At 44.7% G+C, this 70,511-nt stretch overlaps 4 protein-coding genes and 1 long non-coding RNA gene across 7 annotated transcripts; 2 read left to right on the top strand and 3 right to left on the bottom strand.

Moving 5' to 3' along the window:
- Positions 1-562: 562 nt before the first annotated feature.
- On the bottom strand, positions 563-17,961 carry mRpL4 (mitochondrial ribosomal protein L4). Its single transcript, XM_075700005.1, has 10 exons — positions 17,890-17,961; positions 17,591-17,687; positions 16,340-16,511; positions 13,562-13,613; positions 12,040-12,157; positions 9,971-10,077; positions 7,590-7,640; positions 7,104-7,162; positions 3,371-3,444; positions 563-801 (listed from the first exon to the last, which is right to left on the bottom strand). Exons 1-10 carry the CDS (start codon positions 17,938-17,940, stop codon positions 653-655), a joined length of 930 nt encoding a protein of 309 aa, XP_075556120.1. The 5' UTR covers positions 17,941-17,961; the 3' UTR covers positions 563-652.
- Positions 17,962-18,273: 312 nt separating this feature from the next.
- On the top strand, positions 18,274-27,434 carry LOC142588373 (uncharacterized). Of its 2 annotated transcripts, none has more exons than XR_012829707.1 (3): positions 18,274-18,361; positions 24,199-24,297; positions 26,961-27,434. XR_012829707.1 is itself a non-coding variant. In XM_075700008.1 (3 exons), the coding sequence occupies exons 1-3, from the start codon at positions 18,953-18,955 to the stop codon at positions 27,039-27,041; spliced, it is 369 nt and encodes a 122-aa protein (XP_075556123.1). In that variant the 5' UTR covers positions 18,906-18,952; the 3' UTR covers positions 27,042-27,434. The 2 variants fall into 2 exon arrangements, 1 of the variants encoding a protein (XP_075556123.1); XM_075700008.1 differs by lacking the exon at positions 18,274-18,361 and adding an exon at positions 18,906-19,141.
- A 2,267-nt stretch (positions 27,435-29,701) lies between these two features.
- LOC142588371 (ipis-1-like) lies at positions 29,702-42,011 on the bottom strand. 2 transcript variants are annotated; one of them, XM_075700006.1, is made up of 4 exons: positions 41,640-42,011; positions 34,884-35,049; positions 33,150-33,257; positions 29,702-29,964 (listed from the first exon to the last, which is right to left on the bottom strand). In XM_075700006.1, the coding sequence occupies exons 1-4, from the start codon at positions 41,822-41,824 to the stop codon at positions 29,779-29,781; spliced, it is 645 nt and encodes a 214-aa protein (XP_075556121.1). In that variant the 5' UTR covers positions 41,825-42,011; the 3' UTR covers positions 29,702-29,778. The 2 variants fall into 2 exon arrangements, with proteins under 2 accessions (XP_075556121.1, XP_075556122.1); XM_075700007.1 differs by lacking the exon at positions 33,150-33,257 and having other exon boundaries at positions 41,640-42,010.
- A 5,480-nt stretch (positions 42,012-47,491) lies between these two features.
- LOC142587253 (uncharacterized) lies at positions 47,492-52,340 on the top strand. Its single transcript, XR_012829415.1, has 3 exons — positions 47,492-47,892; positions 48,988-49,089; positions 52,234-52,340. It is a non-coding gene; the product is annotated as an uncharacterized LOC142587253 (long non-coding RNA).
- Positions 52,341-61,607: 9,267 nt separating this feature from the next.
- Positions 61,608-70,084, bottom strand: LOC142587251 (uncharacterized). Its single transcript, XM_075698119.1, has 5 exons — positions 69,788-70,084; positions 68,409-68,519; positions 65,732-65,811; positions 64,384-64,433; positions 61,608-61,718 (listed from the first exon to the last, which is right to left on the bottom strand). Exons 1-4 carry the CDS (start codon positions 70,007-70,009, stop codon positions 64,424-64,426), a joined length of 423 nt encoding a protein of 140 aa, XP_075554234.1. The 5' UTR covers positions 70,010-70,084; the 3' UTR covers positions 61,608-61,718; positions 64,384-64,423.
- Positions 70,085-70,511: the final 427 nt, after the last annotated feature.

Raw genomic sequence — 70,511 nt, 5'->3', positions numbered from 1 at the left:
CATTGCAATCTGTGATGTCACATGGACTAACTAACACTGGTGTTTTGGTGTGAAATTCAAATACATGGAACTTTGAACTTGACTATTTCTGCTAATAATCAACCTATTGCAGTTGAGCCTCGTTATACTGAAGCCACATTCAACACAGAAATAGTACCTTCACTGTATCCAATATTCATTATACATAATCACATAATTGTTACATGCTGATGTATTGGCAAGAAACACTTCAGGTTAAATTGGTTTAAATTAGTGTTTGTTATATTGAGGTTTGACATGAAATTAACAAAAATGTTTTGATATAATACTTTATCAGCCTAACCAATTTAGTGTTTTTTTAATGTGCACCTAAATCTACATAGATGATTTTGCATTCACTGGCCACCATGGCTTGAAATCAAACTTGCGACGCCATGCTCAGCAACAGGTTGTAGAAAGGCACTAAAATGGGTCTATAGAACATGCAGTGCCTATGCAGTGTGCCTATGCAGTTACAGTCGCTGTTCTAGGTCACAAGCAAACCTCAGTTGACTAAAATATCACACAGGACAGTACATAGTCAGAAATTTGAAACCTGCACATTTATTTTTCATATGAATGTCTAAATTTATCGGTGTAGTACCTACAATGAAGATTCAGAAAATGGGACAATTTACAAGTAGGGCCTTCTGTGGTCTCGCTGCGCTACCTCTTTGCCATCAGTTCTGTTCATCTGAAAGAGAAGCTTGTTCTCGATTTCCTCGACAGCAGAGAGCGTCAGAACAAGCGTGTCATGCTTCAACATGCTGTGTACGTTGAGTCCTGCAGGAATAACAAGAATTCACCCAATGGTACAAGAACGTAAAATAATTGCAACAAGAGCAATGCAGCATCTGTTTTACGGACAGTTAAACTTCAGAGAAAGCATTGACTGAGCTGCCACTGTCAATCAAAGATGCAACCAGCTAGCTGGTGTATAAAAGCTAAGCAATGGTGACCAATCCTTAGTAGGCTGAGCGTGGCAATGGAGGCCAAAACAGAAAAGTCTGTGAACTGATGAAATTTTCTCTTTCTTGCGCTGCCAGTCACAGATGACGAAAGTCTCAAAGTGCTTACACTTTGCCACGGGTATTTTTAGTGGAGATACCACATTTGCTAGCATAACAAATGCACCATATTTTTCTGAATGCTAGGTCAGGGGTGAATTCATAATGCAGGTGTATCTATCATTTGAATGCATGCTATAGTGCCTCCTGTATGGATGAGATGTTTCATAGTTTCTGGCAACATTCAGTTACCTTTGCCAAAGCATCACTTGCTGATCCACCTACTTTAGTAATTTCTTTCTTTATGTGCTTGGAGATGCAGCTAAACCTAATGTGCAAAGCTGAGAGACAGCTAGCTCAGCAGCTAAAATCAACTAGTAGTGGCATGCTGCATGTAGAACATGCAGAATGTGCAACAAGTCATTTGTTCTGTAATCCGCTGCTTCAAAAGAGCCTGAGCATAGCTTTATAATGTTGATACGCAAAACTGAGCCAATTAGCAAAGCTTCCATGAGTGATCAAGCATAACATTAAAATGCAAGCGGATTTACGTGCATCACAGAAATAGTCTTTGTTGCATGAACTCGCAAGAGGCAGCAAGAAGTGTAGGCTACTGACAGCATGTGTAGAGACGAACTAGCTCAGCTGTAGGTTACCACGTGACTGCAAAACCTTGAAGAAACTATTATATCTCCACGCAAAAAAAAAAAAAAGAAAAATACATCAGTGAAAGCACGTCTCAGACATGCAACATATTTCAATGCCACACCATCACTGTGCAATCCAACTGTCGTCAAAGTTGTCCTACTTATTAAAAACAACACGCCACTAAAACTACTTATGTACTACAGTACACTGAGGCCATGAATGATTCTTGCACCGAGGTCCCCCATGTCCATGATCAATATGTTCTCTAATGCAGTATCCTTCAAAGAAGTTTACGTGCTACTGAGGACATTTAGAATAAAGCATAGGTGTCTGTAAATTTAATTTTTGGGTTAATTTGATCCTGAGCAAAGATCCTAGCCAGTGTCAATACGTTTCTGTGAGCCAAAACAATATTTTGGTCCTGAAATTGGCCTTGCCGGATAATTTGAACTTGACTGGTCGGCATGGATGCATGTGACCCCAATACCCCAATGGCTGCAGTGCTTGTTGTGGTAGTGCTAGGGGAAAGTGAATGCATTAAATACACATTATAGCAAATTGAAAACACCAATTTTCTGCCTGTCTCTGGCAGATTCTGAAATGAAAGTGGTACCTCACAACAGGTGATACTGATGATGATGAATGTGATGTTTTGTGGCACAAAGTTCAAGTATGGCCAAAGAGACCAGGTGATTACTGCTTTTACTCAATTATAATGTGTGCCCTTTTTCCCAAAAAAATTTGCCGAAAAATTGCCTGCACATTACAATTTAATACGAAACCAAAACTACATTCAGCAACAGCCTATTGTCATTGTGACTGTCATTACAATATAGTGGTAGAAAAAGTATCTGTGCAGGATGGCAACGGTGGGTGCACCAGTTTCAGGCTTTAGTTACAAAAGTTCAATTGAAAGATAAGCTATCTTAAATGCTAAGCTAGCAGCAACAGAGTTGCACTATGTTTTTGGAGCTTCGGAGTCTTTTCTCTTTTTTTCTGAACTGACAAAGCGGTCAGTCTAGGAGGGCGACACGCTGTGGTCTACAGACAGTGACAAAAAGCTTTTTGAGACTAACGACAACTAAACGCAAATAAATTATAATTCTGTGAAGGTAAACTCTGCAGGTTTAGCAGGTAAGCTTGGCTTGTTTCTGACTGCTAGAATTGGAGGCAGGCTAGATTTCTTGTGTTATAGTACAATCAGGCGCATGTTAGATTTAAATGTACATTGTTTTCTATCAGATCATAAATATTTTATGCGCTTCAAATGAAGCAGAGGCTTGCTTGGATATCTTTTTTTGTCTTTTGATTCAACCTGCCAGACAGCTTGATTAAACAACTGGTCCCAGGTCGAATTAATGGAAGTCTGCTGTGTGTAATTGGTCAAAGTGTCATTGCTCTTGCTGTGCCTGATAGGATATACCGATGCTACTTAGAAAAAAACGAACATTAAAAAAACACCATAGGAAAGTTTAGTGAATATGGTAATCACATTGGCTCGTGATACATTTCTTAACAATCACATTTCTTGTCAGATCCTGAGCAAACTGTGCGTTGTGGCATCACTGCAGAAAATTGTTTGTGATGGAGCTTTCTAAATACAAGACACTATTCCTTAGGGCCAGCGACTCATGAAGTAGAACACATCTGGCAGGCATTATACGCCATGCAAATGCAGAGAATGAATAGACACTCACCATAAACAGGCATTATGTTGAAGTGCTTCACTTCATCGCAAATCAGAGCTATGTTTTCAGAGACGTAATCCGTGCTGGAAAAGAAAGACAAAACATAAACTAATAACTATCACATATTTGCAATGTTAAAACTTTGCTGATAAAGCTCTGTGTTTTTAGATGTAAGCAGCTATCCGAAGTTGTATGAGCCTCTAGTAAATTCCACAATAATAGGAAGCACTACATGTTGTAAGCAAAACTGCTTCGGTAACAGTAAAATTTAAATGTCATGTTCGAAGCAAAGTGGAGCACTCTGAAAAATGTTAAAATGAAGCTCTGCTTTTAAGATTGCCTTGGCTGAATCTGTGGTGCACCTTGGAACAGTTATGGGGCACTCCTGCCGAGTATGGCCATGTTAACCTTGAGTAAACACGAACCAGAGATATTTGAGTGGCTACAAAAGCTTGCTTTTAACAAGCAACTCTAACATCAAAGTGGTTATTTTAACTGGATACAGACATGCTATTAATTGCAAGCTTCCTTTGATATTCTACCAGAATACATAATTCACATACAGTCGCCAACCGTTTATTCAGACTTCACGGGGACTGCGGAAATGTCCGAATAAACAGGTGTCTGAAAAAGCAGATTAAGAAAAAAAAATGAAATCCTTTATTTCACGCACTTATTCGGGCTCGGCAGTAGGCTTGAAGAAATCGTGAGTACGCCGTTGCATGCTGTTCCGTTTACGTGCAATCAGATAAGCCTGAATCTCGGAGAGGGTCGTACGGTCACTATAGGCGGCTGAAAGCACAGTCACTGCTTGTGCACGCTCCGCATGCGACGGCAGCGTAGCACATGGTGCGCCATCTTCCGACTCAGAGTCATCGTCCGGCGGTGCAGCAGAAACCTGACGAATGATCTTGCCGTCGTCAAGTTCTGCGCATGTCAGTACAGCAGTGTCAGCACCTGTGAAACTGTCAAATGAGACGGTGTCCGGAATCGCAATGCAACCACTGCGCAGGTCTCGGCAGAACATTTTCCGCGTCAGTAGGGAGCACATTGGAAGGCGACAAATCTTAGGCCTCCCGGCACCCACTTTCCGGCGTTCCCCAGCGCAGTCTGCGCGGGCACTGTCGGCGCCATTAGACACTTGACGCGATGTTTCTGTACGCCGCGTTGGATCACCGAAACCTCGACACAGCATACAAAGCAAACACCACCGTGCCGACACCAGTCGCACAAACGAAAAACCTGGCCTGCTCGCAGTGGCGTCGTGCGCGAAAGAAACAAATCAGCCGCTGGATTGTCTTGACATGGCTTACTAAGCTGAAACCAGAACTGATGTACGGCTACTCTATCGAAACAGGCAGAAACGATGATGATGAGCGGGGATTTCCAGTAGCGCCACTTCGTCGGGCAGCAAAGAGGCTCCGTTCAAAACAAAAATGGCGTTCAGCAAGTCGAACTATGCGCCGGTCAGAGTCGGTGCATGATGCCCTCGGTCGAGTTGGCTCAAGGAGTGTCCAAAAAATCAGACGAGAGGTTGCAAGGTGTCCGAACTTTCGGCAGTTGTTATACATTATGGTCTATGGGGAGAATGGCGGTGCCGCGAAGCTGACCGAATAATCGGGCATGTCTGAATTTTCGGAGTCCGGAAAATTGGTCGGCGACTGTAATAGGCTGCTTCCGCTGATGATATGTAAAGTTTATGAGAGGACTATCTTTTTTTCCAGATTGGACAATTTGTGTCAATTATAATTAAGACAGAAATAATTATAATAGGAGAATACAGCACTCCACCTTCAATAGATGCTTTAGAAAAGTGCTAAACTGGCTTTTTCGCAATGCAGAATTGCCCAAAATATGGCTGCCAGCAGATTGGCAGAACGGTGATTACCCCTTTGAGGGTCGATTTTTTTCGCCATATGCGACCACCCAGGGTCGATTTTCTTTATTGCAGATTTAAATTCTTCAGAGGGACCTATTTCGAAAAACATTTACCGTAATTTTTCTAGGGTGACCGTAAAGTGAGAAAAAATGTTTTGCATTGGCATATATGTACTGTTTATTCATGAAAAACATCAAAGAATAGCAAATAAAGCTATAAGAATTTTAAAAAATGGGCGCATTGTTACATACAATGTCCACACGAGAAAAATACACAAGAAGAATGCGCACACGAAAATTTTTCGCAAGTCTCAAATGTTCCTCTTGCACTAATATTTCTTCAGCGTGTGCTAGTCCTTGAAGCATGGCTCCATACAGAGCGGTTTGTTGCACTCAGCGCACATGTACCTTGTGTCCGTGCGATATTTTTGCGGCCGAGTGGTGTTGGCGCAGACGTGGCACCTCCTCTGGGTACTGCTTCCCTGAGCAGCCGTGGGAGGAAACTTCTGAATAAAGTGCCAAAAAAGGAAACGCATGCACGGCCGCATCCTTCGTATGCGGACCTTGGGGAGTAACAAACGAGCGAGTAACAGACGGTCACCCTTTGAGTGATAAGAACGAGATAGCCATCAGTTTCGCGAGCGAAAGAAGCCAAAAACGCATGCGGGACAAAACCAAAACTAACCGCCGCGCGCCCGCGAAGGCACCAATGTGCGCGAGCGGTAGCAGACGCTCCGGAGCAAAAAAAGAACTATACAACGAAAACCGAAAGAGAGAGACGAGAGAAAAATATTCCATGTAATCCCACATAGTGGCAGCACACGCCAGGCAAGAAAAAGTTAGGAAATTAGCGCGCATTTTAAACGTACAGACGGTGCCGTAAATATACGGCATCGACCATTTTCGGACCTGTTCGCGGCGCCGTATATTTACGGCATCGACCCTCAAAGGGTTACTCAGAAGCCAGTGGGTTGTCCTTGCTTCCGTGGGTTAAACATGATAGGAAGAGGTACAGGAACACAAGAACTATGCACTAGCTGCAAATTAATGAGTGTTCCAAACTTTCAAGTGTAGTGCCCGAGTGTTCTTGTCTGGCCACCATTGCGAACTCCCTTGCTGTGTCCTAGATCACTGGGGAAACATCCGCAGATCGATTGTGCTATCTACATAGAAGTTGACTAAACTAAAATTTTATGGTAGGTTTTGTTTTTACATGACAGATGGTGTGACAAAGCTTATTGACTGTCGGTGTTGCTCGCGCCGCTCATTTTCCGACATGGCAGAGCGGTGCTTGGCCCATGCATTTTTTTTAACAAAGCAGTAATTCAAGAACTTCGTATGAACTTTGATTCAGAGGACCTTGATGTTGATTACGAGGTGCGTTCAACGGGCAGTGGCAGCGATGAAGAGTCCGTGTTGCCCCAGGAACACTAATTATCCAAATTAAAAGCATTAATTAGCATAAGTAATAATTCTTGCTGAAATTTTCTTATTTAAAGATCTGAAAACTGTTCAGCAATACATTGCTAATAAATAGCATTTAAATTAAAAACCTGATAGTGTTACTTATGTATTGTGTTATTACAGAAATTGAACTGTTTCGCTTCGGGAGAACACACAGCATCCTGAATTTTAAGCAATGACTCAGCTATGTACCATCTTCTGTGCAATGTGCATGGTGGGAAAGTCAGCTTGGCACTTTTTTTTTTGAAAGTTGATCAAGTACCAGAACTATTACATGAGTATTTGAGGCAGCAAAGATAGGGCTGCCAGCTGGGAATTCGTGGCTAAAAGGCATTTTACGAAATTGGAAAGAGGGAAGCAAGACTTCAAAGCTGAAGTCCCTGCACCATAAACAACTCACTTGTCCACGAATAGCACCGAAGGACCCCAGAACCTTTCGTCCACAAGCTTCAGCAGATACTGAAACAGAGAAAACGCAGTGCGTGTGGCTTCTGTTGTTGCATGCATCTCAAGAAGAAAGATGCTTTCATAGTATGTAATATCCAAATCTCTTGGTTGAAAATACAAACAATCACAGACTGAGCCTGCGTAAGTTCTCAACCAAAAGTTATCAGATATATCTGTTTTAGTCCTTCGCCTGCTTAGCTCTTTTGACAACTTTCAGTGCCTGTGTATGTCCTTTTTCGTGCGTACGTGAAAATGTCTATTTCAAGTGTGCATCAATATCACAGCTCACCAACTAGCCCATCAGTGTATATTAAGCACATAGTTCAGTTCTTTTTCTTGTCAATCTTAAACATGCTTAGTAAAGCCTGTTTTTCCAACAATCATGAAATTGGACTTTCAAGAGGTGTTACACGGTAAACCTCGATGTAGTAAGACTTACCTTGGAGTCATTGGTGGGAACATCCAGGCTGTCAACTACCTTCAGGTCATCCTGAACAGAGAGAAAAACTGGGAGTCAGCGACTTCTTCCTCACTGCAATAAAAATAACCGGAGCTAGAAGCAAAACGACAACAAAAGCAAGGTTGTCAAGTTGTTCAATGGGAGATAATGAAACTGTCCATAAGTCCACTGCCAAAGCTTGTTCCAGGTGAGCATGTATTTGAGTAAACCTTCGTTATTCTTAGTTTCTTTTCCAACAGTCTAAGTTTCTAATATCAGCCTGCAATTGGGGCAGGCCCATATACTAGGGCTAAAAAAGGCTGATGTTATACTCATGGACACCATTCTGTGGCAATGAAAGGAAAGCTACTGGGGCAAAGTGTATGCATGAATGCTTTTGGTTTCTTGGAACAAACACAGAACGAGCGATGGTTTTGCATTTGCCCAAAGCGGAAGAGACTAGAGGAAAAATAAGCCAGATTTAACACTCGGCAGTGTATTGTCTTATTTCCCTGTTGTAAGTATGACGATTATGTTCTCTCTTTCCCAGCTTAAATTAACGTGGTTGAGAATGTGGGAATTTTATCAGGAGTGCACTTACTTGCATGTGCTTAGCCTGCATACATAGCTTTTCCTTTATTTTCCGAGAACGTCTGTGAGTACAGACACGAGTTGCTTTTCAATGCAGACTACTCTATTGCTGCCATGCAATTGACCCAGCAGCTTTCTAGTGCTCGGATTCTCGCAGAAATATATTTGGAAGGTTGGCCCTCTAAATAGAAAGTTGTGACTTGCAAGATGTCATTTAGCAGGTAAAACAAACCCCAGCGAGCCCCTTCCTTCTCTCAAGGAAAAGGTGAAAGTGTGAAGCGACACAATCTGGCGAGTACGACAAACATTGAACCACAGAAGGGTGCATAGTTTTGGTACAACATGGTCGCTTTCCAAAGCATACCACATTGTTTAGCACCAGCCATTTTGTTGTTTGCTTGGCTTGTCTGGACGTCTAGCAGCCAAGTGGTGGTGAAACCAGTCCATGCAGTTTCATTCCCTGCTAGCAAGTGGCATTCACAATGACAGCAGTTTCTTTTGTTTTTTCTGAGTAAATCACACATGCAGAGATGTCAAGTGTCTTATGGGATGATGTGAACAGAAGTTTCCTTCTTGATGTCTAATTCAAACAAATACAAGGCATTGGCAAGTGCTAAGTCAAACTAATTAGAATAAAAACACGGCACACTGTGCACTAACCTCCACCAAGAACTAGTGAAAGTGGGTTTAGCAAGCTTGTGGCATAAAACTATGCTTTCATGTAGAAAATATATGCGATATGCATTAAGTCCTACTGCTGTACTTCTTTCATTTACTTGCACTTTTCTTCAGCATAGAAGCTCTTTTGACACAGACTTTTGGCAATATCGAAGGACCCGAGACCTGTTAGGTATCCACATAACCCTACAACAGCCAACAACATTTTTGACTAGCCGAGTTTGATACCTTAATTTATCACGAGAAACTTACGGCACAGCCCACAGTAGCATCTCTGATAAGGTGGAGTGAGTTTCCAGCTTCTGATAGTTCATGAAACTACTGAATTGGTGCACTAATTTTTCACTCAAATACTATTTAATATCTTTTTGGTATGAATGTACTCTCCAAAGCCAGAAGGTGAACAAGTTGTCTTGATTTTCCTTCATGCAGAATGGTGCTCAGACTTAACCATGCTTAGTGTCATAGTAAGGTTAAATTTACAGTCTATTTGCATAACACAAGAATATATCTTTACAGAAACTACAGTATATTGACAAACTGAACAGCCCCACGTCCCAAAAATGTAAGGAAATTTAGGAAAACTTTTGAAGAAAAACTGGCTTCAGAGGTTTGCAGCACTAGCTCTCGGTGTCAGTACGGTGTCAGTACAATTTTTTACGTCAGGCATATTTTACAAGTCACTGGACAGGTTCTTTCCAAGTATGCTAGCCATGAAATAGTTGATATTCTCGTATCTGATGTTTCTGTAGAGTTCTCACACGAAGTCTACATTCTGTAAGCTTCACAAAACTCGCTGAAGAAGCAAAAATTCTTAGCCTGTTCTGCAGCTCAATGCTTTTCACGATTCTGAAAGTGTAAGAAATCTGGTGAAGGTAAACTTTATTAGGACAGAAGTGATTGGTGCCTGAAGGAATTAAACAGCATTCTGAAAGACATTGCATTTCTGACAGGGTCTACACTCTTCCCTCTATAACAAAATTTTGATGTCTTCTTGCTCAGACGCACACATATAAATTGACTCAATGCGGTCAGTTTTTGATGTGGTCAAGCACAAATAATACCGGAAAAATATGAGGCAGTGTTAAACAGTCTACACTTAGCCAACCTACCTGCGCAAACTTGACAGAAAGTGCAGTGGTGAGACCTTGGACACGCCGGAAAAATGGCAGCATGTAGTAGAACGTCCTAGGTCCACGAGGTCCATGAGCTACGCCACCTGCAAACCAAATTCCGAGTGTCCATTTTTCACAGCGGGCCATGCACTCGCTGAATTGCAGTGCGAAATGAGCATGACCAGCATATATAATTAAGAGTTAGATGGTGAGCAGTACGAATTTGAAGACAAGACTGGGTAGATGATGTTCCTTACAACACCATGAGAGGAAAACAAATTACTGTAGACTTCCGTTATTTCTACTCGGGTTAATTCAAACCCTACCTAAAATTGGCCCTTGCTGGATGATTTGAGCTTGGCCAGTGAGCACCCACGCGTTCGACTCCTACAGAGACCCCTTTAGCGATCTGTCTAGGTGCAGCTTAGGGCAGATCGAAAGTGTTAAACAAAGGTGACCACCCACCGAAAACACATATTTTCCACCTGCCCTAGGAAGATCTTCAAGTGATAACCGTAACCCAGAATGTCTCATTATGGTATTTACACAATTTTACTTTCTTTTTTCGAGAAAATTGGACTGAAAATTGCCTGCATGGTGCAATTGGCAATGAAACAAAAACTGCCTTCAAGGCATTTGTTTGCTTTACCGGCATAATGTGAATGTGTTATAGCAAGATGACTTCAATATAATCGTGCAGCAAAGCTGACTTGGGAAACGCTGCCATCGTGCAACACATGAGACCCTTGTCTGTTTTTCCTTCTAAAAATTAGGATGTGCATTAGATTTCTACTTTGCCTAGGAGCTTTATTGTCATTTTTAAGTTATCTTTCTTTACTTTAGACACATGAAGAGTGATGCAAGTTCAATTCAGGGGCATGTTAGGACCGGGAAAACAACCACTGCCAAATGAATCAGCGGTGTGTTTTGGAGTTTCTTTTTGTATCATGTTCAATTCGACCTACCGGATAATTTGATTAATTTCATTGGCCCTGCTAGGGCCAAAGTCGACTGTACTTGGACAAGACAAAATATCGCAGAGCACAAATGACCAGTAGGCTGTGGGACTGGGTGCCTAAGGGAAATGAAATGTTAGTAGGTTTTCACCTTGGGCAGATAGCTAATAGCAGCTGCAATGTGGACTCTGTAAGCAGCAGGTGTTTTAGCAGTCCTGATTTCAGTGTGTCATTACCCATCATTGGGTCACATGTCACATCCCTTGGTTGCATAGTGACCATGAAGGAAGACAGACATGAGCGCCTATTTCGGAATCTGGCAGCCCATTTTCATTTGTGCATAGAGGTCATGCTGATGTCACGCATGTAACCTTCGCTTTGCCTCTCCTCCACACCTTCTTGTACTATCACTCCTTTGCAATGAAATACCTTTTTCTCACACTTGTAAAAAAAGGGGACGATAGAAAATGTCGCTGTTTCGCATGAAAGGCGAAGCATCGATTGGGATAGCAAATTATTAGACAGCTATACGAAGTAAAGACAGTAGTTTTATTGGCCGTATAAATTTAATAAGCATGGTGTCATGCATGCACAGGCAAACATGACCACATCTCACTTGATGACTGCAGACACTCGCTGTCAAAGCGCTGGCGTGAGAAAGAGCGGCACCACCAGAGAGTGCATTGTCCTTTGTGCTGCTTCTTACTTCTTACCCATCATACTGCGTTGAGCGTGAACTAAGCAGCGAGAACACTGCACACACAAAGCCATCAGCCCTTGGCGCGCCTGAACTCTGTACCCACTGTAGATTGCTTTCAAGATAGGGCCCGTGCTCAGTTCAGAAATTAAGGCTAAGAAGAAAAAAGCTGCTGGTATCACTTATCAGAGTGGCTGTTTGGGCTAGTTGGTGATCCATTATAATGAGTGCACAGTGCAACGGTTAAACAAGATCGTAGACAAGACAAGGACAGGCACTTGTCTTGTCTAGGTTCTTGCTTAGCCTTCGTTGTACACTGAGGATCTGGTATAACTATTGGTAACCTTTTAAAGTGCTTGAAGAAGCTCATGAAGGAGTGGACTTGTTGGACAGGGCATGTGGTCAACACTTGCCTCCTTTCCACAAGGGTGACCGGATACTGCCATGCCGTGCCCGGCCAGTGCCCTTTTGTGGCCATGGCTTTCGGCCACCGCCTCTGCGTTCAGCACGCGACTCGGTCGTTGTCCAGTCCTGCAAGGCACACCGCCAACAGCCATGCTAAACAAACGCTGGCAAACAGTGCCACAGACTTGTAACTGCTTAAACTTAATTTTCAATTGCTTGCAATTTCTAACTGCACATACATTTGACATGGCAACAAGTGACTCCATGCCTTGTGCTGTTCACAGTATGAACCCATAATCAACGAACCTAATTAAAGGAGTAATGACATCTGACATCATATATAACACTTTCATTTTCTTTACGCTAAATTTAAGTCCTAGACTTCTAAACCTCCCAGAAATACTTTCAAGCCTCAGACCGCCCTAAATAATTTAATATAATTGCTTTTATACAGCCAGTTCTGGTTTAGTTTATACTGTGTCGGGACATCATGACGCAGAAAGTGGTCACAACACACTAGAAACGAAACCAAAACTAGCTGTAGAAGAACTGTTACATTAAGTTATTGAGGGTGGTCTAAGGCTTGTAAGTATTCTTTTCTGAAGTTCAGAGGGTCCTGCACCTTCATTTAATGCAAAAAATGAAGAGTCGGAAATATCATGTCAGTATGCCTTTAAACACTTTATGCATAAAGCAGGGGCTAAATGTGCAAATGTTGCATCGTTCAAGCTGCCTGACAAATGCAACTTCATGGAAACAGCGCATGGCACAATGAAATAATGGTGCAATAGATGACAACATGTGATATTTGCAAACACATCTGCTAATTTGTTAAATTTTTTGTTCTGTCTTTCTTCTGCAATGTACTACACATTTAAGTGTTTCTACCTGGCCACAATTTTGTAATGATGCTGCTTCCCAATGCTAATGCCTTTCAGCGCTTTTCACGTTCGTGAGCAGCCATGTTCGGGAGTGGCCATGTTCAGGAGCATCTCTTGACCACTCACGAATGTGAAAAGCATGAAAGGCATTAGCATAGGGAAAAGGCATCGCTACAAAATCGCAGCCCTTGTCTCTTCGTGTGTCATCTTTTCTGCTGTGTAGCTTCACGTCAAGATTGTTAGCACCATGTATTTTTGAACTAGCTTAAATTTACAGCCTCTAAATTTAGCACAGCAGTGAAAGTTGTGCTTGAAACGGTTTGAGGAGATGGCGCCTCCTGCATTGACCTGATGCTGAAACAGCCGGGCACTTCAGGTACCTTGTGGTAATGCAACCTTAGAAGGAAGCCTAAGCACTGCAATCTGATTAGCCCACTTTACTATAAAATTCAGTAGTTATGCGATGATATTGTGAACAAAATAATTATTTCATTACAAAAGCACTAACATGCCCACGATAGAAGCCAAACTACACTGTGCACTTTGTTGCTGCATTATTTTTTCTTTTCGGTTAATAAGACCTGAATAATGCTTTCTGAAGTACACAGGACAGAGCGTGTATAGCAAGAACAGCTGAAAAGACACGTACGACTTTCTGGTAGTAGTGCTGCCAATGTATGTTCCAGTGCAGTGTGTCAATCCTGCAAGAGCCCATAAACATATTGTACCCAGAAAAAATTAAAAATAAATAAATATTTCTACATCACTGGCTCTCACTGTAGTTAGGATGACAGAGCACGCATATTTAATCAGCGCAGAGGTCTTTTGCACCCCTGGGAGCAAAATTAGGACAGCATCAAGTTTTAGAACCATTACTGTACAAGTGTAGGTTGATCAAATACCCTTTATACAACTTGTCTCAGTTTATTGACATGACTGATGCAGTGAAATACTTGCTTCTTTTCCAGCATCATTGCCTACCACATAAACTACAGGGACCATGCCATGCTGAAACAGTGATGGTCACACTGTAACCTTATCCACTATCCAAGCATTCCTTTAAAGGGAAGCTGAAAGGTTTTCCAGAAAAAATGAGTGAACATCTGTACCTAATGGTTTTCAACCCTCCGAATTCGAATATCGTATTGAAATTGAGCGAAAGAAAGCGCAAATATATTTTATTTCGATGAAAAGTGCAGCAGCGGACACGCCCAGCTCGCGCGTCTCGTTTCCGCCTGTGATCGGTCGGTGCGCCTCGTGACGTCAACTCTGCCGCTGCCGACCGCTGCCGCTACACATGAAGCGCGGTGCCAGGTAGTTTGGTGCTGTTTTTCTGAGACGGTAATGGAAAATTTAGAGAGACTGCGTTTTCCTGAGGAGTTCGGCGTTACTCCCTACATGTACGAGCCAATTGCGAAGAGCCGGCCTCTCGAAGAAGCAAACGATGCTGGTGCGAGCAGTGCTTTCGACACGAACGAAAGCAAAGTCTTGGGATCTCCTCGTGTTGGAAATGCTCTTTGGTGAGTATGTTTTTTGCAAAGCGATCTAGTGATCTCGCCGATCTTTCGCCGATCTAGTGAGCTCGTTTCCGGTCAAACAACTGTAGTGTTGTGTTCCTGCATGCCTCCTCGTGGAACGTAAGCGGGGATGCGATCGTCGGCATTTGTGCGCTGTCCAAAGCTGTCGGCAATCTACAAAGACGATTTAAACGCGTGAAAAGCTTCCCGGTTCATGCAGTGCGTGTAGCGACCTTCATCTGTTGACTACCACTTACGTTAATTACCACTCACGTTGACTACCATGCACGTTGACTACCACTCTACATACACGCAGACGCACCAACAAAGGAATGCAGGGTCGATCGAAGCAGATTACGACGGCACGCACGCAGAAACAAGCGCGGTCAGGCACGGTAGCGGACGCTGCGAAGGAACGAAGCAGAGTTGACGTCACAACACCGCGGTTTCCGGTCTGCGCTCCGCTCGCTCACTCAAAGGGGGGCGGAGCTACAGCGCAATTTCAACCGACGATTACGTCGCTCCTAATTGGAAAAAAAAAACCCCCAAATTTTACCTACATGGTTTATAAGGTTCCCGCGTCCGTATATGAGCGTCTTATTGAATTCGACAGACTCTTCAGCTTCCCTTTAAGGGGGCTTGACTGTCAGTGGCATGAAGTGCATGTTGCACCATAATGCCTACAAGCATTTCAAAGTTGCAACTGTTCTCAGCGATGATGCAGGCTGTGAATTTCTTATAAAGTCGAACCTTGATATGTTACGCATTGAAACATCAGATAATCCTATATAATAAAATTTAATTTTTTTGTCATGAATATTAGTGCATAATGAAGATTGGATATTATCAAGCGTACAGTGTTCGGCTTTTCGACGGTGGTTGTTTCTCACCAGTTTCTAACTGTTACGGATTTTTCACTTGGCACACATCCGGAGGTCCCTGAAAGTTGTGGATTCTCTAGTGAAAGAGTCACATTAAGCCTAATGTGAATGCTGCTGTACTATACCAACAGAATGAAAAGCATCAATTTAGGAAGAACTAAGGCATATTCTTTCACTGCCAGTGTCCAGTTCATGTGACATCAACATGATTTCAGCTCACTGTCTCCAGTTTATGTGACATCAACATGATTACGGCTTGCCCACTTAATTCAGAGTCTGCATCATGTTTAGTGACCAGACTGATAGTGACATGACATGGCACTCTCGAGTAATTGCACAATAGGCGTCTTGTACTTCAACATTTCCCTGTTGTATTTTATTCGGTTTGTATACAGTACATTCTAGAATGCTCGAGCATATGCAGTGATTATTCTGGAATTTACCATGATTCATGTATAAATAGCAGATGCACTCGGCCCAAGGTGTAGATTTTAACAACCCATGACTGTGCTTGTTGTACATTGAGCAATGCTTGTCTTCGGCGCACAGGTTCACCCAGTGAATTGTTCAAATGCTTAGTCAGGCTTTTGGCAGTGAGATTCTTCAACATCACTACAATGTGACAACAAAAGGTTTTTGAGCTGGATATGACTTCGTTATAGCAAGGTATTGTTACTGTAGACAAGCTCAACAACTGGCTTCTGTTGCTCCATAACAGAAAGGAGAGTAATGAAAGAAAACAGCGCTAAGACAACAAGCCTTCAAAAGCAACAAAACAAGCACATGACTGATTGCATGGGTTTCATGTGCCAAAGCAACAGCTTAGTTATGAAGGGCATTGTAGCGGAGGGCTATGGATGAATTTTGATCACCTGTGGCTTTTTTACATGCACTCAAATTTAAGTAAATGAGTATTTTTTGCTCTCATCATGGAAGCAGCCACAGCTGTCGGAAACAGTGACTATGTGTTCATCTGCACAATGCCATGGCCACTGATGCATTACAATGAACAGCAAAACAAGCACCCACCTGGGAAATACTCCAAAGACTTTTGGGTGAAGTGGAATCAGGCCCAGCTTCTCTGATTCTATGGTGTCCAAGTTTTCAACCCATGCCTCCCTGTTCGGTGTGAACTTGGACGGGTAGGCAAGCTCTCGCTTTATCACAAGCGGCAATGGCGGCCTTGATGGGGTAGTGTGTCCTAGCAAACAGAGTATCATTAAGAAGCCAGCTAGCGATAATGTTATGTGTGTATGTTTACACATACTGTGTCTGTATGTATATTTCTACGAGCAATAGTCATGATAAAAAGCAACTGCCTAAGCGTCACTGTTTGATATACAAGCTCCTGGCCTATATAAAGTGTCCCACATGAAAATAAGGCAGCGGTTATTGAATTATTTTCCAACCATTGACACACTATATTCACTGGTTTCACTTACACCCACAGGTTCCAGATAAATATTTTCACCAGCGGCAATATCAAGGTGACGTTTTCTGCTTGCCTAATCAAGCACACTGAGACAATATTATAAGTATGCGAGCATATTCTACACAATGTAGCCAAAACTGTGGGAACCTCAGAGGGCGGATTCGCCATTCTCAGTCAGTCTGCTATGTGCAAGGCCACAACGGCGATGCTGTGTTTTTCGAAATCCACAAGCCTGTATGACCGCCTATGACTGATTCGGCGATCAATGCTTGTGTGTGTAGCAGTGCAAAGTGTGAACTGCTCTTTTCCTTCTCTTTCAATCCCCTTCCCCAGTGCAGAGTAGCCTACTGGGTCCAGCCTGGTTAACCTCCTTGGCTTTCCCTTATGACTCTCTCTCTTTCAGTCAGAAGCACCGAGCACCAAAATGGTGTTGTTTCTAGTTATTCGACGACAAAGGAAATGGCCATTGCAGCGAAAACCAACACGAACTTAAATTCAATCCCGTTATAAGCCATTCTCATGAGTGAGCCAAGCCTAATAAATACATAGCATTAATGATCTTCCAGTTGTGCTAACTGCCATGCAACTTCATATTGAGGCAAATGTGATGGTCAAAGCAAGCGACCAAAGAGATCAATGCTAGCAGCGAGAATAACGGGGATACAGCACATCCGAGCATCGGCGTTCGCGCTACATCTGAATCGTCAGGCTCTCTCCATACGAGTTTCAAAGCTTTGCAACGAGACGCTTAAGTAGACAGAAATGACAGGGTGAGCTACATGATGTATAACCACCTGCAGCCTACGCGCAACTACTCTTCTGAGCTAAAAGCCCCTTGAACCACTTACCTGCGCCGTCAGCTGCTGGAAGTGGCACTTCCCCTGCCACGGACGCTGGAGTTTGGCTGCATAATCTCTGACTCAAGACCCTAGGTGTACCAGAATTCTGAAATACAACATGAAACTATATTCTCGCTAAGCACGGACAACCTATCCGTGTTTTACCAGCAGTTGACTTCTTTGGCGGTTAGAACCCACCCTTCGAATTATATGACAGGGGCGAATAATCTGACATAAACACAGCCATTGCATTCTTTGTGGATGTAACCAACAGACAATATAAAGCGAATGATAGAAAATAAACTTACTTTAACCAGTCGAAAACTCACGAGGACGCATCGCATGGCGGCAGCCATCATGCGCGAATTGGCTACGGATTGCCTTTGTATTGGATTGTGCAACGACTACATTTTAGGTTTTTTTTTTCAGTTTCGGTTTTAAATTGACGTTGGACTGCAGTTCGAGATTAGATTATGGGGTTTTTACGTGCCAAACAACCATCTGATTATAAGGCACGCCGTAGTGGTGACTCCGAATTAATTCAGACCACCTGGGGTCTTTTCGTCCCCATCGAAATGCGGCCGCCGTGGCCGGGATTTGATCCCGCGACCTCGTGCTCAACAGCCCAACACCATAACCACTAAGCAACCACGGCGGGTTCTGCAGTCCTCTTAATGTGTATTAAAAAAAAGCCGCCATTATTTGCTGGAAGTCCACCTGAACGCCCAAGGTACAAGTGTCATACAAGCTACTTTTGCAAAAAGCGTCCAAACCGTCCCCGTAAGTTTTATTTCATGGATATTGAGCGTATGTCTGAGGAAAAACAATGATGCTCTTGCAGCAGGACGTGCACGTGTTCAGGCTAGTTGGCGCTTGTAAAGACAGCCACGTTGGATAGACACACATCACAGCGTGTGTGGCGTGTGTTTGTGTCCTAATCCGTACTGCATGGTTGTGTCGTTGCACTGCATTGCGTCCCTAAAGAATGAGATCCTTCCTTGGGCATATTCGGATGCTTCGGGAGGAATGCATGGATCTACGCCGTTCTGGTTGGTAGGGATCGAAAAACTAACGCACGATGCGACAAGACGCTAATCTAATATGCGCGCGGCTTGTTGAATGCATTTGTTTGCGCACATCTGGGATGATATTTAGAGCCCGGACGTACGTTCCTGAACGATCGCACAGACATCCTTTATGGCTGGTTGCTTAAACTTTATTACTGCTCATTTGCTTTTGTCTGTGGAGCCATTTGTTAGCGCTTCAAAACGGCGAGCTCGCCAGCTGCGCCTTCGTGGCAGTGATGCATCTGTAATGGACGCTACGCACGGTGTCTCCACCGCCGTGTCACTGGCCGCGCTGGCTTTGGCGATGTGCTTGTCGTGGCCGCACGCCGGGCCCGCTGGCGGTGCCGCTACACGCGTGCCGCGTAACGTGACTAAGCTGAAAGAACAAGAGTTCAAGAATTACACAGGTTTCGTGAGCCTCGGCATCGTCCTGGGGTCCACTCAGAACACTTACTTCGACGTGCTGCAGAAAGTCGAATCGATCACGACTTACGTAAGCAAAATTTTATTCCAAGCGAAAATGACATTGCCACGTTGTTGCCAGCTTGTCACATTGCCAGTTGTAGTTAGAGCCGCGATCAGTGACCATCACCACAGTTATCCTATATCAGCCAGTTGTACGCAGGACAAGTGCTTTTCGCACAAATGTCCCCTGTGTTGCGACAACTGAACCGAGACCCCATGCCCTCTACCTAGTTTCGTCGCGCCGTCTTATCGTCTTACATTACCAGATGATGTTGCAAAGACTTGCGAAACTCTTTCCCTATCATGGGGAGAATCGGTTTTTTTGTAGGGTACTCCAGGTTTGTTGTTTTGTTCTGAAGGTACTGCACTCAATATGTTATGGAATACATAAGCAAAAAGGAGAATGAATGCACTTTTCACGCATAAAGGTTTTATAACAAGATGTATGTAATAAAAAAGACATAAATTCCCATAATCAAGATTGCGAAGTGAGGGGGTTAACCGAGGGGCCCGATTTTCATTAATCATATCATGAGAAGCCAACAAACAAAGACACCAAGGAAAACATAGGACAGATTACTTGTACTTAATAATGAAATTAACGAAACGTAAATTAATGACAATAAAAGTGGATGAAAAAAACAGTTGTTTTTTCATCCACTTTCATTGTCATTAATTTATCGGCCGAAGCGTGCCAAGGGTTGTTCGCATAAAACATTGGCTGTCCATGATAGCGGACAGCTGATCTTATACACCCCTGGCACGCGCAGGCCTCGGCGAGCCCCAACCCACAGACCAGTCCGGGTTCTAGCTTTGGTGTCCCCGTTGCCGCTTTGGTGTGCCGGAGGCGCCGCCAATAGTGCGAAATAATCACACATTGTTTCAATTAGTAAAAAAAAAGATTCAATAAATAAAATTACATCCAGCCGCCAACTTGCGACGCTATATGTTCAGCACTACCACGCCCCACGACTTCTACTGGCACGCCTAGGGACAAACGCGTACAACGCGCGCGCTAAGAAACTCCTCCGTAGTATGTAGGCAGAGTCTTATATTCAACGAGCACAAGTCCCCACATTTCCTCTGTCTCACCCGCTCTTACTCGCGCATGCGCGCACACGTCCAGCGTCTCAGCAAGTACCACGCCCCACCCCGCTGTACCTACTAGCAATTGTAAGTACGTCTCCCAGAGGCGGCCATTTTTACTTTGATGATCGCGAAAACTTCGGAGCTTCGGAGAAAGTTCAAAAATCACCACCTGGTGGGAAAGAAAATAAACTGCTTAGAAAACAAAAAATATACTTCTCCTCCTTCACGTCCAGTGGCGCAGAGTGCCCGCGAGCTGCACGGAAGGTCTCGACAGTGGCGTTTCAAACCATGGAGGAAGGAAATCGTGGGAGAGAACGTCGCGCAACGCGATGGAAGCCAAACCTGTCACTAGACGTTCATTTGAGGGATCGTCAGCCGTTTGTGCCCAGGCGCGAGTAAGAGCAGCTGCGAGAGGGAAAATGTGGGGGCTTTTTCTCCTTGAATATGTGACTCTGCATAGCGCTACAGAGGAAGTTTCTTAGCATAGATTGGATTTTTTACAAGCACTGCTCCAGGAGGGCACACGTAACCGGCAAACGGAGGCCTCGGGAGAGCAGGCGGAGCAGGATCTCTAGGGCACCCACGGGGTAGCGGGGGAATCAAAGGTGAAAGCCGAGAAATGCGTCCATTATTAAAACACAGAGCTCTGTTGGGATACAATAGGTGCGAGGTGCTCCGGAGTATATGGAAAGGTGTAATGGTTCCAGGACTTACGTTTGGAAATACGGTTGTTTGCTTGAAATCAGGGGTACAATCAGGACTCGATGGAAACCGAAGCTCAATGGGCCGCCACGCATGGGACGCTCATAGGAAGGCTCATAGGCTCACATGAATCTGTGCAAGCTGATATGGGCTGGGCAAGTCTTGAAGTGAGGGAAGTTCATAGTAAATTGATTCTGAAGAACGACTGAGGAATATGGAAGAAAGTAAATGGGCTGGGAGAGTGCTCAGGTATTCGTACAGGAAAAACATTGATTCACAGTGGAGGAAAAGAACTAGGAGGAGGAGGAGGATGAAAAGGAAGAAGGGATGGCACGGAGGTCAACCAGACGCACGTCCGGTTCGCTACCCTACACAGGGGAAAGGGTTTAATAGAAGAAAGGAAAGGAGTGGGAGGGAGGGAAGTAGGTACTATCGGTGTGAGTACATGCCATAACTTCACGCTTATAATCGGTCACTGAGGCTAGTCGCTTTCATGAAGCGTAGCAGTGCCCGCGTCACTTTGTAAGCGTGCGACGCATGGGGCCATGGTCCGAGAATATTAGTCTCTGAAAATGGTTTGTTATCTAATCGGTATAACACCCTCTGAAGAACGTCGCGTTCGTTGTCATAGAGATCACAAAAACACAACACGTGCTCAATCGTCTGTTCACAGTTGCACGAGTCACAGATCGGTGTGTCGGACATTCCAATAAGGATTGAGTAGGCCTTTCGTAAAAGCCACGCCTAACCACAGGCGGCACAGTAAAGTTGCATCACAGCGGGAGAAGTTCGATGGAATCTGCAGCTTCAGTGTAGGATCCAATCGCTGGAAACGGCAGTTGGAGAAAATCGGGGCGTTCCACGAAGCTTCTTGGTTTGAACAAGTAAATGAAGGATCGTCGCAGCATCTGTCTTTGGTAAAGGTATAGGAAGTGTAAGGGTTCCTTTATGGGCTGACTGGGTGACATCATCAGCAAGGTAATTCCGACGATGTCAGTGCCCCGGAAGCCATTGGAAGATGATGTCATGTCCGTTTATGATGGCTTGATAGAGAACCTCTCTGGTCTCAAACACCAGTTGGTCATGGGTCTTGCGTCGTAAGGCTGACTGCATACTCTGAAGGGCTGCCTTGGAGTCACAAAAAACGACCCACTTTCGAGGTTTGGCTTGTGCGATAATTAACAGCGGCATGTAGAGCGGCAAGTTCAGTTGCCATAGAGAACTAGGAAGCTTATCAGCAAGTATACGACCTGTATGTTGACTAACATGGCAACAAAGAACGTCAAGCGGAAAGTCAAAGAGGCTGAGATAATCTTATAAGTGACGGCAATGGAAAAGAAACCTGCTATGAGTAACTACTTAAGAGGAAAAAACGAAATCGGGAAAGAAACACTTTATGGTAACTCAAAGAGAAGCTCATTACTTTTCGAAGCGAGATCAGGATGCCTTATGAAGCGAGATACCTATGAAGCGAGATATAAGAAGGAAGAAGAAGCATGTGCTTGGTGCGGTAAAGCTAGGGAAACGATGGAGCACGTTTTATTAGAATGTGAAGATATCTGCCCAGCGGTTGATTTAGGCACCTCTGGCCTCCTTGAAGCCCTTGGGTTCAGCGAGGGCATGGGAAAAGTAAACATGTCCGCAATAGAGATTAGTATAAGAGGCGATTGGAAGATTGCTGGAAGGAAAGTAGGGAAACGACAAACAACGGAGGCATACAAAATCGAAGTTCCCAATAGGGGTTCACAAATTTGCTTATGGGAATTCGTTGTTTTTTCCCTTTTCTTTTTTAACATAGGTAGGACATTAATCAATATAATAACAAGAACTTGGTGGCGCTAGCCCCGTTCTAAAGGGGACGATCATAGCATCCATCCATCCATCCATCCATCCATCCATCCGTCCATCCATCCATCCATCCATCCATCCATCCATCCATCCATCCATCCATCCATCCATCCATCCATCCATCCATCCATCCATCCATCCATCCATCCATCCGTCTTGAAAGCGGCGTTTCAAACATGGCCGAGGAATGATTCCCTAGCTACTTTAGCACCAATCTATGGGCCGGGAGGGCCTCCCTGACCCCACGTGATATCCGGTTTTGAGCCAAACCGGGCACAGCCGGGCTGCGCGGAGACGCTTGTTTAAAATAATCGATAGCGGACTAACGATGCCCAGTGGGCGCGATAGGGAAAGAGTTCAGAATCAGAATCAGTTTATTCATGACAAAAATGGGGATAATTACAGCATATGTTAACTAACAAAATGTCCTAATTAGGTTTATAGCTAATTACTATATTGCTCTAATTGAAATTTACAAATTGTAGTGTTTAGGCTAAATTTCAGAGCGAACGAGCTTTGTCACAAGGGTCTTGTGCTTAGCGCTCCTAGTTACGCAACTTTCAGCGTGCCTCTGGAGTGATAATATATGCTTTTCCTTCTATACACATTTGCGCGTTGCCCTGATTCTTTTGAGTCCAGCTGTAAAGCTGGGTGCACGACGAATTGAGGGCCAGGGTGAAACTTTATGTAGCTACTTACAGAGGTAGTAAAAGTGACATTTTGTCTGTTTGGACTGATTAATAAATGTTCTTTGGAAATCTCCGTTTTCATTCATTTGAAAAAAGGAAAAAGAGAAAAGAGGGTTCATTGTAGGTGAAACCAACAGAGGCCAGATTTTTTTTTTAGCATCTAAGGCGATACCTAGGCGCTGGTGACGTCAGCTTCACGCGGGATGTTTGCGTATTTGGGCAGTGATGAGGCAGAAAATGTTCTCAAAACTGGCTTGGTTGAAACATTTCGGTGTTTGAAATGCAATGTATAGTCCTTCTATAACAATAAAAAGTTGAGTGTAAAGAAAATGAGGATCAGACGGCTGTCAAAATTTGGCGACGCTGCGGGAACTTCACGGCAGCGTCGCAATCCTTCTTTGTTTTTCTGCGTCATTTGTGGCTTACTAGGTTTACTTCTATAGGGCAATAACATATATGCTGTCTTACCGTTAGAGAAGCGTAGTTTTTAGCTGCTTAACCGCTTTATTTTGTTCCTTACACAAGGAGTAATCCTGTCTTTCCTTTTTTTTTTTGCTATCACTGGGCATTCTTCTGTAGTTGTATATCACGAGGAACTCACGTATGTACGACTAATACGAGATTAACAAAGCACAAAAATTCACCACTCGGCAATACGCTAAAATCTGGTACATCGCATGCACGGATAATGTGCGCGTTGTCTTGCGCGCCCACGTTTGAAACGTTTCTTTTTTTCTTCTTTGTCGTCGTCGTGCAGGTCGGTACTGACACGCTGGTGTGGGCCACGTTGGCCGTTTCCGAATCGAACTGCAGCACAGCGACACCTTTCGTAGTGGGGACGTGCATTGCGAACAAGGTGAGCGATGAACTCAGTCCACGAGCGAGGAAATGGAAAAGCGAGTGGTGACGGCTCGTAGGGGCCGTGAGTTACGAGCAATGATTAGTGAACGGGTGTGTAATCCACCGGTGTGGCATGGCGGCTAAGGTGTTGCGCGAGGTTGCGGTTTCGAATCCCGGCCACGGCGGCCACATTTCAATGTGCGCTGAATGCCGAAAGGCGCCCCGTGTCGGGTGCATTAGGGCCACGTTATAAAGATCCCAAGGTGGTCAAAATTAATGCGGAGTCTCTCCCGTTATGGCGTCCCCCAAAAAAGTGGTTTCTGCGCGTAGTATCCCATTTTTTTGTTTTTGTTTTGTTACGCGTGTGGAACGCTAATGCACAGGTGAAGAGTGGTGTAACATACGGGTGAGCGACAAGCTTGTACAAGGTTGCCCGACAGTGGTCGGAGTGTCTTTGCTCAATGACGATTAAAGAGACACTGAAAAAAGAATATCGAACGATAACAAGGAAGCTTGAAAGGAAGCTAAAGAGCGCGCAGAGAGCGATGGAACAAAAAATGATAGGCGTAGCGTTCACATATAAGGCTGTTCGGTTGCAAGATGAGGAAGAACGAGCGGAATTGGCAAGGTCATTTGGCAAGGTCATACTGGCGCTCTTACAATGTCTAACATTTTGAGTTTAGCGTTTTCCCCCCGGATTATCGCTGTTATCTAGACTCCGCTTGGCGCAAGACGTACGCGGCTACTGCGTTCGAAACTTCTCGAATGTCGTCGACAATTCCGTAGCGAAAGAACGTTGTCTAATCTGATCGCGTACGTGGCGGGAATACTATTGCGAAATGTCGCGAGGACGCGAGCGCCAGCGATTACTCTAAAATGTTTGCTGATACATGTGTAAGTAGCCGACGGACTTTACCCGTTAGTTTAGATTTCGACGACCGACGGCTGGGCTCAACGCTGCCTCTGATGTTCGAGTGCTCCTTGTTTTCCGGGGCGCTAACTCGCCCAATAACGAGTTTGATTTCTAACTCACACTCGTCGCAGTGTTTTATTCCTTGTGAACAGTAGATTGCAAGAAAACTCTTCGAGAAACTAAAGAACGCAGGCCAGGCACATATATGGCATCACCACTGCTCAGCGTGCGGTTGTAAGCCTGGATTCGATTCAAGGCATGTGCTTTGTAGGAACAACAGCCCGCCTCATAAAGTGGAACCATACGAGACAAACAGATAAAAAGGGGCTACTCGGCCACAAATGAGGCATTGTTACACAGCAAAGAAATAAATTTTCTGGGTGCAAACAGGGGTTTGTCTTGCAATTGTGTCTCAGCATGGTAGAACTTAATCGTGCAGTGCAGTTTCAATGCGTGTATCATTTTCGGCATTGTCAGACCAGCTGCAGTGCATGCCTCAGTATACGTAACGCATTTCGGCTATTCGCATACTTGAATAGTCATTTTAGGGGAGTCTTGCACGAATATTTAAATGCAAGCATTTCGTTGCCCAGTCGGAGCCAAGGTCAGAGCAACGTCACGCGCAAGGACGCGCCAATTTGCTCTCCGAAATCGTGAAATAATAATAATAAAAATAAAAAACCGTTGTTATTTGCCGGTTCTACTTGTTCGCAAAAAATTTTGTCTACCAAAGCAGATACTCTACATATGTAAGCAACTATTTGCGTAGATAGCATTAGCTTTAGCAAAATTACCCAGGACTTGCATAATCTCGAGATAGCGATGTTGCGAGAACAACCCGAAATGTATGTGGGAGCGATATGCGAAAACACCCGTGTACTTAGATTTAGGTGCACGTTAAAGAACCCAAGGTGGCCCAATTTTCCGGAGTCCTCCACTACGGTGTGCCTCATAATCAGAAGGTGGTTTTGACACGTAAAACCTCATAATTTTTTAACCCGTAATGTAAAAAAGAAATAAAGCATGTTTCATTTAGGAAGGTAAAGAAGAAGGGCCAACCTATTCGATTAGGCTCAGCTGTGTTATTGACAGACTTGTTTTTCAGCGTGCTACGTCTGGAAGGGTACATTTATGCCAGCGAGATCACGCTGAATGTTCTAAAAAAAAAAAACGCCTCCAAAGTCTGCACGTGGCACGTCCAAGCGCTTCAATAATTTTATAAGTCGCCGAAGTGATTTTTAAGCGCAACTTAGGCACCACTGTTTCGCCGCAATCCATCGTCGCTGTCCATCGTCGCAGTCCATAGTAAGGACTTCTAGGATGAAGGGGGGAGGGAGTCATGTTTAGTGTTTGTTGAGTTTATGAACCGGCGACTACTTACTGCTTTCACATAGCTGGCCCACTCTAAAAGCTCCATATTATATAGTTTGCAATTGCTTTCATAGACCTGCTCTGAAAGTCGATTCTACTGTTCCAAATTCATTTTTGGCTGCTCCAAATCTCTGCTCCGAAATTGCATGGGCCAGTGGCAGTGACCGGCCGGCTTTCAGTATAGTCCAACATCCCAATCGGATGGTATCTGCTTTTACGAACGGTTCTAGCGTAATGTTTTTTGTGCGTACAGACCCATGATGCTTGTATGCTAGAAACTCAGTTTTACTGTAATCCTATAATGAAATACCATCGGAATTGTTATGGCAGATGTAACGGATTTCGCTAACTGCTTCCTAAAGCACTGCTGTGTCATTTCTCTTTTTTACTTTCAGCCTTCACGGAAATGCACTATGGCGATCTACGTCGGGACTTTGGGAGTTCACCTGTCCACTCAGTACTACCAGTGCACATAGACAGCTTATACGGACTATATATATATATATATATATAGCAATGCTAACAACACTCTTATGTAGGGGGTATTGTGCAACAGCAAGCTGTGTCAGTTTTCCATGTTGCTCTACAATTTTATCATTGACGCTTTTCATCTAAGCATGAGATTTGAGAAGTTGAATAATCAATTAAAACTAATTATATAATTAGGCGTAATGCAAAAAAATTATCTTAGTATCTTCAAACAACGGCAAACAGCATAACCTTGGTTCTGTCCAGCTATGTAGCATTTGCATATTCTTTATATCATAGTGCATGATAGTCGGGACAGCGACTGTCTCGAGCGTATATATGCTTAATAATAAAAACTTAGAGCGCTAAAAACACGAAGGACGTAGGAAGAGAAACACACACCACACGCGCTGTGTGTTTCTTTTGCTACGTCCTTCGTGTTTTTAGGGCTCCAAGTTTTTATTATTATGCGTTACCAACTAGCCCACCTATCCACCCTTTTGTATATATGCTTAGCGTTTGTTGGCTTCACCACAATTATCCCCGAGAACGGGGATATAGAAGAACTCATCGGGGCGACTGAAAAGTTCGTCACAGCTACTCCGTCGTCGTAGTCCTTAAGGCGCGTAACATGGACCCAATGCCGCAAGTTCGCAGTCGACGTGAAGGGCTCGGTGACGTAGTGCACGGCAAACGTGCGCCAGACTATGCGGTATAAGGCCTCTCAAGGGGGCAACTTTCGAAGAAATGTCATGCAGGGCACAGTGCTGAAGATCATGATGTAGAGAATATAGTAATGGCTTGCCGCAAAAATACCGACAAGATTGCAGCGCTTACAGATATGCAGCATGGCATTCATCTACCAGACTCGCTAAACTTGCCGTGACATATATCCATGAATGCACGGCAAATACAGGTACCCGCACCACTAAGGCAATGAGCCTAGCTCGGGTCATCTCCAACGGTCCGCAAACTTATGCGCTGCTAAGCTGCGTGATGAGGCGTGCCAGGGGCCGCGTGAAACTGCAGAAAGCTTGGCGATTCATACAGACAGCAGAGAGGGGATTAAGCTGTTCGGTAATTTAAGACTCCCGGATTCTGCACGATTGCCTGTGATAATAAAGGTTGCTGCCTTTATAACGCTTCAGGGATAGCATGGGCTAGATGTGAGGGTGGACTGTGTGCCGGAACACGGCAGAAGTGTCGGTAACGAAGGTGTGCATGCGTCGGAGAGCGAGAGTTCTGACGACCGCTCCGTCTCGGCACCCCAGATCCTGCCTCCACCGGACGACCCCGACTCCCAAGCAGGAATCACTAAGGCAGCGGCGCCGCACTCTCAATGCACCCTTCATCGAGCATCCACCTTACCACAGAGACTGCCATACGAGTGGTGCTCTGCGTAGTTGGCACCCGTAATCGGCATAAGCAATAATAAGGTCCCAATTTGCGTGATAAGATGAAACATGCTGCAAAAAAGGTAAGGCGTGCAGACACGGACACAAAAGAAGTGGACAATACGAATCTTCTTGTGTCGGTGCTTGCACGCCTAACCTTTTTTTTTTGCATTATGAATCCTTACCAACTAGCTCAGCTTTCTGTCGTTCTAAGATGGGACATGATTTGTATGCGTATCACCGAGGGTATACCGCTCAAGAGTGCAGTGAACGCGGTAGTTGAGGGAGTTACATACGAAATAGTTTTCCACTTAACAATGTAGCGCTGTTGAATAAATTGGTTCAACGACCTGAGGCAAGAAGACGCCTATGCGATCGCTGAAGCATTCCTGAGGCGGACTGTGACGAAGAAAACGGCCAAGGAGGAAGAAGGGAACGCCGCGCGCAGTAGCTGCGGTGATAGCTGCGGTTCGGGCGTCTTACCTGATGCTCAACTGCGACTACGATGACTCAGCAGTTATCGGAGTTGTCAGGAGTAGATACCCATTGATGTCAATGCCGACACGTTCAAACGGTCAGCACCACGCCGGGGCACAGTATAAGCTACAGACCAGCGCGCCCCGGCCGACTCAATGTCAATGGAGACGATGTCAGGTGTTGACAATCGAGTGAATAAAGTGGCGAACCTATGGAGGGGAATGCTACGCGAATATAGTATCAATGTCAGGAATATTAATCATTGGCTTTGAAGCGTAAAGTACACGTAGGTGCACCATTAATATAAACTGAAACGCGAAAAGGAAATGCCTGACCAGAACGCTTGTTACGTGCAATCGTATACATAAGTACGACATATAAGCGCTTCGTAGCCAATTCCTAGGAATGAAGTAGTCCCTAGAGTTCGTTTGCGTGTCGCTGCTACAAGGGCATCTGAAAGTGAAACAATGCGTTGGAGCATAGTTTTGGAAGCGCTGGCATTTAATTTTATTCTGATAGCCAACAGCTCAGCAACAGTGTCCTCTAGGGAGCGCTATGCGTATGTGCCGGTGCGAATCTGGATGTAATGAACGCATTGAAGGCAGTGAAAAGGGTCGATACAGAATCCAGCTGAGTTGGCAACCGACGGAGAGCTTTGGCGGGTGTAAGCAGCCATTAACAGATCTCAAATGTAGAGTAAAAAAAACGCGTACGAGGGCCGCGTATTAGTCAGTGTAAACCCGGCTTACCCCAAAAAAATGGTCATCGCTTTTACTAGGAGATTCATAACACACTCGTACATTTGGGAAGATGAATCTATAGTTTATCAAGTTCGCGTGCGCGCACCATTCCGCGTCTTCGCTCTCGATGCGCATCAGATGTAGGGCAGCGTTATCTCTCGCACGCAGCCGATGAGCAAGATGGCGTCCGGGTTCCTGCCGACCACGCAGAACATGAAAGGGTGGTCGACGGCGAACTCCGTCAGCTGCTCGCTTCCTCCCTCTGACGTCATCAGCTTCTGTCCCTTCTCCTTGACGCACACCACGGCGCAGTGCATCGCCTGCAAAAATAGGTGCTTATGTCTAAACTAATTGTTGCTGATATCATTTCTTTAGTGGTTTAGTACGCTGCATTATTCTGATTATTCGGATTTGCCGTCATATAACTGTCTTCTGACTGTATTCACTCTTCGCTGGCATAGGTTGTGACCCTTAATTAGAGAAATAATTCCTTATGTGACGACGATTAGAAGTAATGAATTGACTCTGAATGTGTTGTTAGCAAGCCTTAGAAACGCCTGACCATGTGCACTCAGAAAATCTGAAAAGATTAAAGTTTTGATCATCTGATGAAATGATTTCATATCTCAATGGAGTTTACATCACAAGGCAACAGCTGGATAAGGGAGACGTCGTAGTGAGGAGCTTCCGAATAAAATGTACCACTTGGGGTTCTTCGATATGCACCGGCGTCTCAATGCGCAAGTGTTTTCGCATTTGGCCTCCGCTGAAAGGCTGCTATACCGCGGTTTTCTTCGTGGATATGCCTGAGAATATGTTTGCAAGAACTTCACATTACTCATCCTATACACGAAGAAAATGCTATGAACACATTGCAGTAAAATGATCGACACACTGAACAATCTCATCTCATCTCATTGATATCTCATCATTTAATCTAAGGCGTAGTTTGTGTGAAAGCCAGTTTCAAGATAAGATACCTTGAATAAGAAGTCTGAGTTGTGCTAAACTCAAACTCTGTATATTGTCACGTTGTAGTGACGTTGAACAAAAGGGTAACGAAAGCTGTGAGTCACGAAACTAACGCTTTATTGGGCGAACCTGTGCCCAGAAAAAGAAAGTGACACTGAATGCACAACGACATCGTCCAGTACAGTCGGCGATCGTCGAAATCTGATCTGCGGGTCAGACCAACGCCTCCTAGCTAGACAGCCCAAAGCCTGTGTACTTCTATACGTGACGTCATGCTACCTTGCCCGGCCGCCATAGAATCTAATGGGGATGCTCCTGAGCAAGGCGTGGTGATTTTGACATCACCGCTTTCGTCACGCCCGGCCTGACTTGGCATTTCAGTCCAACTATAGCATGACGGCATAAAGCAGAGTGCACAAGCTTGCTATCCAGGAGGCGTTGGTCAGACGCGTCGGCTACATATGTCTCATCGAAGGTTCCATGCGTAATCGCTGGTGCTCACACGAGTTCTAGAATGTACACTATTCACGCTGCGCATGCAATCTGACTACAAAAGGTTCAGCGACAACACAGACAACAGATAGAATCAGCTACAGTAATCGAGAATGTTCTGATACATGCAGGTGCGTCTTGCGCTGAGCGATGCCGTGTAACATTTGTTAGTCGTGGAAAAGCGGTCACCGGAAAAAGATAAACAAGCACACGTGTCCATATCATCACTTGCACAACAGCGCATGCGAGTCAGGCGCTAACAATAGTTATTTGGTTTTAGAAATTTGAGTACATTTTCATAGTCAGCACAGTCGAAATTCGTAGGAAGTGCCCAGCTTTGAAGGAAATTTGGCAATAAGTCTCTGTGACCCCCCCCCCCCCCCAAAAAAAAAAACAGCCAGGAAGTTTCTGCATTTCGGGACATGTACCTAGCTATAGAGTTAGTAACAACGGTAACGGTATGTATAGGCCTTAGCAGTGTTGCGATGGTGTCCAGCCGTCAGGCCGACGGTGCGTGCGAGCAAGGCTCAGTGCAACGTAGTTTTCGCAACGGAGTTGGTTCGTCGCGTTGTAACTATTCCCGCAGGCTGTCCGTCTGCGTTTTAAACGAGAAGGTTGAAGCGAAGAGTGCCATGTCTCGTCCTTTCGTATGGCCTCTTCTTTTGTGCGATTCAGCCAACAGTTTATTACGGCTCCGTGCAAACTGACTCCGACTGAGGTGCTGTGGAACTCCGAAGCTTACGGCAACATATGTGCGTACAGGGTGCGTGCTTGGGAGAAAATTTCGTTTGAAGTTAGATGTAGAACCGTTGTTCACGAAAAGTCACGTTTCATGCTGGACACGTTTTGAACCAACGCGGTCTGCACAAACGTTATTCTTGGCATCATCGTGTTCGTTTTGTGCTGCCCATAATCACGAGAAATGAAGTTGAATTATATCCAATATACGCTATGTGCGCGTACTCCTCGGGATTAACGTCGGAGTGCCCAAATGTAGCAGCGTACTTGTTCCCGAGGGAACGAAGCAAACAAATGAAATGGATTAGTGCAAGTTCACGTTAGGTTTACGAGTTAATCACAAGCTGAATGGTGAGTAGCGGTCTTGCCACACCAATCCCTTGTTCTCAAGAATTAGTCTACTTACTTCTTACACTGAACATATTGATTGTTACTTTTGCCTTTCAGTTTCTTGTGCCCTCAAAATGGCGTATTTCATTAGGAACTAAGGGAGTTATTGGTCTGCCACAGGGCATGCCTGTCTATTATTCTTGCGTCATATTCTAGTGTCGGTTGAGGCCACATAATTCCATTGCGCATATGCTTTTGTTGGTTTGGCGTACCGTTTGCAGGTAGTTAAACGTACGTTTTAATCCATCCTGTGGTATAATGCACGAATCAAAATGCTCTTGTAGTGGCCCGCTGCATTACCTAGAAATTTAAGAAAAATGGCAGCACATCGCAGCCATCACAAGAGGGTCGAATGTTTACAGCGGTTACTGTAAATAGCCTCGTTCATTTCTCAGGGTGCCTGTCACGAGTGTTACTATGCTTATCCTCAGGTGTCATTGACAGACGCAGGTATCTGAAAACTGTATTTGTCCCCACTGAGGGTTCGATTCCGAATCCGCTACATGTGAGCCGCCGTCCCACTATCATCATCGTCGTGGTCGTTTTTGTGGTCGTCCTGCTGTCACTGTATTGGCATCGTTGCCAAGATGTCATCTCCGGTGTACTATCCCAATCAGCATCATGGTGATGCTGTAATCAGCGTCGGGAAGTCGTCGGTGTTGCCGTGGCACTGCCGTCGTGCCTTCATCATCGTCGTCATCATGATGCTATCGATGTCGTCATCGGTGTCATGGCGCTTCCGTCATTCCGGCGTCGCCGTGGCCGTACTTTCATTCTTGTCCTGCCAGTGGCTTCGTCATACCGTCGTCGTCGTAACGCCGTCTTGGTTGCGAATAAGCCAGCGATAACCATTTCGAATGCCATTTGAGGTCTCTTTGCGTGAAATGCTGCACTTTCCCTTACGTTTCTATACCTGTGAAACGTGGTATCCCTTGGTGCCTACGATTCCTGAAAGGTCCGCGAATCCCGTGAAGACGTCTCTGATGCCCATCGATGAAAGGGCTTCTTTCATGTCGATGACCTGCGTCATGGTAACAGACGAATGGTCTCTTTCGACTGAAATTCGACTGAAATTACTACGTAAATTCGACTCTTGATGGGAAGTGGTAAAATTTATCGGAGCCTGAATGGACACCGATATGCTTACTCACTGTAAAAGGCAGGAACATAGGGCATGTTCACGTAGAACTTTACCTTTGCAAAGTAAAACAACGCCAACCCAGTGTCTTTAGTGTGTGCTTTGTACGCTCACGCTATGTTCGCCACATTACGAAATATTACTTAATTCGTGTCATTTAATTACAAGCGATTGTGCAGGAAAAAGAACTATTTCTTGCAGATATTTATTTCGCTACAGTTTGGGTGTCCATGAAGTTACCACAATTCTTCCATGTTTAGGTCCGATTAGTGTGAACAGTTTCGAAATGATTTGGTAGAAAGTGCCAATTATTACAAGAAAAAAAAAAAGGATTGTCGTTGTCCTTGAAATTCGTATAGAGGGTGCACAAATGAAAGATATAGCGCATAAAGTCGCATAAAATGTATCGTTTTCTAGGTATATGACATCGTAATGATAGCTACGGTACCTACGGTGTCGCTATAAGTATGATTAAGACAACAGTAGCGAGGACAATATGGTGGCAATGGTCATATATAACGCCGTTAAGCGAACCTGTCGACCGACGTCCTCGCTGTCTCGCTAGAGCATAGGCGAATGCCCTACGTTGCCATTCTGTTCCATACGCTGAATTATTAAGCTCAGGATAGCCTTTCTGCCACTCCAGCTACTTTTCGTGGCCGTTGGTTGGTAATGGAGTTTCTAGCCTAAACCAAGGTGATTGGTCGGAACAAGTGGGAAGGGTGAGAGGTTTGACGTGAGTATATGTGCGTTCCCCACCGAGTAAGTGACGGAACGGCTGTGATGCTGGCGAATCAGCGTGTTTTACCGTGTGTACATGCACTACACATATGTCGCCGGGTAACTTTATTACCCACTAAATTATGCAACGAAAGGACCAAGGTGTCTGAATATATTTATCACAACAAATATTCGGCTTCATGCGCAGGTCACGCTTAGTAAAGTGCAACCTTCTTTGTCTTCTGCTCCTGTAGGTTGCGCGTGTCTAACTGGTCGGTTTCTCGCCGATCAAAGTGGGCCAATCCCAGATGCCGCGTGAAAATAAACTAAACCAATCGTATAGACTGCGCTATAACTCTACTAAAGATGTTTGCTTCGGGAACAGTCAAAGAGGAAGATTGGCCGTGATAAAATTGTATTACCTAGATTGTGGGTCTGCACGATATGTCAATTCCCTGGCCCGTAGACAGAATGAGGAGTACTGATGGGGAAGGTTCACGAACGGGGCATAAGTGTAAGAAAAGGAGAATCGCGAACTCTGCAGTACTTGCTACTGGTTCATATTTAACAACAGCGCAAAAAACATGGGCAGAGAAAGACGCAAAAAAAAAAAGACAACGGCAGCATCATGGCGCCTACTATAAACTGACGAGTTTACTTGTGTCGCGGCCCCTTCTTATAAATGACATTCTGTTTCATGGCGCACGTTTGTTGCCAAACAATATGACAGTCCGCAAAGAATGGGGGTTATACGAAAGAACAGAAAGCAGCAGCAAGCCCACGGCATACCTGCTTGGCGCAGAATCGCGGCAAGCTGACAGCCACTTCACGCTCCTCCTTCAGCTCGTCCAGGTAGCGCAACAGCAGATCTCCGGTCAGCTTCTCCTCCAGCAGCGCCAGCCCGTCCAGTTTACGGGGCAGGAAGATGATCATCGACTTGTTTCGGCGCCGGTACCTACAGTCGGGACAGGTAAGTGTATAGTTCAAGTCTGCGCTGACACACTGCGGTGTGCTCAGTGACTATGACGTTCGGCTGCTAGCACGATGTCGATCGCATTTCGTTGAGGACGGAATGCAAAAACGTTCGTGTGCTTTTGTTTAGGTGCACACTAAGAAACCCTGAGGTGGTCAAAATGATTCGGAGCTCCCCCATTACGGGCTTCGTTACCGTATCGCTCTGCAGTTACGGGCCGTTAGACCCTACAGTTAATGGGCTAGTATACTTAGGGTAAGCTTCTATGAAGACGTGGAATCGGCGAGGGGTAAAGTGAAAACAAAATACACTATGCTGATGGGCGACTTCAATGCCAGGGTAGGCAAGAAGCAGGCTGGAGACAAGTCAGTGGGGGAATATGGCATAGGCACTAGGAATAGCAGGGGAGAGCTATTAGTAGACTTTGCGGAGCACAATAATATGCGGATAATGAACACCACCTTCCGCAAGCGGGATAGCCGAAAGTGGATGTGGAGGAGCCCGAACGGCGAGACTAAAAATGAAATAGACTTCATACTCTGCGCTAACCCTGGCATCATACAAGATGTGGACGTGCTCGGCAAGGTGCGCTGCAGTGACCATAGGATAACTCGAATTAGCCTAGACCTGAGAAGGGAATGGAAGAAACTGGTACATAAGAAGCCGATCAATGAGTTAGTGGTAAGAGGGAAAGTAGAGCAATTCAAGATCAAGCTACAGAACAGGTATTCGGCTTTAACTCAGGAAGAGGACCTTAGTGTTGAAGCAATGAACGACAGTCTTGTGGGCATTATTAAGGAGTGTGCAATAGAAGTCGATGGTAACTCCGTCAGACGGGATACCAGTAAGCTATCGCAGGAGACGAAAGATCTGATTAAGAAACGCCAATGCATGAAAGCCTCTAACCCTACAGTTAGAATAGAACTGGCAGAACTTTCCAAGTTAATCAACAAGCGTAAGACAGCTGACATAAGGAAGTATAATATGGACAGAATTGAACATGTTCTCAGGAATGGAGGAAGTCTAAAAGCAGTGAAGAAGAAACTAGGAATTGGCAAGAATCAGATGTATGCGTTAAGAGACAAAACCGGCAATATCATTAATATGGATGAGATAGTTCAAGTGGCTGAAGAGTTCTATAGAGATTTATACAGTACCAGTGGCACCCACGACGATATTGGAAGAGAGAATAGTCTAGAGGAATTCGAAATCCCACAAGTAACGCCGGAAGAAGTAAAGAAAGCCTTGGGAGCTATGCAAAGGGGGAAGGCAGCTGGGGAGGGTCAGGTAACAGCAGATTTGATCAAGGATGGTGGGCAGATTGTTCTAGAGAAACTGGCCACCCTGTATACGCAATGCCTCATGACCTCCAGCGTACCGGAATTTTGGAAGAACGCTAACATAATCCTAATCCATAAGAAAGGGGACGCCAAAGACTTGAAAAATTATAGACCGATCAGCTTACTGTCCCTTGCCTACAAAGTATTTACTAAGGTAATCGCAAATAGAATCAGGAACACCTTAGACTTCTGTCAAGCAAAGGACCAGACAGGATTCCGTAAAGGCTACTCAACAATAGACCATGTTCAAACTATCAATCAGGTGATAAAGAAATGTGCGGAATATAAGCAGCCCTTATATATAGCTTTCATTGATTACGAGAAAGCGTTTGATTCAGTCGAAACCACAGCAGTCATGGAGGCATTACGGAATCAGGGTGTAGAGGAGCCGTATATAAAAATACTGAAAGATGTCTAAAGTGACTCCACAGCCACCGTAGTCCTCCATAAACAAAGCAAAAAAATCCCAATAAAGAAAGGCATCCGGCAGTGAGATACGATCTCTCCAATGCTATTCACAGCGTGTTTACAGGAGTTATTCAGAGACATGGATTGGGAAGAATTGGGGATAAGAGTTAATGGAGAATACCTTAGTAACTTGCGATTCGCTGATGATATTGCCTTGCTTAGTAACTCAGGGGACCAATTGCAATGCATGCTCACTGACCTGGAGAGGCAAAGCAGAAGAGTGGGTCTAAAAATTCATCTGCAGAAAACTAAAGTAATGTTTAACAGTCTCGGAAGAGAACAGCAATTTACAATAGGTAGCGAGGCACTGGAAGTGGTAAGGGAATACAGCTACTTAGGGCAGGTAGTGACCGCGGATACATTTCATGAGACGGAAATAATCAGAAGAATAAGAATGGGCTGGGGGTGCGTTTGGCGGGCATCTTGAGATCAGGAACAGCAGGTTGCCATTATAACTCAAGAGTAAAAGTTTATAACAGCTGTGTCTTACCACTACTAACGTACGGGGCAGAAACCTGGAGGCTTACGAAAAGGGTTCTACTTAAATTGAGGACGACGCAACGAGCTATGGAAAGAAGAATGATGGGTGTAACGTTAAGGGATAAGAAAAGAGCAGATTGGGTGAGGGAATAAACGCGAGTGAATGACATCTTAGTTGAAATCAAGAAAAAGAAATGGGCATGGGCAGGACATGTAAAGAGGAGGGAAAATAACTGATGGTCATTAAGGGTTACGGACTGGATTCCAAGGGAACGGAAGCGTAGCAGGGGGCGGCAGAAAGTTAGGTGGGCGGATGAGGTTAAGAAGTTTGCAGGGACGACATGGCCACAATTAGTACATGACCGGTGTAGTTGGAAAAGTATGGGAGAGGCCTTTGCTCTGCAGTGGGCGTAACCAGGCTGATGATGATGATGATGATACTTAGGGTACCTCACGCACTGTCTCTGTATGTTAGTATCCAGCCGTTCTCCCGCCTACCTCGGTCACTGGGTAGCCAGTGGTAGAATGGGTGGTGCATCGGCCTGTTGTGCTGAGGTAAGAGGCTTTGGAAGCAACTATTGGTCTAACTTGGGTCACTCAGTATGTGGCAATGTGTGCATACGAGCCGTTTTTCAACGAACCTCTTTTACGCCGACATGGGTCCCTGTAGACGCGGGACTGGGTAGATGCCGCTGTTCGAAGAAACTTTTTGATAAGGCTGACTTGGAGTACAGGTTATGGAGCACTCGTCTGTGCTAATCTCTAATGAATCTATTTGATGCCAATTCGGGCACGTGCATACGAGTACATTTGTGCCGCTCTTCAATGAACGTCTTCGACGCCAACTTGGGCAGATAGGTACGTGCCGCTGGGAATCTACTGCTCGGCAATGACAAAAAACCCCGCTTAAATTGCTCCAATGCTGTGCGAAATCGAACCCACGTCACAGGGGTTCCTCAAGGAGAGCAACCCGACGCATTAGCAAGCTGCGCCACAAATGCACTGGGTATCTGCCCCTTTTCAATCAACGCCTTTCATGCCAACGGTTTAACGAGCTGCGCCATGAATGCAGTAGGTATATGTGGCGCTCTTCAATGAACTTCTCACCAGTTTGGATTTCTTAGTATATGCCACTGAGTGTGCGGCAAGCGAGGAAACAAATCTCAGGACATCACGGCAGTGTCAGTAGATGGCGCAGCATGTCCGGAAAGAAGCGCTAAAGACGAGCCTGGTTGCCGCATTACGCGTTTCTCAGCGTTCCCACGCACCAGCGTGCAATATGTTTCGGAGGCCATGCACAGACTTCGCGGTGGCGGCGATAGATGGCAGTCAGAGTTCTCACAGAAACGCGAAAGAGGGCTCTGGTGCAGTACACACCTCATACATACTTCGTTTCGACGGCGGCAATACGTTGTGTCGCTGCATTGATTCAGTACCAATGCATTACTGTGGGCAGGCATCGTGAGATGGGTTGTGCCACAATTTTTTTAGGTTCGCACAGAATCTGCACTATCTTTCTAAACCGGGCCTTCATTCTTGATCAAACGCTTTGAAGAATCTTAAGTCTTGGAGTTCTCAATGCGGGTAGAAAAAGCTATGTCGCCAATTGAAGAAATATCATTTTTTCTTCCGCTCTGGGTATCTAAGGCATGCTCAACTTTTCAATTATAGTGGGAATTTGAAATTAAGGGGTTGTTAGATTTAATAAACGGCGGTATTAATACAGGTATTGATGGCGCTGGAAGTCATCGCACTTAATTACAACTAAAGGGTAAAGATGTACAAAATTAAAGATCGCAGACAGTTAGGAAAATAGCACCAGGAGACCAAAACAGGTAGAGTGCTTGGTTGACTTTTTCCTGCAGTCTTCTCTACGTAGTTCGCTGAAAATAATTGCGTCGAATTAAAGAACATTAAAGCTAATGTCACAAGCCACTTTCAGCATGAGCCGGCGCTGATATGATTGCGGTGATGCGGAAACGATTGTTACATATTTTGTAAGTTAAGTGCTAACGGACGATTAGGCATATTATAAAGCTAGACATCCCGTAGTATACAGCATGTGACGGATAAATGAAGCGTTACCAAAGAAGCAACAAATAACCCCTGAGAGACTGCGAGGAACAGAATGCAGATTTATGCAACCTTTAGTATAGGCATATGCGGAAGACAGCTTTAGTTGTTGAGCGCATATTGAAAAGGAGGAATGGATGTCGGCCAGTGCTCAATACTTGCCCACTTCGTAGGAGTTGTGAGAATTAACACCGCTTTGGAGATATTCGGCATCTACGAACGGCGGCGAAATGCATTGGTGTACAACGTAGCTTTTTCATACAGTGCCTATGGAAGCATTTCTGGGATAATGAAGGGTAGAACGTCAGTGACATCCGCTGTGAATTTGAGGACAATCATATCGAGATTGCCGCTATAGATTAGTTATCTCTGTTTAGAAGGTATGCCTCAAAGACGAACAAGCTTCAAATGAACAATTGCAGCAAGCGCAGTAACATTAATTAAATGTTGACTACTCAAAATTAACTAAAGAGTCCACTGGCGAATTTTGAACGAATTCGGATGTCCACTGGTAATATTGATCAGCAAAAGAACCTTCTCAGATGCACGCCAGTGATAGCAATTCACACATATCGAAGGCAGCGAGCCTATGTGAGGGTGTTCTCGCATCCTACTGAAGTTCTAGGGATCTGTTATGCCAATACCGTCTCCCCTCCCTCCTTGTTATAAAAGAACGAAAAAGAAATCGCTTCATTATATTCAGTGCAAATTCGCTATACTCAAGCATATATGATTGCTTAGCTGTATCTCAACTTAGTACTTCTATAAAAGGAAATAATGGCATATATTCGTGGATGGATGACAGTTTACCTTTTATGAACCTCGCTGCACCTTTGTGGCCTTCCGCAGAACTGATTTGCCCTATTCTGTGTTCCTGTGTTTAGAGGTTGCACGTTGAATCCCGGCCGCGGTAGCCGCACTCCGATAAGAGCAGAATGCAACAACGCTCGCGTACCGGGAATCGGGCGCATTTTCAGGAACCCTAGGTGGTCAAAATTGATCCAGAGCTTCCCGCGACCACGTGCCTCATACTCGGAGCGTGGTTTTCGCGCGTAAAACACCAGTTTCTTTGTTTTTGCTTTGTGGTTAGAGTTGTCCATTCATTCGACCTTAGTCTGCGATCTGCTAGGCTCTTGGCCAGCTCGGATGGTATACAGCCACCGTGCCGGAAAGTTGTTAGTACCGGGTTCGATCGCCGAACCAAAAAGCATTTCTTTTTTCTTGAACTGCGAAGCCTCCTTTCGGAAAAATTTGTATGAGCTTCCTTTGTAGCTTCGTGCTACTAACGGGTGGATGACAATTTTCTCTTTCACGAACCTGCCTCCCCTTTTGCAGGCTTCCGCAGAACTGATTTGTCATTGTACTTCTATACTGTCAGCTATATCGGACGCGTGCTTCTGCGTGGTGGACCGGGTGTATCAATGCTGGCGTCTGACTGCGCGTTCTTATATATGCCTTGGACCATGGGCTGGTTCGGAGAGCGCGCTCGCGCTAGACCACACGTACGCTTTCCGACGCGTCCAAGCTCGCGTCTACGCGCCTTGCGCCTGACGCGCCTCGCGAGGAATGGCGGTTAGCATCTACAAGAGACGCGTGCCAGAGCCCGCTCACACATGGGCGGTTTGGTAGACATCGCTTCGTACCGAGTTCTTGAGAGTGCTTCAATATGATTAAATATTCATAAACATAATTCTTTTACTATTAGAGTTGTTAAATCAGCGAAAAAAGGTAAGAAAAATGCCATTTCTCTCACGACGTAAATCAGCCTTAGTGAGAACTCATTGTGCCACGCCGTAGCTGCATAGCCAGGTGCGTTCAGCCCGAGCTTCGACATCTGTCTGGAACATAGAGTTTCATAGAAAAGTCTATGGTCTGGAAGGTCTGGAACGACGCGCACCATCTGCCCCCCCCCCTCCCCCCCCCACAGTCTGCGCATGCGTGGGCGCGCAGATGCGACGCGCGTCGGCAAGCCTACGTGTGGTCTGGCCTTTGTACGCAGGCTACGTTGTTGTCTGTTCCTTGATATATCGATACCGATCATGCCACACTGTACGAGAACCATTGTGAAACTCCCCTTACCAGTTTCGCCGTAAAGTAACGACTTATCTCAGAATGTTTAATAAAAATCAGAGATATAGTCTTCGCTGAAACGCCCGGTAACGGCCAGGAAAAGCTTAGCGAAGCGATTGAAGCATGTGGGGCGAATCTTACTTGAGCTCCAGCGCCGTGGCGTCGATCTCGGCGAGCTCGGCCATGGGAAACTGGCCCGTCTGATGCATCATCGCCACCGTGCGCGGGACGTGGGGCGAGGAACGGAAGGTTCCCGGCGCGGTGTCCTGAAGGCGGAACTGCCACTTCCAGTCTCCGCGCAGGTACGTGAGGCTGGCCAGCACCATGGACGAGGTGTCGGTCACCGAGCGCTCGGGGAACACGACTTCGCACTCGAACGCCGACAGGTAGTGCAGCCACTCGTTGGTGCGGTTGCGCACGCCGGCGGCGTCCTCCACGAAGCTCACGTACCTGTGGCCGCGCAAGCTCTCTTTTAGAGACGCCACGGCGTTTTAAAGCGAAATCTTTACTCGCCGCGAACTCGAGATTTCGCCGTGGCGGTGCTCCGCGGAGGCACATGACGTCACAACGCGCGCCTCGCCGCGGATATTTCTCTCTCTCTCTCTCTCGCTCCCTAGTCACTACTGCGCATGTGCCACTAGTAGAACCGAGCCACAGGTGTTCCGCCGCTGCGCAGCGTCACGCCTTTCTGCCGCCGCCGTTTGGTATGATGTCACACCGCGCTCCTCGTGGTTGCGCTCGCCTCCGCTCGCTTCGCCAGCTGCGTCGCATGCCTGATAACATGTCGGAGGATTCAAATGGAGAGCTCGCGTGCGCTGCAACCACAGTTGAGGCGGCAGTATGGACGGAGACAATTCTGATAAGCCGGAGGAGGCCTGGAATCGACATCGGAACGAGTTGAAGAGGAAACGAATCGCCCAGGAAACAGACGAACATCGCGCCGAACGACTGGCTAAGCGCCGCAACACAGCTAGACAACCAGACTAACCTGGACTTGCAATCAAGATTAACAAAAAAGGCTAACCATGCTATGCCTTAGCTTTCACTACGTATATCCTGGTATAGCCAAGCTAAGCCACTGCCAATATTTTTTTGTTTTCTCAATAACCTTTCCGATACACGTTACGCCGACAATAGAATTAATGTTGTAATATAACAATATTGCTCGTTTATTTCAGACAGAATGTTACGTTAAATTCACAGCATTCAGAATTCTCAGTACAATACTTCTGCCTGGGAATTGAGCTTCCTGCACTGAACCTGAAAAAAAAAGAAGTTATGAATATACAGCACACATGTTGGAATATTCAGGGGAAATCGAAGAAATCAGAAAACCATTGATTAGGTATACTATGAAACAATAGGAGATTCGCACAATTGTCTTTATTGTCATACTCTACAGCGTGTATGACAATGACAATGACAATGCCGTGAAATGTGTATGCATCGCACAGATCACGACGTTCGTGTCATACAGTGTTTACGTTTATGCACTACACCGTTCACGAGCTGCGGTCAAATGCAAACGGCAGTTAATGCGAATGACCGCTGTGAGACGTCGACGCTGTGGTGTCGGAAGGACGAAGATAGAGGAAAGAATGGTGAGGGGAGGTGTTTGCAGAGAGAAGCACAGCGCGAAACACAGTGCTAAGGTCCACCACAATTTGCCCGTTTCATTTCTGCGTCCTTGGCCTAATGGAGAGGCTGGCCAGCAACGGGGACGTGCGCGTGCAAGGGCACGTGCGCGCACGTGACACACATGGTTATTCGAGAACACAGGAGCAGAAAAGGTCAGCAGAGCCCTAGAAGCGCTCACTAAGGAACATCTTGAAGGGGCAGCGCGAGACGACAAAGACAAAAGGCAGGAAACACACAGGACAGCGCAGATGTTCACCCAGTACCAACTCACCCAAATGTCGATTCTAATTAAGGAAGCTCCGCTTTTAAAAAGAGAGGAGCTAAGTTGCATCAATTTATCCGTATATTGTCCTGTGGCACTAACGTCGTCTATAATATCACGCGGAAGGTTCAGCAGAGCTTGATCAGGATGCTTCCTGCTGTATACACCAAAAAAATCACTCTGAGACCACTAAAAGAACACTAAAATAGCTCTCCTATTATATATTTTTTTACAGTGACGGGAGTTGCGCCATCTCAGAAGTAATGGGGAAAGCTACAGCAGCGCCTGCTGGAGGTTTGACAGGTAACGTACAGTGCACGGCTTGATGTTGAGACAGGACGAGTTGACAACCACTCCGCGCTCTCCCGTAAGGTTGTCCATGCATGTCGCGCCTTCGGGGGATTTCTCTCCATATTCTCTAGTAGCGAAAAATCAGCAGCGGCAAAACATATATATATATATATATATATATATATATATATATATATATATATATATATATATATATATATATATATATATATCTCCAACATATTGATGATGATGATGTTGCTATTTATTGGCGTCTCCATTGAAACAGGGCGGGGACGAATCAGATTTTACTACATGTATCACTATCTAGCTTTCTGCCTATCTGATCTCGATATTTCGTATGTAATACTTCCTTTATTATATACTCCCTACGCTTGCAATGGCTTTGGTTCTATCAATTCTTTCCCTGTTTTTGGTCTACCTATACTCTAACCTTCTCCTATTTCTCTCAACTGCTGACTAGTCAATGTTCCACCTTCTTTGACTCCCTCAAGATCTCTTAAAATAGCATTGTGGCGCCGCCTTATCCCCTATGAAAATGACCATTGCCTTTATGTTTCCTTTATGTTTCCTTCTTGTGCCCTATGTGACCTTTATGATTCCTTGTCCTTTGTGTGACCTCCGGGATGTCAACTTTGTGTGTACCACGTGTTTACTCATCCTAACGTATACCTCGAGGAAGTGACCTTTATTAGACCTCTAGGATGTGTCCTTTATGTTTACGGCAGGGTGTTAACTAGATGTGCACTGTGTGTTGCCTGAGTGTACACTTGAGTGCACATGTAGGTGACATAGAGTGAACATAACAACTGTTTGTGCATATAATACAGGCAGATCTATCTGTACTGCGTGACAGCCATTGATACACTCAGCAGAGTCATTGTAAGTACTAAATCTTGACTTATCCTTTCATTTGCCCCAAAAAAACAGCCGTTATTAAAATTCTTGTAGGATGTGTCGTTTGTGTTTACGTCGGGATGTTACCTAGGTGTGCACTTCAGGGCACACATAGGTAACATAGAGCATTATTCTATGTGGTGCACACTATGTTACCTACATGTGCACTTGAGTGCACATGTAGGTAACATGTTACCTAGTGCACATGTGTGGTGTGTAGTGTGTGTAGTGCACATGTTACCTACATGTGCACTTGAGTGCACATGTAGGTAACAGTGTGCGCAGTGAGCATCTTTTGCAAATTGTACAGTCAGATCTACCTGTACTGTGTGTTAGTCACTGGTGGATTCAGGGAAGAGGCACTGCTTGCCCCCTCACACTAGAGGCATGCCGACCGGCACTAATTGTGGCTATATTGTGCAGAAAATCGAACATGCCATGAAATAGGATGGTATATTGTGCCTTATGCCATGCATTCTCGTTATATATAAAGTATTTAATAGTTTTTCAACCTGCTATTCTCCAGTAGCAAGTCAGATACAAAAATCTGAAGTATTTAACCTAATATGCAAGAATTGCATGAAAGTTTTGTGACAGCTAGGCTATGAAATAAAGTTGATTGAATGTTTAAGACGGTTCTCGTAGCAAGCGTCCTTCATGTTCATCGCAGGAGATCGCCTGGATGCTCCGCTTCGCCTGCAGTTTGTGAAATAATCTACTTATTTTAGATATCTGGCTTCTGCAAAAGTGCAGACACTTGTCACTGGGGATGATTTCAAGTTTATGATGTGCTTGCTGGCACAAGAGAATTATTTATTTTGCTGCTAGCACAGTGCAGTGCGACTTTTACCCCACAGCTAGGCACTAGCACATCTGGCAGTGAGCGCACTGTGGCTTATGCAGTTTGTAAAATTCTTTTCCTTGTACCCTTCATGACATCACCTTTTTCAGTACAAGAAAGTGAGCATTATGGATTCTAGTTGTAATTAATATTATCACAGAAATATGAGCACTATGTTACCTGTGTTACCAGCAGGATGTTACCTGTGTGTGCACTCTATATTACCTGGCTGTGTACTCTCTCGAGTGCACATCCAGGAAAAAGAGTGCACCCAGTAAATATCTTTTAACACATGCTACAGATAGCTCATCTATCTGAAAGATGTATTAGCTACTGGCGTATCAAAATAAAAAAAAATGAGGGGGGGGCGCCCGCCCGATCTATATTGGCCGCATTGATGGCGACGCGCCATCAACAGTACATACGCACATCAAAGCCTCGTGCAGCGAATTATCTATCACGACAAATAACAATTGCGCGGCGGCTGGAGACGCGATGGCACGACGCGCAGTGTTGGATGGCTTGCGCTACATGAACCGGGGCCAATCCGCCGCTTTGCTGCGAGCGTACAAGAATATACAACCTACCATTTAAGTAGCTGCTGGAGGTGTTATATGGGTTTCATGACAGCCTCATTACACGTAAATATCTAATAAGTACGTTACGAGTGTCTCTATATTACGCTCGTAAGATTTCTTTGCAGTCGTCAGCGGGAAATGCCAGCGCTGCCACCTCCAAAGCTGAACTGTAGCTGCCGCTCACTTTCAGAACGCCTAGTTCGAAAGAATCTAGTGAAATTGAATATCTGTAGGATTTCTGATACTCTAAACTGAAAAAAAAAACTTGACCATTGGGAGACGCTGCCGCGGCTCCACCTGAAAACCGTGGTCTTCGAAGCACTCTGTAACATGTTGCTTTTTCTACGCTATTTCTTTTTCGAGCCGTCGGCCTTGTCATGATACGTTTTCTCTACTACTCACGCAAACTATACACAAAAGTTCGCTCACTAACCAATGCGGAACCTGCGGTCGATGCTAAAAGTGCCTTTCTTTTCAAACCGGCGTGCGCTTGCTGTAGAAAGATAGCAAAGTGGGCGAGTTCGTTACGATTCATCGCTTTCGCGCTGACCACAAGTACGAGTCATTGCTTTGTTTTAATTAGCAGGGGTAGTAGTAGGGCAGCGCGGATCCCGTAAATGCTTGCTTGGGCGTACAACTGAATAATTTATAATTGTGAGTTGGCTGAGTATGAAAGTTGTATGCGGAGTATGGCCGTATTTGTTTGATTACGCGAGCGTGCAAGCAGTACGCCTGTTTCACTTTCGGTGAAGTTCCGGTGCCGCTGTATGCCAGCCATTGCCACGTTTTTTCGCCTTTATTCCTTACGCTACGAGGAAATGTGGTTCCAACTATTCAAGATAAGGCCTCACATTCTCAAAAACACGCCACTGGGCGCCATAAGAAGCGTGTATATGTGTGGTGATTCGGAATTTCTGACCCGCCGTGGTTGCTCAGTGGCTATGGTGTTGGGCTGCTGAGCACGAGGTCGCGGGATCGAATCCCGGCCACCGCGGCCGCATTTCGATGGGGGCGAAATGCGAAAACACCCGTGTGCTTAGATTTAGGTGCACGTTAAAGAATCCCAGGTGGTCAAAATTTCCGGTGTCCTCCACTACGGCGTACCTCATAATCAGAAAGTGGTTTTGGCACGTAAAACCCCAAATATTATTATCGGAATTTCTGATCGGTGGGTCTCGCAGCTATCGCGGCTTCCCGTACACCGTCCGCCATCACAAGCAGACGGAGCTGCACGTGCTGCGCGCTGATTGTCTCGTGTTCGCCGGCAAAAGTTCCCACATAGTTGGTCTGATATTTCTTGTGAGCCCGCGGAGAGCGGGCGCACAAGAGAATGGCGGCCGGCCGCGCTAGCAGACAACGTGGTTGTCCTCACCCTAAACGGAGAGCGGGTGCGCGCGCATCTAGGCATCCTAGTGACGGTTATGCCCGGTAAAATTACTGGATGTTATATTGAGCTGGGCCGCGTTGCGTTTGTGTGTGCGGTGAGAGTGCTCGTTGCAGTTACACGGTAATTGAATCATATTTTGGAAGTGCCTAAACAAACTGTGATCCGTATCGTGTCCATTAACCGTCAGGAAACCTCTGGACTCGTGTAACGTCATTAGTTCGCCTTATGTTTCCTGTGATACGCCGGTGTCTTACGTGTACTACAGCGCCCGTCCGAGCTGCCTTTGTTCTCGCCTGTCCGCGTTCGCTCGTGAAATACCTAGTACTGTGGCTTCGAATTATGGTGCGTGGAAGAGTTTGTTGAAAGTTGGGCTTTTGTGCGGTGGTGTTCATCGGCAATTCGACAGTGTTCGCGCTGGAAAGAGCGTCGTCGCGTGGTGCCTGCGAGACGAAGGAGCGCTTGCTGTTCACATCTTGAAGGTAAGCAGGTCTGACGCTTGCGCGCATTCTCGCAGCTTATGGTTCATGTAGTAAACTTTGTGCAACGACAACAGAGCACTTTCGGAGCGTATGTTGCCCATGTTGTTCTGCCCATTTAGCAAACCGTTTCACGATGGGAGTTTCCGTGAAAATTATTATTTCTTACCGCTTGCTTTCTGCAGTGATGTGCTACCACCGCTGATTGCTGAAACTTAATAGGCAAATATTTACGTAAACGCTGAAAGTTCCTGTTTCCTCGGTAGTTTCCCGGCAAGAAATTCTTCCGTGGATATTATTTCTGCAAATTACGTGTGTAATGCATGTAGGTGTGTCGTGGGCATCGCGAGTTCGAACGCGACTGCGGTGTTTTGACAGTGGAGCACATATTTGCATGTGTGAAGATTATTTTATTGATACAGTTCTGTTTGAAGCCCAGCTTCGCGAGAACCTGTCTGCATTGTTTCTGTTCTTCGTCGTGCTCGCGTATTTCTCTTCTATATTGCACGGCAAATATAGACCGATATTACAACAGCGAAATTTATTTTTAATTGATGCATTTCAATAAGGTACTCGTTTTCATTAATATTTTCATCTGAAGAACAGGATGTCAGCTCCTGCGATTGTTGTCATAATATGTGGGTTGTAGAACTGCGTAAATAAGGGCTGCGATTTTGTTGCGATGCTTTCCGCTCGATGTTTGCCTCTATTGTAACCCACCGTCCACGGCTGGCTGTACTAGTCAATAACGATGGCGGAATGTCAGTCCGACCACTGAGGAAAAGGAGTAGCATCGGAAAAGGCATCGCTACAAAATCGCGGCCTAGGTTTTAGACCGTTCATAATCGATTCTTTTGATTCACTACATATTTAGGTTTTGGTGATAATTTCCCAGGTAGTCTGGTGTTAGCTGCTGGTTTTATTCCCGCCTGAATTTTACAATGTAACAATGTAAGCACATGAGATATAACTACGAGGCATCTGTAAAACAAGCACAGATTTATGTGTGAGTCTATTTCTTTCAATTCCACATGACACTGTAAATCACATGTTTGAAGCTTCACATCACAATAAATTAAACCTTTCTTACTGTTGAAGGTTATGCGGATTCTGGAGTCAAGCCTGCGACCTGTAGGAACCTGCTGCACTGCTACATATTGGATCGCACAACGATGCACTTGACCTGCATGCTTTTACAAGGTGCGTAAAAAACTGTCGCTGCACTTAGTTGTAGGATATGCTTGTGCAATATGCAATCATTTTTTGTGTGTGCCATTTCCAGGATTTCTAGCAGCAGATGCACTTGCACAATATCTTTTATTTATCCGGGGAGCCCTCAGTTGAAGCACTGTAACTAAATTTGGTTCTTCTGATACAAATATAAACAAAGCTGGAGTGACTATGCAATATATTCTCTATACAGACTATATTATTCGAGCCAGGTTGCTTTTTTAGAAACATCATTGAGGAGCATGAGGGTGTCTATGAGCCACCCGAGAGAAACAGAAGGCTGTGGTTACCTGAATTACTATGTAGTCATTTCTCGCACTAGTACCTGCACACCTAAATTCTTCCCTTTTCTCGGTCACAATTATCTATTGCATACCATAATTCATCTCCTAAAAATACCCCCATCATGACAATAAAGTTTGCTGCTCATTAGGTAGCTGCCAAATTCCTAGTCACAGTATGAGTGCTCAATTTTTCAAGCAAACAAGCCATTAACCTTTTAATGTGGCAAATTCAATGTGTGTCCCAAGAGCTTGTCGGCTTCAGGGTGGAAGCCGGTCTCTTTTATATGTAACAGAAATTTCACTCGTTGATAATGTGGTATATAATGCCGCTGAATCATAAAAGTCAGCGCAGTAAAGTAGTTGCAAGCCCACCATGGTAGCACAGCTGAAAGCGGAGCATTCTCTGTTGCATTGCATTTTTTTCTCCATTTCGCTGCATTTGTTCATTTGATAAGACAAAGCTGGTCCTATGCCGTCATCTATCTAAAATGTGGAGAACCTTTTTTACCTTCTCTTCTTTATTGCTTATCTGCCTAATACACAAGCTTCCAGGGACATGCAAACAATGCGGAGTACTGCCTACAACTTATGCATGCATCTGTGGTTTGTGGAACCATACGCTCACCACCTTAGATTTTCATTATTTTACATGGAGGCTTGCTTCACGCTCGAGCCACACTGCACTTGGTGCAATTTTGAAACAGCCACTTTTTGACATAGTGTAATTATTTGCTGCACTCTCACTGAATTGATATTTTCTACTGTGAATAATGCGCCTGCGGTGATTGTACGAAAAGGTTTTAACCACCTAAAGACACGGTTTAGGCAGAAAGTCTCCTAAGTAATGCAGTCACACAAAAGTTGTATAACAATGCGCTATGTCGCAAGATCCATACATAACTAAATTTCTGGCTTTCAAGCCCTAGCTTTTTAACATAATTGTGTGTGCAGCAAACATCTTGCTTTTTAACCACTATTCTTCTAATGACAGACTTTTGTCTGTTTAAAATAAGCGCTCCAATCAGTCTTACTATGTCTGGTTAATTCCAATGGATTCTTGACTGTTGCTGTAATGGTGGCGGCTTCAAGGCCAACTAGATCTCCCAGCCTCAGCTGAAAGCATGGACACAGTGGTTGTTTCTTTTGATGATTGTTGTACGTGTGACTTGGCAGTTTGGGTTTCAACTTCTACTGGTTTTGATTGTGGTGGGTTAGAGATGAAATGAGAGCTCCTGGCATGTTCTGCACTGCACAATGCGATCCTTTGGCTGGCATCCTGTATCTTAGTTTGTCTTGGACTGCCGTCTGATTTGTTGAGCTGTTGGCCGGATTCTTACGGATACAAAGCTGTATACTGGGCTAGGCAATCATGTCATTGTGCTTATTAGCACCACAAGATATACACAATAATATTGTCAGGCATGCTGAGGCATGTGGGCTGGCGGTATGTAGCACACTAGGGAAAGCACACCAATGATGGCATCGCATGGTAACACTTTTCGCTTGCACCACTGTGGTGTTATCAGATTAAGGTAGTAACAATGACATCTAGGCTTCCAGTTCCTGCACTTGCAATGCAGATACTAGAGTATGCTATTCGCTGGTAGTGGAAGTTACCAAAGCATTGATTACATACTAAGCTAGCCCGCCTCCCTTGCGTGCCAGCATCTCGCCCGCCTGTTAAACACCACCGCTGAATCTAATAGCAGCATGTAGTTGCAGGATATCAACGCAACTGAAAACTCTTAAAGGATACAGCATTGATGGAAGGTATTGCTTAATACAAATGTCGATCGCCTCCCACATTTTGCTCTACGACGAGCACGTGATGAAGTATAATGCAGTTTGTCTTAGATTAAACAGCATGCAGTTGCAGGATATCAACGCAACTGAAAACTCTTAAAGGATACAGCATTGATGGAAGGTATTGCTTAATGCGAATGTCGATCGCCTCCCACATTTTGCTCTATGATGAGCACGTGATGAAGTATAATGCAGTTCGTCTTAGATTAAACACCAGTTAACTCATCATTTTTCTGTTTAGAAAGAATAAGATTGCAATAATGTATTCACACGAAGTTTATTGATAGTGTGTCCAATTTTAATAAAGCCTAAACAACTCGCCACGCGAATAACACCTTTTCATGCTTGTGAAGCAGATGCTGCTACCATTCAGTTTGCTGTAGGTACACATACACAGCATGTTTGCCCGCCACCTTCTGTGGCACGCTGAAGTCAGTAAAGTGTTGTGCTAAACGTTCAGTAGAATGCACACCTGCAGCCTGTAACTGACAATAAAAATGGGTAAGAACTACAAAAACTGAAAATGTGAAAAATGCACAGGATATTGTAATGCCTTTCAATTTGGCATTAGAATGTGTGCGCAACTAACGTTTAACCACAGCACCTTATGGCATAGACAGTAGTGTTGCTCGATGGGAGGCCTGTGATATTAGCAAGCTTTCCTGGTAAATATTAGCAAGTGTTTGCTCACGGCATAGGGAGGGCCTCAACTTTGGGAACCTCGATGCTTGAGGTAGCACACAAAGGTTTATTGGGCAGTTGCCCACTCCTAAAGTTCATGTAATACTTAGCAGCTGCTGCAATAATGTTTAAAATAATTTGTGAGCAGTTTTATACCTGAGTGGAATGGCAGATAACAGCGCTCAAACAACAATTAGTTAAAAGCTTGTTTGTTGCCCTGATCTTTATATGTGCTATTTCTGGCTGCTGCAAGTTTCTTAGCTGTGTGCATACAGGCCAAGCTGTTCTTGCTTATATGAATATTTTTGAATAAGTGAAAAATATTTCCTCTTGTTTTGTTTTTCAGGTGCCCTGTGAGCTCTCATCCAAGCACCGCATTGCAGAGGTCTGCTGTGAGCACACGTGGCAAATTGAAGTAACGTACAGATAGTCCAATAAACTGCTCGTAATTTCAGACAAACCTTTACAAAGTACAGTGAAAACTTTCTTTTAAAAGTACAAACACCAATACAGCCTGATCTTTCTATCCAAACATTACATTATATATTAGTAGGCAAGACATAACTAGAACAGCAGCAGCACTGCAGTGAGGAACGTACAATGGTATTCCAAGTGTTACACTGAAATATTCTATGAAGTCTAATTAGTTTGTAATTTTAGAACAAGTTAGCATAAATTTCTATGCCATAGCAGTGTTCTAATCTGTATGCTGCATCTTGTAGGGAACAGTAACCTTGCAATCTTCATCTATGCATGTCTACATAAAATACAGGATTTAGCCACTGGGGCCACATAAAGGATGAATAAAGGTGGAACACACGAAGGAAACATAAAAGCAGTGGCCAAATTTCAACATGGAGGAAACATAAAGGACGGTAATATAAAGGATACACAAAGGAAAGACACATAAAGGAAACATAAAAGCAGTGGCCAAATTTCAACATGGAGGAAACATAAAGTACGGTAACATAAGGGATACATAAAGGGAGGACATATGAAGGAAACATAAAAGCAGTGGCCAAATTTCAACATGGAGGAAACATAAAGGACGTTTCCTCATGTGACCTCAAGGAAACATACAGTAAACATAAAGGACATAACCATTTTCATAAGGGATACGCCCTTCGCTGCGCAAGGCCTTGTACATGAATGGATGTGGGTGTGAAAATGCTCTCGTATACAAATGGCCGTAATCCCCTTGCGCTCACCCTATGTCGTACAACTCCATGCTTTTCTGATTGTGGTGAATTTTCACCCTTACGGAATAAACTCAGCTCATCACCCTGTCCATCTTTACATGCAACGCGTGGGAGCTTGCATGCAAGCTCTTTAGAAGGCATCGTCCAGTTGTGTTCGGTGTTTAGTTGTGGCGCTCTGGCATGATCTATAAACATTTTTTCAAAAATTTTAGATATATTATTGTCTTAGCAGAGCTTTTCAAGGAAAAATGACCGTGGTCCCAGTTCCTAAAGATCGCAAATGATGAACTTCCCATTTCTAGGCGCAAGATAATACCGCCGCTTGTATTTGGGCTCTTGCTCTCGATAGGCATAGACGAATGGGCGCCTATAGTGCGGCTCAAAATAAGCATAAAATTAAGAGCGAAATTAGCGCTTAAGCTTCATGCGGCACGCGGTGTCAACTTTGAGAACTGCAAGCGTACGAGTGGCCTGCAGTGTCGAGCAGCAGGCATGCCAAAGCCACGGCATGAGCCGGATCCGGATTTGAGAGCATGAACTGAGCGTATATATGCAACGTTTATCGTAAATGATACTGCGGTTGGTGAGTAACTGCGGACTCTGGTCACTCAATAATGCGCCAACTGCGATAGACCCATTACGCAACAGCTCGGCCAATCTCGTCTGCTCCGTGGTCGTTGCGTACTTGAGGTCCACATCGTAGGCCTTGGCCAGAGCCGGCAGCTCGTTGACGGTGCTGTCGTGCGGAGGCCTCGCACGCAGCTGTATGCGATTGTTGAGCGTGAAGTACGGCCGGAACGCCGTGGGACGGGCGTAGGCGTGCCGGAACACGTGCTTCTGCGCGAGGGATGCCAAGCGCGGGTGTCACACGTGCGCGTTGCCTTGCGAGTAACGACAAACAAACAAACAAACAAACAAACAAACAAACAAACAAACAAACAAACAAACAGACTGACAGACAGACAGACAGACAAACAAACATACAAACATCCTTGTCAGTTATTTGCTGTTCGCGTTTAAATTTACGCACACGGCATACCTTCTCGGATGCATGTATACGCTAGTGCCAGTGGACAGTCTGGAATGCACAGTAGCGCACGTATAAACAGCCTGACGGACTTGATTCGTGGGTTTAGTTTCGACGACCGACGACTGTGTTCGTTACTGTCGACTGTCGTCGTGGTTTCAGTGTTGCCTGTCCTTCCGGGCACAAGTTCGCCAAATACCGAGCAAACTTGGTAAATCACCTTCTGGACAATGTTTAATTCTTCATTGCCACTAGATTTGCTGGAACCGCTCTTTGGAACGAAATACCTGGAAACTTTACATTCCAAGAAATATTTCTTTACCGTTAAATAAAATTAAGTCATGCTGTAGTCGCTGGAGACGTCTTTTCCTTGAGGAGATCTTTGGATCCTTCGTATAGATGTGTGCGGACATTGTTGTATATTTGCCTTTTGTTAATTTTTCACTTTGCGAACTTGAACCACGTGTAATTCGCATTTTCGCATATTATTCCGCCTAAAGTGTGCATGAAGTTGACTTACTAATACAAGGTCTGTCATGTTTATGCTTGTTCTTTAGTGGACCCCGGAATAACCGGTAAGGCAACCACCACTGGTGTTTATCTTATGGTGTGGCATACAAACGCGTGAGCGAATGAATTAACGGGAAAATATCACCTGCAGGTCTAACGGCGGGCATTGTATGTGCATGGCGCTGGCGATCTGCTCGGCAGAAACCCCCGTAGCCATCGAGTAGAGCAGCGACAGCGTGGTCTCAGTGGCGAGCGGCGAGAAGACCACGTTGCTCGACGGCTCGCTTCTCGACTCGAGCAAGTTCTGCAGCAGCTCGACCGTGAACTGCGCAATGCTCCGCCGCATCTCGGCGGGTTCGGGTTCGGATCTGTGGTAGATTTAAACAGTGACAGCGTAGCGAATCCATCGTGTGAGTTTCTATAGGAAACGGGCAGATTCAGTGCAATGTTGCAATCTAAATGGCGCAAAGCGTGTTTGAGTTAGAGCTAGGTAACAGCAGCAGCGCACCCCCTATGCCTAGTATCCTGGCTGAAACTTTGTTACAATGGCTATCCACCGGGCGGCCACCTTGAATGAATGAATAAGTGAATTAATTCTGTGGTTTTACGTGCCAAAACCACGATTTCATTATGAGGCATGCAGTAGTGGAAGACTCCCTATTAATTTTGACCACTAGGGGATCTTTAACATGGCCCCCAATGCACATGACGCGGACATTTTCGCATTTCGCCCCCATCGAGATGCGACCGCCGCGGCCGTGATTTGATCCCATCTCGTGTTTTGCAGCGCAACACCGTAGCCGCTAAGCCACCGCGGCGGATAATCAACTGCCTTCCTTTTCACCCACAAAAGGATACAGGACAAAAAGCTGAGGAACAGCCTGGCTGAGTACTGCTCCCTTATTGTGTGAGTCCGTGGTTAATGACTGCCTTGTCGACACTCCTCGTGCTCCCTTTATGACACATGTTTACTCTGTTCGTGCCCGCAGACGATATGAGAAGCAAAAAACGAAAACTACAAATTCGTATCAAATCTACAGCTCTTACTGCCTAATACTTGCAGACGGACGTCACTGATACGGGCGATATATAGTCCATCTTCAGGCATATGACGTGAATAGAGGACTCAGAGAGTATAGCGTGACAAAATAAAGGCATTTTATTCTGTCTGTGTGTTTTCCTCCGTTCGCGCTTCATACCTGAAGATGCAAAGCCATCTTGCGCAAGCTTCGATGTTATTGCTTACTTATTCTTTGCTCAATGAGTTAAAATTTTTGCGTACGTTGTCATAGTTGACAGACAACCTCCTGAACAGTGAAGTTGAAGGCACATTGCCTGGAAAAGCCCCCACTTATGGTGACGTAGCATATTTCTCTGAAGGCTCCTACGAACTTTCTAAAAGACAGTAAGATATGGCGGACGCAGTTACTCATTAAAAAAAAAGAACAAAAGAAGGTAGGAAGGAGCTGCTAGCCATGCAAGAAGAAAATACCTAGGAGGGAGCGTCACGGGATAAAATCGAAGCCAGAAAAAGTCGGCCCATCCTGCGATCACATCGCTGTGTCAGCTAGTGCATTCCACTACCACGCTAGCCGCGCTCAGCGCACGCTGTTTGAAAAAGATGGCGGGTCGGACAGCCGCACTCGAACGATGCAACGAAGGCGATAAACGTATCCGTTGCAACAAAACTGCAGAGGTTGCGTGGGCCAGATGTGCTCCGAGCATTCGGCAAAGCGTCCGAACCCAAATACGCATCGATTAAAACCTACCGCGAACCAAGCACACTGGGCAACGCAGGCTCGCTTGTTCGGCCAAATTTGCGTGAAAGAGCGAATGGGACGGACAGCTGGCCCGGCGAAGGCCGTGGCGCTACCTCCTTCCCCAAGTTCGTTTCCTTCCCGCATGCACTGCCCCGCTGTTCTCGGAACGGTCGCGCTTTCATGCGGCACGGGCTGTGCGTCGGCGACTCACATTCCGGCGCACTCGCCGAGTCTGCGCGCGCCGACCAAGCTGAAGGGATAGCTGTCCGAGATCGACGACGAGCTGTTGTGCTCGTCCTGCTGCCCGGACAGGCGCCGGGTCGGAGAGCCCGACAACTCCTCCTCTTCGTCGACTCCGGCGCTGCCGTCGTCGTCGACGGCGCGCCTCCCGCCGAGTTTGCGCAAGTGTCGATACATCCTTCAGGTAACGTCCTGTCGTGAATACGCAGTTTTGGCCAAAGAAATTTTGCAAAAGATCTGTAAGATGGAACTTCAGGTAAGAATAAATTCGCATGGGACTGTAGTCCATCGGAAGAAAAGGGGGCTGAACTGCCACACGAGCACGTAACTTGAAGAGACAAAAGCAGAGGTAGGCAGAGAGGTAGACTACAATGTAGCGGCACGTTAGTAGCTCACATATATAGGCAAGGGAACTATTTATCGCCACTACGATTCAAAGAGGACGCCATTAGAAATTATAGGCATCATCATCACCCTGGTAATCATAACCGATTGCCATTCACCTGACTATAGAAAAATGTTACAGATAGGTCAATTCTGACGTCCTCGAAAAACAAACTTCGAAGTTGAAGAAAAATTTGTTTTGGCAGGGGGTTCAGACCTCGGACCAATGCATTTCCGGAGTGGTCGCTCCACCATCTGAACTCTTAACCAACCAGAAAACGGGCATTTGAGCAGCGCGAATCCTTATTAATTGACAGCTCGAAGCGCTGAAAAAGTCTGCGTTACTTTGAAAATTTCCGCAATGATTATCTGAATAATTCATTCGTTCGAGGTTTGAGCGCTTCTGTGGCTGTCAATTAGTTTGTCCTCCCCCTGCCATCCGCTCGTCTCCTGATAAACTCAGATGGTAGAGCGACTACTCCGGCAATGCATCGGTCCACGAAAGCTATAGTAGGGCAGCATATAGCTTCGTAAATGCTTTCGCCGAAGGACGTCACGCACTACATCGACATAATCGTAATAGCCACGATATGGACGCCTATGACGATTTTCGCACCATCAGTGGCCCAAGGAACGGCTGCGCAAAAATATTCTAGAGTGTATCAAACGGGGGTTAATCAGCAAAAATAAATAAATGGGGATCGATAGAAACTATTCGGGGCGTCTTAAAAAACCGTCCATACAATTATATAAAAGAAAGACAACAAACTTCGCACACAGGAAATGTGCAAACCAGCGAAGAAGGGCTGAATTATCGCTTCCATATCGAATCTGGCATTCGCGCCACACTTCAGAAGACCGGCGCTCAAACGCAGTATCCATCGGCCCAAGAAAGTTAGCAGCCGGAACTTGTTAACTGGTGCACCGGAGAATAAAAGACAGTCAAGTTTTACGACCTGACGAACGTACCTTCAATCGTGGCCGAATAACACGCTAACAAAGTAGAACGTTAGGACTAAAAACGGCCCATTTCGTTTCCTCATTTAACACGCTGTCTTCGTAGTATTGACTTCGCTTACTTTGAGACCTACGCCTTTTGTAGTGTCGGCGTATTTGCGGCGCGAAATCAATCGCACCGTCGTGTTATTGCTCGTAAAGAGCTTTCTGCCTAATAATTTCCCACAGGGGTTTCGTTCATGCATGACACTACATGTTGTATGCCATAAAAAGTGATTGTCTAGGTGCTCGTAATCAAACGTAGCTTTCGCAATGCTTTAGGGTACCTGTGAACTTGCTTAAGCAACATAATGTGCGGGCGCTAATTAGAAGATATGTCGTAAGTAACACAGAAATACCTGATGGCTCTACCCGTGACATATACGTTCAAGGTGATAAGTGAGCAGAATATGTAGCCATGCTTTAAGTGGGAAAACAAAGAGTGAGTGATCAACTACCATTACTCTTTGCCAGCTAACTAAGGTACGTTGGCAAAACCTGTAAACGAGAGTTAACGTTACCAACCGAAGAACATACCTAGTAGGCCTTCTTCTTCTTCTTCTTGACCACGTGAGGGCATAGCACGTGCCCAGCTTGAAGGCCTGAACCTATTTGCGGCAACTTCTTTCGCTCATTTATTATTTACAGTTAAATAACTCGTTAATATAAGTGTTCACAATGCCCAACGACGAACTCTTGCGAATTGTCGGAGGCTGGCGTATGGTTGCATGTCGAAGTGGACTGCTGCTCATGGTGATGGTGAAGCTAGACAAGTTACCTTATAAGGCCTAAGCAGTCGCCAAGCTGGGGCACATTCAGTGACCATAGGTGGGGTCGCCATCCCTTGGCAAAGGCCCACTTAAACTGCATAATGAAGCCCAACGTTGAGAAGGTGCTTCGGCCGTAGAGCAGGTGGTCGAACGCAATCGCGATATCGTGGCCACTATTATTTGGACGCCACATTTGACAGGCTCTACAACAAAGTAAGGAAATTAAACTTGAATATTTACACATGCGTAAGTCACGTGTGACAACGAAGACGCGTGCAGCTTAGAACGCCTTGCGAAAAGTTTTCCTGAACTCCCCCTTTTATTGTCATGCATTTTAGATGGCAGCTTAAAACTTATGATCGCTAGTCACAAGTTTAGCGGCAGCCAGATGGCAGTCGCATGATATTAGGTACCAGCCTTTCCGGGGGTGACGGTCTCTTTGGCGATGTTACTCGTTACTCACGCCTTAAATTTCTTGAGATTTGTGTCAATTTGTTTATTGCTTCTTTTTGCTTTGTCTCTGCAGTCGTATTCAATTCCTCGTGGTGTATTCCTATCTAGACTCAACATCAACTGACCAGCGCTGTATGTGTAGCTTTCAGTGTGAAGTAGCTTTCAATGAGAGAGACAAGTGACTGTGCAAGACTATCTCAGTTGAACGATGCCATCACCCTTTACTACCATTTTAATGCGATTAGCACTCTTTGGGAGCGTCACCAAGTTTGCGGCATATATACGTGCATGCCCGCGCCCAGCCACTTTCACACAAACTTGGGTCACTGTGTAGCCCACGTAGCATCGGACTGCTGTGCTGAGGAAACCGTGTTCGAAACCAACTGTACTCTGACCAACTTGGGTCTCTGGGTGCGTGCCGCATGTCAGTGAATATGTCTCGCGCCGACTCGGTTCACTGGGTTTGTGCCACTAGGCATGCACCACGGGGCATGGGCCGCTCTTCAGGAACCTCTTTGACGTCAAGTTGGGCAACTGGGCACGTGTCACTGCATATATGCCGCTTTTATTAATAATCATCACATAAAACATAATACCAATTACGAACCCAACATAAGATACATTGTTGATCGCATTAGAGTCGTCGATCATCTCCAAAGGGCGATTGCGCCGCCAATTTTTTTTCTCATGTCTTGCCATGCACTAGTGATATCTCACTCTTTGTACGCCGATGGTGTTGTGTGTATGCCAGCGCCATCACGTGTTTAATTCCTACGAGCGGCGGGCAGGTGTATGTAGGTCAGACCAGACGACGCCTAAATATGCGTCTAAATCAGTATAAGTTCAAATCAAGCGCAGATTGTAGGTTGAGCCTTGATTCACACTGCAAGTCGCGCAATTGTTCGCCGTTGTTTGTCAAAATGATTATTTTGTATATGCACAAGGATACTTTAGCACGAGAAATAATGGCAGTGTTTTTCATTGAGAAAGATGGTGGAATCTTGCATTAGTGTGCCATTGCTTGGCGTTATCGGGCATTGAGATGCATTTTCTGGAAGCGTGATGAGCCGTGCCCAAGTTGCTTGGGCGCCTGCGTTTATTTTTGCTTGCTTCGCTCTGTTTCTGACATTCTTGCTTAATTTCACCCGTGCGGATTGGCTCTTGCAAAATTTTGGCTATAGACAGCTGGTACGGCATGCGTTAAATGTTTGCTCGAATAAAGCTTTATATGCGAGTAAGCGCTTGAGGTGTTTATAATTTTACGTACTTGTTTGCCAAGTTACACTCATTTCACCACAGCTCCATACCTGCTTGTACAAATGCCAACCTTGCTGAAGCTAACTACACCTTCACTTTCCTATTCCATTGTTGTTGCTAAGGGGTAAACGAAAACACTTACTGCAGTTGCTTCCCGGAAGTGCCACAGCATTCTATTTGAGTATTGTTTGTTGAATAAACGTTTTTCGTCTCGCTCTTTATTACAAATCTCAAACTCTCATTGGTAACTGTATCCTTCAAGGCAACTAGTAAGATGTTGTCAGCCGTGACAACGACACCAAAATAAACGTATACGGCCGTACGAATCCGGTCTGCTACACGCTGTGTTTGTAAATAAACAAATAATTGCTTAGTAGACAAGTTGCCGATCCGTCCTGAAAGAAAGTCTCGCGCTTCGTTATAAGGAACGTCCGTGACCTTTATAGCTTTTAAAAAGCTTGCCTACGCGTGCCCCTCTAACACCACGAACACAACAAAATATCTAAAACCGCGCTGATTATGCGCGTAAAAATGCATTCGGTTTTGTATATTTGAATTTTATTCTGTTTGAATGTTTTGGGTTCATGTCTGCTAATGAGTAATAAATTCCAGCAGTGTTGTTCTTATTTCAATAAAATTTTATGCATCAGATTCTCCCTACATTGTAGTTTGCTGCAGGTGTGCAACTTTGTAAAACCGCACTTTTTTCACAGGCCGCATAGTTTCGCTAGATGTTGTCTTGGTTAATACAACGTTGAAAACTTTTTAAGCAACGGACTGGTAGATTTATGATATAAATATATGTACCTTCATATACTGCAGCACAGGAGCATAAATTTGCCATGCGGTTTCTCGAAATCGCATTCTTGTGGCATAGCGTACGTAGAACTTTTCCATAACGTATGGGCAACGTAGCTTTATTTTTTTCGTTTTCGTTTCAAGTCTGTGCACCGAATAATCCATGTAGTCTTTGCACTTAATAGTAAAGCGATCATATGAAGCTTGTTGCCAACGTCTGTGTGGCGAATGGCGAAGTAAATATTACTGCGTGTGTGGCAACATGGTGGCGAGATGAATTGTTACAATTGTGTGGTAATGAATTTTACAGCAAGTTTAATTCCACGCAACAAAACTTTATTTGATCTGCACGATGGTCGCTGTATCGGTGCTTGAGAACTGAGTGATGAATACACACTCCTCGTTTGCATACAGTGTCAGCTCCTTGGTATGATTGACTGAAAACAAAATATAAACGAAAAAATATACTTTTGATATAGAAACACGGGAAGTAAGATATATGATTGCAGTTGCACAGGAAATAGTGGACTGAGCGAAATGTCGTAAATGGCTGCACTACGAACAAAAACTATAAAAAGGACGTATTTTCGTTTTGAATATCAGAAGTTAGTGGAAAATTTAGGTTGTATGGTGACGGGGATAAACAGCGCAGAAAAGAAGTGGGCTCAGAAAAAAAAGCAGCGGACCAGTACAGGCTTCAAACTTGAAACTTTACTTCAACCAAGCCATGCTTCAAACAGTGGCTTATTGAGAAGCACACGTGTGTTATTCACGTCTTACTCCAGTGGTCTCACATAAATAAAATGAATCGTGACAACATAAATAAAATGAATCGTGACAACGGAACAATTAACAGAAACTATGAAAAACATAACCATTTTAAACCGTTGCGTTGTAAAGCGCAGGAGCCCATTTTAGGGTAAACTAACTTTCAGCGGTGTCGACACTAGCGGGATGAGAAAGAAACCTGTCCAGCCAAAGCGTTCATTATCTAGTGTTTAGGTACGCCGTCTATTCTCAGGTAGATGCACGGAGGGCTGGCTTCCTCACGTAGTACCCTGCCTCGGACTGCAATGAACATCAATTATCTCCCTAGATAACTGGTCACTGTGGCGAAAAAGAATTGACGTGCCTTCTAACAGAGGCTTGCACCCTCACTGCTCGCAATGCAGTGCAAGATTAGAACAGGGAGCACCTTTTAAAGGTACTATCGTGTTCGCTAAGTCGGATGTTAAAGCACCCGCCGGTCTGGACTTCGTACACTTTGCCACAAGTGAATGGATTCTGGTAAACTACACAGTGAAAACACGACACAAACTGAAGGCCGTGTTTAGTTTGGCACTTCGCTTATGCCGGCCCTTCGTGCCTTTTTTAGCCATCTTTGAATGAGCGAGCGTATTGCGCTTAGCGTTTTCGTGGCCAGAAAGATCACATTTACTTAGTACCTGGATGCCATTTTCTTGAAGCGATGGGGCACCGTCATAAATATAAAAAACTTACGGCCGTTGGCCTGTTACTGTTGTAGTTTTGTCCTGTAGATACGATTTTGCGACCCACTCTTACAACCTTTCCCATCTTTTGACACACTGCTGCCATAACTGATTCGGGATAGTCGGATTCGTGTTGTTTGACGACCGGTTCTTTGACACTATGATACACCGAATTCGGGCAAGGCTTGCTTATTGCGGAGTGAATACGGTCTCACACCTGAAAGAACACCTTTAAAACATTAATCAGCTTGCGTTTGCAGGCCCTCTTGTTTACAAAAGTCAAGTCGTCGTTTACGTATTGAACTACTTTTTCGGAAAGACCGGAAACGCTCTTTCTAGAACTTTATCAACCTTTGCCAAGAAACTGTACTAAGAATGGGTGCCACGCGTGAGCCAATGCAAACCCTGGATCACTGGACGAAAACCCTAGCTCCACAGCAGATAAACGTGGGTTCCAGGTAAAACCCCAAACTTAAATAAAAAACCCTGCGCGGAAGAGCTACACCGAGTGGCAAAATAATGCTCCTCATTAGAGTCACATATATACACTCTATACTCCACACCAGAGAGGGCTGAGGCACACAGTAATATGTCTTCGACTCCAGTGCTAAAGGCCCTTGAGCTTCATACATTGAACATTCTTCATACATTCAACGATCAACTCGGAGCTGTCGGCGCGACACAAGGGTCACAGACACTGAAGGATTGTAAATTTCTTCTGGAAGCGCCGAGATACGACCCGTAGTCATGCTTTCCTTCAGAAACAATTCTGGGGAAAGGTGTGCTGCACCTGTGGGTCTTCGTGGAAAAAGAATCCCTGAAAAGTTAGGCCATCGTTCTTTTTTTGTGCATGCAGCCAATTTTTCCGTCTTGAGGCTCTGGGAATTTGGGCTGTAGGCTATGGGAGTTTGATCAGTTGTACGGCTCGATCGTTAATTGTAGCTGGATCATCTGGTACTTCCTAAAGGTTCTTCAGTATGGTAGAATATATTTTCCTGCAAAATTTGCCTTGTGATAGAATCACAAATAATGCCTACTTTTAAAGTCGAGCATGGTAGGGCCAGAGGAAGCTAAAAATTCACAGCGGAACCAATATCCTTGTTTTTTACTTTTTATTTTGTCGCTGGTTAATTATGAAAAGAAAAGAAAAGTTACTTATGCTCCACCTCGTCAACGAAGTTTATATTTAAGCGCTTTGGTCGTACTCTTCCTTGGGGCTTCGTCACTAGGTTTTAGCGACGGGGATGTGTTTGACACTGTGTGTGATTACATTCCAGCTAGAAAACGTCTACGGTGCTGATAGCAGATTTTCTTGTATTTTATTTATGTCCCTATACAATATAAAGTATTTACTGTATAAATCATTGCGTGAACTTTAGTTTTGTTTATTTCAAATCATCGACTGATTCGGTCCGGCTTAAAATATACATAATAGTAATTTATCCCCAGTTTTTCTTTTTCCAGTTCTTTATTCGTTCCTACAATTATCAATGTGTTCAAACAAGCATATTTTTTTCTTATCTCCTAGTGTGGTACGGAGTATATCATTATGATAATAACAATACTAATAATAATCATCATCTTTATCAAAAGGCGTCGCACACAAACTCACCTAAGTCTGTGGAACAATGTCTTGAAATGAGGGTAAGTGTCTAGTGGTGCCTGGGAACGGCAGAAAAATTTATTAGTAGATTGCGCAAATAAAGCAAATGACTCCCGCCCAACATCTTGTAAATAAAAACTAGAAGTTTTCGTGCCTCTCCATACTAAACAACTGGCTTGTTCGCGGCCGAACTTTGCATAGACGTGGCATTTGGCAGCGTATGCAGTTTAGTACACGTTTGGATGCATTACTTGCTTCGTTATTCTACAAGTTCGAATTACGCATCATCTGTTGCAACGGCAGAAGAAATAATAACATAACATAGAGAAAAGAAGCCCCATATCGATTCAACTGAACAGTGACGCCATGTCTCGTGTAACGAACAAACAATGACATATGGCAACACCGTCTATCATATAGATTTTCATGTGTCATTGTGAGAAGGATCAAGGCCCGTGTTCAGAAAAGCGCTGTTAAGCTAAAACTGTTTGTAAGAGCAGATGTCAGCCAATCGTGATGCTGGACATATTATTAGCTAAGGCAACCAGCAATTGGCGAAGAGCACTGGCAAACAAAAATTTCAGTGAATTTAACCCCGAGTTTAACGAACACGGCTACAGATCTTGGATCGACTCGATAAACAAATTCGGAATATTTTATATGTTACTGTGCCACGGGAGTCTGTACAGGCACCTGATGGTGCTGTACTGCGAAGTAGCGTATTTGAGTGAACATGTGAACACGTAGGCGTTTGTGTGGAACTATTATGCGCCACGAAAATTTCTCGTCGTGTGAGAAATCACACTAATTTCTCGTATTAAGACTGTTAATTTCTGCAGCCAGTGCGCTTGGTTCAAGTTTTCCAATCTGCATTTGGTTGTACTCGGTCTAGTCGCGTAAGAATGATGAATAGTTGTGTGCTTGCAACCATTGGCTGTTTACTTATGAGCGGTGTGCGAGAATGGTGACCCGCGACATTCATTGACGTTTTCCCAATTGCTCATGGTGGTTATGCGTCGCATATGCTCTTATTGCTAGTAGAATAAATGAAACATTGCCTAGTCTGACGGCGACATTGTTGTTATGGCATTTTATGGTACCTTAAGTTATGAATTAGCATTGAGTTGGCCTCCAAATGTAAGATTCCTCTTCCGAAAATATGGAGCAAACATTAAAGTTTTGATCAGTAGGAATATTGTTTAACTGTATATATATATGTATATTGTCAATCATAAATAAAAATTCTGATTATTTATTCAAATAATTGGTTGATTAAAGTTCTTGCGTACGGGTGTACAACTGATTTTAGCGCGTATATTCTTTTTGTTGAATAAGTTTGGGAAAATGTCAGACTTACGGTCTCTCGCAGTCTATGTGAACGTGCACAAACATCCGCCACAGTCCGCGAATGATGTCCATTTCGCAACGCCGGACGGGCTTTGAAAGAAAGAAAGAAAACCACAAAAGAAACGAAGAAACAAGACACGGCATTGCGAAAGTATCCAAGATCGCAAACTGTTTCTGGTTGCCCTCGCGTTTACGACTGCATCAGTCGGCTTACTATATAGTTGGACATTTTGGCGGTGCTAATTTGAGGGCTCTGGCTAAAGGCGTAAATCTCACAAAATTGACTGTCTTTCACTCTATCCCGAAATAACCAAGAATTTATTTTCTAATGCCGTTGTCATTGTCGCATTTAGATGGCTGGTTTTGTTTCCTGATAGCTCTTCTATGTTTTCATCTCTTACGATGATTTCATACAGTTGAAACTTTTTACCGCTAACTTTTTATTTATGAGCCACTTTTCCACGCACTCTGCTTTTGAGTTGCATTCAGATACCTTTTATTTTGTACTTTCAGTTCATTTTTGGGCTGTCTCTTGTTGCATGGACCTGTAAACCGATGTAAGGTCCAGTGATATCGCAGTATGTGCAAATACTAATAACAATCAGCCGGATGTTTTTTTCCTGATGCATTACTGGGGACTGCGCGGTTAGACTGACAAGACCATGAGCAACTACTCTGTCTGGTCATTGTAATGCGGCGTACTTGTCGATTACGACAAACCAGGTTTCACTTTGCATGTTGTATTTCGCTCGTTGACCTGAAATACTAATGTAGAGCAAACAAGATAATGAATGCGTCCTCGAGACTACAGTGTTATCTGGAAAAATTGCTGGAGTGAACTCTTATGCAGAGATTGTTCAGCTGCTATAGACATGATGCGTAGCTCAGTGAGTTGTCTAATCATCGAGCTTGTGGCTTCAAACGCTTGTGTGCTGTTATTTATTATGCTTTTTCATTATGAATCACGCTGTCGTAATTTTGTAAATGCATGAAGGCAGTGAGATATTACGCACATGCATAGCATACTCATTACGAACTGTTGGAATTAGAATGCAATATCTTGTCTAAACGGACCAGTTTGCAAGCTCACAAGGCCGTTGGAAGCGAAAAGGATTAAGTTGACATAAATTTTTCAGCAACCGATTCGTCTCATGCTGACTGAAGCGCCATATTTGCGTCTCCCGTACGCATTATGCCATTGGAGTTACCTCGAATAATTTGTGTAAGGCTCTTTATGCAAGAAGCGGTTCAATTGAAGCTCTAAAATTTTGTTGTGACCTACGAGAGGCGTTGGGCTCTTCGAATGTATTGTTGCTATAGGATCAGATCTGTTTTGTACGACATACGTGTATACTTGAATTAGGAAGGAACAGCGCCAGCTAAGACGACCTCGAGAGGGAGAACGACACAGGACAAGCGCCATTTTTGTCACATAGAAAAGGGCCCTTTGTTTCCGAAACATCATTCAGAACAACATTCATTAGTGCATACTTGCACCATCCATTCTGTCTTTTCATGTCTTCTGTCAATTCATGTCTTTTACTAATCAGGCGCCCCGAACATCAACATCGTACATCTTAAACGACAGCATTGTTGAACAAGTTTCCAGCTACAAATATCTTGGCATACACCTAACCCCTAACATGACGTGGAATAATCTCATTAACCATATCCTCGCTTCTGCAAACCATTCGCTTGGTTTCCTTAAACATAACCTCAAGCATGCTCCCGTACACTTACGCAAATTGGCATACACAACACTAATACGCCCTAAAATAGTGTACGCGTCAGCCATATGGAATCCCCATCAGGCATACCCAGTAACTGACTTAGAAGCCCTGCAGAACCGTGCTGTGCGCTTCATCTTTTCAGATTATTCACGAGAAACCAGTGTAACAGCATTAAAATATCGTGCCTAGCTTGAAGCCTTCTCACTTCGCCGTAATATATCTCGTCTAACACTATTCCATAAGCTCTACTATCGCCTATCTCTTCATATCGAGTTCATGTGTGAACCCTTAGCCATTTTTCCGCGTCGGGATCATTCTTGCAAAGTCAAATGCATAATCTGTCATTCCCTCCCATTTGGCCAGTCATTTATACCTCGCACCGCGATTTATACCTCGCACCGCGACAATGTGCTATCGCACATCGTCACCGAAACAAATGCCTCAAAATTTACAGACGTTCTACGCACTACCATGCATACCTAATATATCATGTTTCATTCTCTGATTTGTAAACATATTTTTTTTTAATGCGCCGATAACGAAAGCCTCCACGACAGTGTCACAGTTTGTACAAATCATTTAAAGTTGCTGTACTGATAACTATCATTATTTTTTATTTTATTTTTTGTGTTTGTACGTTGAAGCACTGTGATTAATTTTGTCCCAGTTTTGTTTTTCCATTGTATTTACGTTTACGCACTGTTCACCTCACTGATGTAACCTTTACCCTATGTAATACCTTCCCTGGAGGGCCTTTAGGGTTATTGTTAAATAAATAAATAAATAAATAAATAAATAAATAAATAAATAAATGTTGTTCTGAACCTTGTTTCGAAAACACAAGATCATGTTTCGAAAATACAGGGCCCTTTCTTATGGCAAAAAAATCAAGTATGCACCAGCTAGCACAGATGAATGTTGTTCTGATACGTGAATACACCTTGAATTTCAACTTACGGCTTTGGGCCTTTGTGGGCAGGGTCTTGTGGGACGCCTTCCATGCTTCGTTAAGCACACGGACTCCGCCACCTTCAATTTCATCTGGATGTGCCATCTCCTGCCTTCCGGCTGCGGTGGCGTCAGGCACTCAGACTGACACAATGCGTGTAATCCCTCTCCATAACTATCAATACACTTTTAGGCATCACCAAGAAAAAAAGAGAAATGCAGCTGCGTATGCGGATGCATTACAAGTTTACGGAGCTGCACAGCCAATAATTCGACTTGGATTGTCTCAGTTTTGCTAAATTTGTTATCAACTTGGTGTTTGCCACACTCGAACGATCGCAGCTTTCCGGTGATTCAACTACAGGGGCCGAATTCGCGAAGCTTTTCATTCGTAAGTGTTCTTTTCCATGGGCTGGCCGCCTTCGCTAATAATATGCCGAGCATCAAGATTGTCTGAAAATGTAGCTTTGGTATGATTCCATCTTAAAGAATTTTGTGGCTGCGGGTCCTGGTGTTTACAGCATTTATGCAAAGCGGACAATGCCATCACTTAGTGAAGAGAAGCTGTTGAGAACAGGAACACTGCTACGACAGACCATGCATGAATATGAACACCTCCTGTGATGTTTTTCAATATTATGAAGACGCGGAGACAGTTCCACTGCATAGTGGTCGTTGTTTTGTGTCAGTTTAGTCGTCCACTGAGAGAAAATGAGGATGACAGCATCCAATATAAAGCATCTTAATTTGTGCAGTACATTCATTGTTATTTAATGCCAAGGATAAATCATGTGTAGTGCCGACCGACGGGCCATGTTCAATTTAGTCTGACACCAAATACGCACGGAACATGTTCTGCTCGTGAACGCACACGTTGTGTTCGGGTTTTCTAGCTAAGCCAAATTTATGAGCTAGTTGGTTCGACGTATTGAAATAGCCGGGATACAAGTATGTAAGCAAGCCATCACGAGCACTGAGCGGTCTATACTCTACACTGGTGTCAAGCATACCGGCGCGAAGAATAGTGCGACAATCGGCAGCACACACAAAGAAAAATACAATATGGCATCTCTAGACTCTCATCTCCTATTAAAGCAGATCGATAGATTATTTATGCCTGTGAAGGGGAATCGTAGATTCTTATTCTAAAGTTCAACATAAAGGGCACTGGGACAAGTCTCTTGGAGTATTAACATTTTTTTCAGCTTCTAAACCGTCCCGCATTTTTCTGTCCCGGCTTCTGTTATTAGTTCAGCTATGCCAGTTAAAGCGTAATTGCTGGTTAAGCGCTGGTGGCATACGCTTTAGTTTCTCGTGCCCACTATCGTGTTTCACAAGGAGCTGCCTAAATATTTTCAGACATTCTTAAAAAGGCGCTCGAAACTCACCCTCGAGCGCGCTTCATTGATCACGACGACGTGATAGAGGTACTTTTCCGGGGACGCCCTGTACGCGGCGAGTTGGGCGAGCTTCATCAACTCCCCAAAGTGAGCCGCTGGCACTCTCACCCAACCTGGGCCCCTCTGTCGCCCGTTAATCCACTTCGTTACACACGGCAATGCCAACATTGCCGCGGTGAGAGCGATAAGACAGAAGCGTACGTTAACCATCGCGATGCAGGAGTATCGACATCTATTGCGTCGTGCGGAATCTCCTCGATAAAACGCTTACTTGACGATGTCAGAACCACCTGCCACTGTTTGCGAGCGCGCACGAAGCTTTACTAAGAAGCGGGCGGCTGTCATTCACGATGTTTACTGAAGAGCGAGCAGTTGGAGTCGCCATTCTAGCGATGAATGAGGAGCTAGTTGTGCGTCACTTCAAAATAAACTGTGGCAGAAGTGTATTGATCTGCCTATCCACCGGTGGGGCAAGAGTTTGTAAACTGCCATATTATTGGCGTATACGCTTCAACTTAGCAAGAAGTTTCAAGGAAAAACCGCCCCTTCTGTGAGTAGAAATGTTCGCCGTTGAAGACGAACTTGTTGTAGCCCGGGGCGGAATCCGGAACCATTGCATTTTTCGGCTATCCATATGGCTAGCAGCGTTTGCAGCTCTTGTAAAAGTAATCAAGCGAATGAGATCCATGGGCCCCCATATGCATGGCGAGCG

The sequence above is a fragment of the Dermacentor variabilis genome, chromosome 7 (genome assembly GCF_050947875.1).
Source record: "Dermacentor variabilis isolate Ectoservices chromosome 7, ASM5094787v1, whole genome shotgun sequence".
NCBI classification, from domain to species: Eukaryota; Metazoa; Arthropoda; class Arachnida; order Ixodida; family Ixodidae; genus Dermacentor; species Dermacentor variabilis.
Note: the sequence above shows the minus strand (reverse complement) of the source record. Positions and strands in the feature narration are given on the sequence as shown.

What these genes read in the sequence shown, in the direction of transcription:
- LOC142588373 (XM_075700008.1), top strand. Translation starts at nt 18,953, where the DNA reads ATGTGCTTGTCGTGGCCGCACGCCGGGCCCGCTGGCGGTGCCGCTACA. An exon ending in TCGAATCGATCACGACTTAC is followed by an intron (nt 19,142 to 24,198) that starts GTAAGCAAAATT and finishes GTCGTCGTGCAG; the next exon opens with GTCGGTACTGACACGCTGGT. An exon ending in GGACGTGCATTGCGAACAAG is followed by an intron (nt 24,298 to 26,960) that starts GTGAGCGATGAA and finishes TTTTACTTTCAG; the next exon opens with CCTTCACGGAAATGCACTAT.
- LOC142587251 (XM_075698119.1), bottom strand. Translation starts at nt 70,009, where the DNA reads ATGGTTAACGTACGCTTCTGTCTTATCGCTCTCACCGCGGCAATGTTG. An exon ending in TCAATGAAGCGCGCTCGAGG is followed by an intron (nt 68,520 to 69,787) that starts GTGAGTTTCGAG and finishes ACGCCACCGCAG; the next exon opens with CCGGAAGGCAGGAGATGGCA. An exon ending in GCCCACAAAGGCCCAAAGCC is followed by an intron (nt 65,812 to 68,408) that starts GTAAGTTGAAAT and finishes TTTCTTTCAAAG; the next exon opens with CCCGTCCGGCGTTGCGAAAT.
- LOC142588371 (XM_075700006.1), bottom strand. Translation starts at nt 41,824, where the DNA reads ATGGTGCTGGCCAGCCTCACGTACCTGCGCGGAGACTGGAAGTGGCAG. An exon ending in GCCACGGCGCTGGAGCTCAA is followed by an intron (nt 35,050 to 41,639) that starts GTAAGATTCGCC and finishes TCCCGACTGTAG; the next exon opens with GTACCGGCGCCGAAACAAGT. An exon ending in AGGGATACCACGTTTCACAG is followed by an intron (nt 29,965 to 33,149) that starts GTATAGAAACGT and finishes CTATTTTTGCAG; the next exon opens with GCGATGCACTGCGCCGTGGT.
- mRpL4 (XM_075700005.1), bottom strand. Translation starts at nt 17,940, where the DNA reads ATGATGGCTGCCGCCATGCGATGCGTCCTCGTGAGTTTTCGACTGGTT. An exon ending in TCGGTGCTATTCGTGGACAA is followed by an intron (nt 3,445 to 7,103) that starts GTGAGTTGTTTA and finishes TTTCTTTTCCAG; the next exon opens with CACGGATTACGTCTCTGAAA. An exon ending in CAACATAATGCCTGTTTATG is followed by an intron (nt 802 to 3,370) that starts GTGAGTGTCTAT and finishes TTATTCCTGCAG; the next exon opens with GACTCAACGTACACAGCATG.